Source organism: Thermobia domestica, chromosome 3 (genome assembly GCF_964235325.1).
Source record: "Thermobia domestica chromosome 3, izTheDome1.hap1.1, whole genome shotgun sequence".
Taxonomy (NCBI): Eukaryota; Metazoa; Arthropoda; class Insecta; order Zygentoma; family Lepismatidae; genus Thermobia; species Thermobia domestica.
In genome coordinates, this window is record NC_137456.1 from 180,655,594 (window position 1) to 180,727,682 (window position 72,089).

Sequence of the window (72,089 nt, forward strand, 5' to 3'; positions counted from 1 at the left end):
ATTACAGGGCTCCATTTCCTATCATAAGACATGGGTATATTGTTGCATCCTTAAATTTTGGCAATGGGTGGTCCACTGAAATTGTCCAATTTAAGCATAGTACAGGACCTCAATATGTTTCGGTGGTCCTATTGTCAAAATTTTAAGTACAACCACGTGTTCGGTTACTGACTCAATTAAGGTTATAAGGTATGGACGGGTATCCCCTTTCAATTTGGTAGGACCCTTTGGGTGTAGTACAGTCACGTGATCGATGATTTGGTTTTGATGCGCGACGAGGTCCCTGGTCAATGTTCTCTAGGAATTAGGTGGAAACTTTGCCCAGGGTTCTCGTCTTATATCGCACAGTTCTTTAGGAGAATCTGATAACGTTGTATGTGGAATGGACAATAAAAACACATAAATAAGCATAAATTGTATTTTATTCATTTTTTCTGGTTTCTTCTTTCTTATTGACATTGTTTGTATATTGAGCTGGGTTTCTTCATTAGATCGCCTCCTCTTCTTGATTGTGATGATTTGTTTCCATGGTTTGCAGCATAGCACCCGTTTGCAAAGCTTCGTATTGTGAATTCTGTAAAAAAGAACGAGGAAAAAGATGATTAGTATAGAAATAGATGATGATAAAACAAATACACTTACAATGATAAATATGATAAAATTACCTGGAAGGTATATTGCAGCAGTCTACGATCATTAACCGTGGGTACTGTTGTGAACAAATATTGAATTTCACGCAGAGATTTTCCTTGGGCTTTACAGCACAAATAAAAATAAGCATAATAGCCACATACAGATGAACCAAGACTTTGCATTTGGCTATTGTTATATTTGTAGTACATACCATGGAGTTTTAAGAATGCAACATGTTGTGGTACATAAGGAGGAAGGCCATAGCTGTCAAAATATTCTCCAACACCGCATTATCAATATAAATTGCTATCCAATGGCTTCCTAGTTTTGTAGATGGATCTGTATTTACAATGATTGCCAGAGGAAGAGAAATCCGTGAGGGCAACTCATTGCTTGCAAATACCCCGATAAAATGATTTCTGAACAATGGACTACCGTTTAAAGCACTAGCTAATTGTAATGTATTCAACATCGTGAATGGAAATGATACATAACGTATACGTACCTTGTAATTTAAAAGTCCAGGATAATGTTGCGCTGGCGGTCGATCTCTAGGAGTGAGGAAAACTCCCCATACACAATACAGTTTGCAGGTGCTGCTAATTTCTCTTGGAAATGAACTTCCAATCGGATGGCTCCATGTCGTTGTAAATTCCAATAGTGACAATCTCCAGCAGAAGAATCGGGAGTTAGGTCAAATACAAACAGTGTATATCCATTCTTGTAGTCGGCTCTTGAAATTGTATTTCCAGTATTGGTAAAATGTATGCCAGAGCCAGAGAACAATGTGTGGTACGATGAAATGTAGAGATTTTCTTCAAAGTTGGGTTGCAATGGTTTTGAAGGTACAGCTTTTCCATCCACGTACAATGTAAAGAAATTAATGTTTAGATGTTGAAATTCAAATGGATTGGTGGTAATAGTTCCACTGGATGCTTCATTCGATGTAAGTCCTACAATAATACGATTTGGCAATGTTCCCATAAACAGGTTATCAATAGTTTTGGATTGTATATCCTTCGGGATGGTAAATGATTTCATTTGAACCCTTGTCAGAGGATACTTTGCCGGTGTAGCTTGTAAAATTTTATTGTGTGCCAATTTGACACTAGGGCTGATGCTGACTTTTTTCACCTGCAACGATGCATCTAGAATATTGATTTTTGCATTGACACCACTTTCACCGGCCATGAGACAAAAGTTTGGCTTTGCAGGAATAAGCTTCACAAGTAATTCCACTCCATGAATTAAAAATTTATCTTGATTAAAAATGTCACAATGAAAATGTCCAATCATATCGAATTTCATATGACTTTGTTTGTCAGTTCATAGCGTTGTTGAAATCCTTTGTTCTCACTTGTGGTTGCGTTCATATGACCAGCTGTATCTTGAAACTACATTGCTGTTTGTAAATGTGTATTTTTAGCTCCATCACTATAATTGAGCAGTTTTTCCATGTACGAACGATATGGATGATTATGTGACGGAAATGAAATCAGTTTATTGTTCAAATAGATTTGTACTTCACTAAACATAGCATTTAGAAAATCATTGACAGGTGCAATTGCTTTATCCGTATTGATGAAGGGGGAACCATCTGGTTTCACAATTTGTGCTTGGATGTATAATAAGGTTTGTGGCAAATCAATATATTCATCACTGCTACCACTCACTACAAATTCTATTGGTGAATTTTCAGCTATTGAACTAATTGGTTTGTAGCCAATAATACGATTGTCCAGAACACTGGTTTGCGTGGGTAATGTTGAAAAAATGTCCAATTCACTTTTTACACATTCACAGGATTGATGATGTAAGAAAGCCATCGTTGAATTAATCAAAAATATCTGGTGACGATGCCAATGATCTCTTCTTCTTCTTACGTGATAATTTACGTCTCTTTGTAGGATTGATGATGTTGTTGATCGTTGGAAGGTCAACCTCAAACTGAGAGCAGTCATCCCATTTTCGTTTATGATATTCACTTCCCAGCGTAGTTTTCAACTAATTTTTAGCTTTTTCTTGTAAATTTGATTTTGCCTTTTGCATACGTTGATGAAGCGATTCTTCCAGCGGTTGATTCGAGATCACAACATCATTAATCATATTGGCACCTGATTTTAATAATTCTTTTCCCACAGTTTTAGCTCCTTGCTTCACAAGTGGTAACACTGAACGAAATAAGCCACCAAGGAAACTTCCAATGCCATGTCCTGCTTGATAGAGACTTCCCACATAGACGTTGCCGATACCGGATAACGCTTGTTTTTGGTAGTATTGCAAATACGGATCAGTCATGACGACGACGACGGAAATGTAGTTTTGTACACACCGTTCCAAAGGTGAATGGCATACGATGACCTGTGCTATCCCTTATATCGATTTGTATTTGCTCAAAATTCATTTTTTCCACCGGAACATAATGTGCAGGATTAAAGATTTGTACTGCATGACTTCCAAAAGTATGATTCACAGGATCCATGTTGACAATTCGTAGCAAGGGTACCATTGTATCTCCAACAATGACAGATTCAATAATGTCACAATAGACGTACATTTGTGATGGTAAGCCTAATCGTACATCCGGTGTATATTGTCCCTTTTCCATATCTTTTAAATCACTTTTCGGTTCAAATCCAAGCATTAAACTAACACTTGGTGAGATTTGTACAGAAGTATGGATTTCCTTTTTGGGATGTCTTATGAGGCATATATTATTAGTTGCGTCATGAGATATAAATAAATTGGTTTCTTTATGATGTATATTAATTGCATGAATAAGATCCCGTATATTGTTATAATAGCGTACAGGGATCGTTACAACCTTCCACGGTTCTTGATCATTACTACTTGATGATTTGTAATATATTTTATTGTTTTTACTGTTAATGTTCAGCAAAGAATGGGGATAATGAATCTCTACAATTGCCACATCCCATTTCTGGCGAAACTCTACACGTCGTTGTAATTTCGTAATATATGAAGTCAATGTATTTTCTGGAAAATAATCCATGGAACTATTACTGGGAAGTGAAACGTAAAAATCTTGATCAGGTTCCATTCTTCTTCTTCTTCAATGAAGTTGCAGGGATCCACGAATTGAATGAGGAAGGATATCCTTTCCACTGGACGAGATACTCCTTTCTGCGACCTTTTGTTCTTGTACGTAATATTTTATCGATGAGGAAAGTCGAAGGGAGCGGTACTGGTTGTAATTCTTCTCCGTAGAAAACACCATCGATGAGTTGATGATTTAAATCCTCTAGTCGATACACTGGTGGGTTTCTTGGTACAATGGCTTTTACTCTGAATATTTCCCAAGTCCAGTTCTCGAGGTAACCCTTGTCAAAGATACGTTTTGTTTTACTTATACGAACAGTATCACCAACAGATAAATCCGTATCTTGTTTTGAACGTTGTAGCTTTTTGTCGTATAAGTTATGCCACACCTCCAGTAAATTATCCTGAGAAGCGTTTGCAGGTGCCATTTTAATACTGGAATGCCGACTTTCATTGTATGCTTTTACAAGTAAAGGCAATACTTTGATGTAATTGTATGTTTGATATTTGGTAAAGTATTTCCAAATACGATGTTTCAATGTCTGATTAAATCTTTCTGCGATGCTGGCTTTAATATCTGGATCCTTTGTTGTAACATGTTGCACGTTGTGTTTCCTGAGAAACTTTTGTACTGTCTTGTTGGTAAATTCAGTTCCTTGATCACTACGTAGCACAATTGGTTTCCTCTCCTGGAAAATCATTTCAAATGCATTCACTATATCCTCGGCACTTTTTGATTTTAGTGGTACAGCCCACCCGTACCGACTAAACACATCAATCACTGTAAGAATATAACGGTAATTGTCATTATAGTTTTGAAGTGATTGTAAATCATTTAAATCACATTCCCATTGATCATCAATATTGTTGACAAGATAAAAATCTCTACGGAAACGACGACGTACAGCACGATGTAACGTGTAGGTAGGTTGTTTGTTTAACCAAAGTTTTATTTTGGCTAGAGGTATAGATTTTCCTGTGGCTTGCCATAATTTCTTTGCAGTAGAAAACGATGCAGGATGTGCTGGATTGTAATAAATGGATTTCAACTTTTTGTTCATGGTTTGTACGTTGGCCATTGTGGAATGATACGTTTTCTTTTTGGTCGGACTTCTAAAACATCATCATCATCTTCTTCTTCTTCTTCTTCTTCTTCTTCTTCTCCGGAAGAAAATAATTCAGGTGCCGGTTTTGGTGGTGCAGATCCTTCAGATGCTGTTGTACTATTATGCTTGACAATATAGTTTAATCTCCGTGGATTACCAATCAATTCTTGAGGTGTGTTTGACGATGCAAGGTAGTTGCAAAACAATTCCCAGCCTTGGGGATTAGAATGTTTCCTCGGTCGAGTCACATCGCACATTAAATCTACAATATTGGATCCATGTAGTTTATTATCGTTGATGTACACTGTTCCTTTATGATCCCACGTAATTGCGTCATCTTGTTTTAAACGACGGAATAGTAGTTCGGCTTTCTTACGATACATTTGTGGTATTGCGGCTAAAATTTCTTGTTTCGTGCTATCGGCAACATTCGGGACGTCACCATTAGGTTTCATTGATGTAATTGTAAGTGGTATTGGTTCTTCTTGTTTACGTATCACATAAAGATATTTCTGTAATATTCTATTGTACTGATTCCATTTTTCTTTATCACTTGGATACGATGTATTCAATATAGATTGCATTTCACGATCGAGATTAGATTCTCGATTTTCACTCACACGGGATGATGATGCATGCATTCGTTGAAGCATTTCTGGTGGCACTAAAACCATCTTCTTGCTATGTTCCATGATGTTTATTGTTTAAACAAAATACTGGATAACACACTTCCTACAATAGGTGCAAGTAATGCAGGTAAGAATCCTCCTTGTTGCACGGCTAAATGTTTCTTCTTTTTATCCAATGATTTTGTATTGTCTACGAGATAGCGGAGCGTGTTCTTGTAACGCTTTAATCTTGACTTCTGCGCACATGTCAGTGGAACATTGCCTTTTAAGACATTATAACAACATTCACAAATACTATGAATTAATGAAGCGTCTGCATTGGCAATAATAGCTTTACGCAATCTTGGTTTAGCTTTGTGCAGAGCACGTAGCAGATCAGCGTGTTTCACTGTAGGAGACATCGTGACAGACTAAGTCATTCTTTTCACATGCACAATAATTTAAACATGTTTTGTTGGTACGTAAACATAATGATGCAAATCGTCGGGAAAAATATTTGTACGAAATCGCATTTCATCGGGTGTATCTTGTTTAAGATACATCAATAAATAACCATGTGGATTTCTTGTTGCGTCTGCATAACTTTCTTGTAGAAACAGTGGATGCTCAGGCATGATTTGATAACTCATATGCTTGATTTGTGACTTGTCAAGTGGATTTTTAAACAACACCAAATACGAACAATTTAAACTCATATTTCTATTTGCTTTACTTTGATGAAATACATTTTGTGTTATAAAAATCACACTAATATTTCGATGATGTGATCCTTTCGTGAACATATCAACAATATCACTATTCACTTCTCGCATATGGTCATCAATAATAATCAAATGTGATCCATCTTGAGGCTGAAAATCTTTCATTCGTGGGAGTCCTTCGTGAAATTCTACTGGAACCGGCATTGTTGCATACACGTCTTGCCATTCTGCATAATACCAATATATCTTACGAAATTTTGCATTGATCATGGTTGGGAGATGTGACAGTAATCGCTTCACAAAATACGTTTTTCCACACCCACTAGGCCCTGCGAGAATACAGGTAAATGGATGTTTCCACTGTTGTATCCATGATGAACACTAACACCTTGTTTCAAAAATGATGCGTATTTAAAGCGAGTACAATTTTTTTTTGTTTTAGTTTGTAAATTCTTGCACTCACTGGTGTGAAAAAGGAAAAAACAGTTCATCTGTTTATCGAGTAGTTGAAAACCGTTTATTTGTTGATCGAATAGTTGAAAACCGTTTATTTGTTAATCGAATAGTTAAAAACCGGATAAAGTTTAACGGTTAACCGTGAAAGCTGATCACTGTTTGATTTAAATTCTATTTGAAAAAAAAATTCGTTTTAAATTTGTTTTGAAAGTTTTGATTCAAAAATTTTGTTTGAAAATTTTTTGTTTCAATTTTTTTCAAATTTATTGTTTGAAATTTTTGTTTGTAAATTTATTGTTTCAAAATTTTTTGTTTGAAAATTTTTCGTTTCAAATTTTTTTGTTGAAAATTTTTCGTTTCAAAATTTTTGTTTCAAATTTTTTTTGTTTCAAAATTTTTCGTTTCAAATTTTTGTTTTGAAAAATTTTTAGTTTCAAGATTTTTGTTTAAAAGTTTTCGTTTCAATTTTTGTTTTGATTTTTTTTTAGTTTGAAAAGTTGAAAAAAAAGTTTTAAGTGCCAAGAATCTTGTTCAAAGTTTCCACCTAATTCCTAGAGAACATTGACCAGGGACCTCGTCGCGCATCAAAACCAAATCATCGATCACGTGACTGTACTACACCCAAAGGGTCCTACCAAATTGAAAGGGGATACCCGTCCATACCTTATAACCTTAATTGAGTCAGTAACCGAACACGTGGTTGTACTTAAAATTTTGACAATAGGACCACCGAAACATATTGAGGTCCTGTACTATGCTTAAATTGGACAATTTCAGTGGACCACCCATTGCCAAAATTTAAGGATGCAACAATATACCCATGTCTTATGATAGGAAATGGAGCCCTGTAATCATAGAATCTCATCAAAGGGGATAAAATGGACCAAAAACCAAACACGTGGTACAACGTATTTCTTACGTTTATATTTTGGCAATTTTTTGTACCCCTAAAAGGGAACGATGTGGACCATCCAATTTTATCATGATACATATTGAGGTCCTGTACTATAATACCAAATGTTTAAATTGAGCATTTTCCAAAATTTAAGGGGTGGGCCAAGGTACCCCTCCCGGGGTGCATCAATGTACCCATGTCTTATTATAGATAATGGACCCCTATACATGACCATATAACCATATAAGGTAATAGGACCTCATCAAAGGGGGATAAAATGTACCAAATACCAAACACGTGGTTGTACTAAAATTTTGGCAATTTTGTACCCCTAAAAGGGAACGAGGTGGACCACCCAAATTTATCATAATACATGTTAGGGTCTAGTACTATAATACCAAATGTTGAAATTGGGCAATTTCCAAAATTTAAGGGGGTGGGCCAAGGTACCCCTCCCGGGGTACACAAATATACCCATATCTTATGAAAGGGAATGGACCCCTATACATGACCATATAACTATATAGGATAATAACACCTCATCAAAGGGGATAAAATCGACCAAAAACCAAACACGTGGTATAACGTATTGCTTACGTTTATATTTTTGGCAATTTTGTACCCCTAGAAGGAAATGAGGTGGACCACCCAAATTTATCATAATACATATTAGGGTTCTGTACTATAATACCCAATGTTTAAATTGGTCAATTTCCAAAATTTAAGTGGTGGGCCAAGGTACCCCTCCCAAATTTTTCAAGGGGTGCATTAATATACCCATGTCTTATGAAAGGTAATGGACCCCTGTATACGTCCATATAACCATATAGGGTAATAACACCTCATCAAAGGGGTTAAATTAGGTCAAAAACCCCCGAAATTTGAATTTTTGGCAATTTTTTACCCATGAAAGGGAACGACATAGACCCCCAATACTGATAGAGGTAAATACTATGGTCCTAGGCTACCATACCAAATTTTTAGATTTGGCAATTTCCAAAATTTAAGGGGGGTGGTCCTATGTACCCCTGCCAAAATTTAGGGGGGTGGGCCAAGGTACCCCTGCCAAAATTTAGAGGGGGTGGTCCTATGTACCCCTAGGTCATTGACCCCGGGCCAAGGTCATTGACCTTTGACCTATGACGTCACAAAGGTCGGGGTCAAAGTCCAAAGTGTCCTCAGGTGCTGCAATTACTACTATATATATATATATATATATATATATATATATATATATATATATATATACATATTCATTTTCTGCTGGAAGTTTTCTGTACTATGTAAATGGAAGTAATATGAATATACTTCCAGATCTCTGGAAAGCAGCAGGCTCGTTTTGCAAATAAATATCGCCCATTGTGCAAGATATCCCACTTCTATGTTTATCGAAATATAATCAACGATAATAGTCTTGCCACGGAAAGTTGCATTCATGTCTTATTCATTTTCATGTGGGTATCACGTGGACCATAGGTCAGATTTCTTGCACAGAATCAGTCATTGTTCTTGCTCCGAACACAGAAAGTGCTGGCCTTTTCAAAAGTCTTGTCTCTAGTTGAGTTTCACGTTGAGTTCATTTTCGTTTAACGTTCTTAATTTCTTTTACAGGTTTACAGAGCTTTGATTTGATTCACAACATTTTCACTCTCACTAACAGTGTTGATGAAAGTTTGTTCATATCTGTGTAAAAATAAGGTAATATTTCCTTTCTGCCAACCAGAATCATAGCTTGGAAATAGTTGGAAGACTTAACAACTACTAACAAAATAAATAAATAAATAAATAAATAATAATAAAAAAACTGTTCACATGAACTTAATGATATGTAGCATTCTACAGTTGAGCGGTTAAGTTTCTTGGTATTTAGTGAAAGCCATACTTAAGTGCGACACTGTCAGATTGCGTTCCTGGTTTATACACACATGTAATAAAACAACATAGTATTATAAAACAACATAGTGATTTGTCATGACTTCACCATATGTAAACTCAAGTCTTCGTTCGCCCTAGACTTAATACAATCTTTATCAAGAAATACATTTTTGGATACAAGTAATATTTATTCATGAATTTTCCAAGCGTCAAATCAAACTGCTCTTATTAGGCAGCTTTCAATTTACACATATATTTATAAAAGTGTTCCAGAATGAAGCACTTGGCGCATTTCGGAGTGCACACTCGAAAATATACCTGTATTCAACATGGGAGAAATTGAACGTTTGATAATGACCCATTATTATGAAGAAGTTGGTAAGATACTTAAATCAAAAATTCTTTTAGAAAAAGGTAGCCTCGAATTTATTTAATATGGAACAAAGTTCAAATTCTGAGTGTCCGCAGAATATTTTTAAGTGTAAGGAAAAGACTTATGGGCGTAATATTTTCTCCGATACCCATGCATTTATATTACTGATGAAGAATAAGTTTCATTTACTTGATTAATAGGTTCAGGTTCAAGTGTGAGCCACCTACTAAGCTGTAACTTCACTACACACATATATAGACACATAGTTGTTTAAAAATTATTTTTTTTTGTAAATCTTAAATCTTTCTCTTCAGTTTTATCCTGAAAGTTTTCAATAACTTTATAAATTTTTAATATTATCTTCACAAATGTAAATGATTGAAGCAACCCAGAAGAAATAGTCATCCAGTTCACATTCCACGTATTGATTTTGTGTGAGAAGCAATCTATGTAAAGTAGATAAATTATACAGTTCATACACACATACATACACATACACATACACATATACACACAAGAAGTTTATTCTAAATCTTTATTCCCTAAGTTTGTCTTTCATACGTAACTTCAAAAACGTTTCGCATGTCAAATTTTATTGAGGACAATAACAGAAGATGAAATGGAAGATAAAAATTGAAATAAAAAAAATCTAGCAATAGAAGTAATTCACCCAATAAAGAAAACTTGATAAAACTTTTTGTCAGCAGAAGAAAGACAGAGAGAGACCTTTTCATTTTTCCTTCTATTTTTTTCCTAATGCAGTTTGCTCACTTTCAGATAACAACTAACAATTAATGTAAACCTTTTAAGATCTTGGGTTTTTGGGGTATTTTTTAGACTCAGTCAAGCAGCTACTGCATCGTCACTATTTATCCTAGAATCATGGTTCATACCTCATTAAAATAGAGGAGGCTTTCAAATAGTATCACTTTCATGCCCATACCTTATACCAGGAGAGGGAAAAATTGAGGGGAAAGGGGAAATTTCTTGGATTTTTTTCTCACATTTTGGGCCCCTCTGGAACGGCCGTGTATGAACGTAGAGGTCTGAAAAAAATCTGATAAATGCTACTTGGTCGACTAAATCTGTGTACCAAATTTCAAGCTTCTGTCTTGAATAGTAAGTTCGGGAAAATATTTATCAATAATCCCCACAATGCCCCAGATTACCGCAAAAGACCCTGATCTCAGGTAAAAAAATCCTGAGACATCCATATTCATTCTAGAATCATGATTCGTCCATCAATCTCTTCAGAGTAGAACTGCCTTTCACATGTCTCCATCATGTATCTGAAGCGGGAAAATCGTGAAGAAAGAGATTGTTTTGGTTAAAATATTCCTTTTTTAAACTCTTTGCCCCTCTGGACCCTTCCTGTCTTAACGCAGAGATCTGAAAAAATCTGATAAATACTACTCAATGCACTGAATGTTTGTACAAAATGTCAATGTTTTAGGTGCAAAAGTAAGCCCGCCAAAAAAATAAATAAATAAATAAATAAAATACCCACAATACCCCAGGTTCCCGTATGAAAAGGATCTTGGTTAAAAATTTCCTGAGACATCCCTAATTAACCTAGGATCATGGTTCTCCCACCATTCTCTTCAGAATAGAACTTCCTTTCATTGGAAGTTTGTCAAGGAGTGGAATTCAAAGTATTGAGGGAGCTTTTGTTTTCTTAGAATTGAGGTTATTTTCTTTTTCTCTGCTCATTATTTTCTTGTAGTGATGTCAGTTCAGATATACCTGTACGGAGTAATGTTGAACGAGGATAGTATAACTTACACTAAAATACAAATGCTGAGCAAAGCAACGTTTTATTATAAAATAATAAAATGATAAATGTGACAGTTTCGGATATCTAACATATCCTTCTTCAGACACTAGCGAAATTATATGAAAGTAAGTTGAATTTTCATATAATTTCGAAAGTGTCTGAAGAAGGATATGTTAGATATCCGAAACTGTCACATTTATCATTTTATTATTTTATAATAAAACGTTGCTTTGCTCAGCATTTGTATTTTAGTGTAAGTTATTGAATATAGCAAAGCTAGTATAAATCAGATAGTTAGGGAAGAGTATATTTTTTTGCTTTTTGGGAAATTATTGATTGCTCCAAATTTCTAACATTCAAACTAATGCAGTATTATTATCTTCACCTATTTTGTGTCTATATAAAAGTTGTATTAGAATATTAACATACTTACAATATTGGAGTTAGGAGAGGGGATAAGCCTTCATTAAATAATATTTTATTGATCATATAAAACTATATTTTTTTAAAAAATGTGAAAATGTACAAGTATGATTGAAAACAACATGTGAAGTGATTATGTGATAATATGTTACAGTACAATCTTAATAACTAAAATTAATTATGAACATTTAACAAATTTCGAAGCAGTGATTGTAATTCTTGGAGTAAAACTTATCTAAATATATGCATATTTTACAAATATAGCAATATGCAACTAATACTATATCAAAATAATACGCAATGTTATAGTAATACCATGTTTCTTGGTAGCTACTTGAAGCTACTTGAAACTTAATAAAATGTTGCAAGTATCTTACAATCTAATTAAACATTGGAAACCAGTTTCATTTCTCGAAAATTTGTCTTTTCGAAATATTGTCTTTCTTTTCTTTTCTTTTTTCCTTCCTTTTTCTCCTTTCGAAAATATTTCGTAAATTGACAGTACAATGTGCTGACAATTATCTAATGAGTATACAATATGATGCGTAATAATAAGCAAGATACTTTTCATATTTCCCGTCACAAAATTCTTTATAGATCTTCTTTATATACACATACTTAACTCTTGATTATTTATTTGTAGATAGTAAAAAATTTCGCTATTGTAGTATGTAGTATGTTCCAAGTAAACGAAAGTTGAACAGAGAAAAATACAAGATCTATACGGAGAAAGTGACAAATAAAGGAAGAGATGAAAATTAAATGAAAGAGCAGAAAGAACTAAAAGAATAAATGAAGAAAGAAAAATGTATAAATTTATCGTATCTATTGGGTCAATTTTACAAGCACAGAAAAGTATTAAAAACTATTAATACTCAAATTTACATAAATACATCGAAATTCTGCACTTCAACTATTGAACACAATTTTTTAACTTCTTCGATACTGTCCCAAACTACTTTGTTGTATGAGATTTTGTATATGTTGCGGAAGTATCAAAGGATATCATAAAATTGTGCGATGAGTTTCATGTTCTATTTATTTGTTAATATGATAATGATAATGGTAGTTGTAATGCAACTGGAAATGAAAGTAAAATAAAGGTTGATGAAGATGTTGACGGCAATACTATTAGTGATACCACAGTTGTCGTATTCTTCAAATAACAATGAAGCTTTTGCTTTATGTGATGTTGAGTGCACAATATGTGAGTCAATTTAAACGTTGCCAATGCCTTTTCAGAAGTTTGTATGTTCTTCTTGCTTTTGTTTTTTCAAAAATCTATTCTTGGTTCTACTTTCAACCTGTAGTTTTTAGGGCCTAGAGTAAGTCCACCAATTGGATCTTTCGAGGGCATAGGTTCTCCTTCTGGGATTCGAAGATGCAGATGCTGCAGAATAGTGGTGAGGAAGATGTACAGATTGTTTCTTGCCAATGACTCTCCCAAGCACTGTCGTTTTCCTGAAAAATATGTGAAGAGAGAATTTCTGTGAATTGTGTTTGTAATTTTTATCCAACTTTTTCATTCTATCTTTTAAAAAAAGAGAGAAAGACATTTTCTTTAGTCGCTCCAGGCGAAAGATAGAATAGCAATTTATTCGGTCAAAACCTAGTATCCTTTTCTTTCATAGATAGTTTTGTTGCTGGCGAACGTTAAAATCGTAGCGTACTTAGAATTTTGTCCAAGGCAGGTTTCAAACACCCAAGTTCATAATCATTTCAATGTTTCTATACATATCTTAATATGGTAAATCTTTATTTCTGCACAATATCTTGTTCAATGGGAGGTTAAACGTGGAAACCTCCTTTGCATATGCCACTCATTGAAATATAAGAAATTCTCATACTAACAAGATATAAATATATAAACTGTATAAAAATAAGATAGTAAATAACAGTTTCCTTGTAAGAATTACATTAATATTTTCTAAATAGATTCTTGTTGTTGTTGTTATCGTTGTTAAATGTTACATTTATCAAATAAGTCAGCCTGTAAACCAATCGTACTTAGCAAGACATTTTCTACTTATGATCATCAACACACTATCTTACAGTGGCAAATTGCTTTATAGTTCCCTCGCCAAGTGAACTTAGTGGTGGACAAACACCGTGTGCGTGGGTTTTGTCGGGGTTCTCCCGTTTCCTCCCACTTTCTTCATTCCACCATTTCATCCATTTACTTATCATCACCGTCTCCTTTAGCCTAACCGGCATACCGTGGGACGTAAAACTCAAATATTTTTTTGCTTTATAGTTCCTGAATATTTGATCATGCTACTTATTAACCAGTTACTAATTCTAATGCAGAATTTTAGATAAACGCTATTTACAAACACTTATGATTTTCCAGTTACCATTGTTTCTTCTGATATTTCAATGAAAAATATATTTGATTAATGTAACATAAAATTTTAAATATTGTTTACAGTTCAAAATACAAAACTGAAGATTAATTAATTATTCAAGCATACCCATTTTGGAAAATACTTTGGTATAGCTTATTATTTAGTGAAAATTTTGACCGGCATCTAAGATTAAATCCGCAAGCTTCTGTTCAAAACGTCAACGCTGTATCACTGAGCTACTGATTCGGTTTGATTTTGGCGTTTCGAATAACAGAGAAACTCTCAATAAAATATTTTAATGTATTAAATAGCTTCTTACACTTGCACAGTGTTCGAGATGTTTATATATGTTTTATAATATACAAAGAAAAGAATGTCATCAAACCATTTAACAAAATCATACTAGATAATAAGCATGCATTTGAGATGAAGAATTGAACAAATTTATTAAAACTGTTAATTAATAAGCTCTCAAGGTCACCTGCAAGTGAGTTTTCTCGAAGCTAATACCTAGTTAAGAGTCTTACTCGTACCAAAGATGATAAGAAAATCGTGAAGTTCATTCTAAGATAAAATGTCTATCTATCTTCGGAATTCCCATTAGTGTAGTAGCTTAGCGACTGGATCATGCAAAATGTGATACCAACATGCCACTTTCAGGGATGATAGGCCTATTAATCAGAAGCAAATCCTGATATAGAACCACCTCGGCGGGGGTCTTGTTTTAGGTATATGACGTCATCAATATGGCCGCCAACGAATCTCGACTTAACTGAGTTTAAAAATGTATAACTCCATTACCATTCAAGGTAGAAACTTCGCTTCTCCTTTATTTTGCAGACAATACATTGTACCTCTATTGTCATTAGAAATACTTGCCTTATATTGCCGCCATTTTTAAATATGGCGTTTCAAACTGAAAAAAAAATATTTTCAAAGCGAGTTTCTATGTTTTATAGCAAATAACTTTGAAACTGCTATGATTATGGAAAAATACTTTGAAACAATCGCCAAAGGTGATTTCAATAGCTTTCGAACGCGACCAAAATCATTGATGTATCTCAACAAATAACTGAGATAATCAATTTTTTGTGGGACTAAATGTCGAACTTTCGTGAATAATGTTCGAATGTATCCGTAGATGTAGTTACATGGCATTTGTATTTCCATTGGTCCTTTGACAATAGGAACATAGTACCGCTACCAGTATGTTCCTTTTAATGTGGAATATAGCAAATCACAAGTGTTTATCTTCTGTCCGTGCTGAAAACCCTTTATAACATCATAAATCCAAGATGGCCGCCGCGGTTTATCTCCGGTATGAGAAGTGGGAATTTCTCGCCACAGAAAAATAATAGAAACATGCAATAACCGCCAATCTATTTCTTTGGATGTGAAGAATCATGACATAACATGTGATTGGCTCCCCTTTCTGTCTAGAAGCCAGTATATGACGTCATGAACACAGTATGGTGCCATGGCTTACATACGAATTATGAAAATTATCTATTTCTCTCATTAGAGAAACGATAGAAACGCGCAACAACCACCAATATCTTTTTTCATATGTAGAATTATAAAGTAACATAAGTTATTATCTTTTCTTTGAGGCGAAAGGCGAGTATATTACGTCATAAACCCAAGATTGCTGTTAACTCTTAAATATGTGTTATGCATAATATTATATGATTTATTTTTCCTGGCCCAATTCAAATTTTGGTACACAGCCATGAACCTTGAATCACTTCTTTTTTTATTTGCTGGACAGTATTCAATCGGCGAAATTTTCCTCCTATTGTAGTGCATTGGATCTGATTTGTCCCTGGGTGTTCGCCCTGGATCATATCAATTATACCCGTTGGATGTCAGTATTCGTAAAGTTTTTGGGAGAATTGAATGTACGAAACCCACAAGTATATAATGAATTTCAGAAAGGTAATTTTGTGGGAAGAAAGACAAACAGTAAATATTCGTACATGTCCCACGACCAGGTACATGAACAATGTAATAAGGATCTAAAATGTGAAGGAGGTGCCATTGGTCTATTTGATAATGAAAGTGCTCTTTTACGTTGGATGGTTTCGGGACCAGTAATTGCAGGATTATTAACCGAATTCGAGAAAGATGCAGGAATAATTGACGATTGAGATTATCACAGTCAGCATAAAGATACAGACGCTTTTTCCTCTAGGTTCAAAAAACATGTGAAAGCTTTAATAAATGCATGTGAAGATGATGACAGAAATCCATTTGCTCAAGAAAATGGTGCCCTAATATGCGTTGCCACATATGCTGTTATGGATGAGAAAGCAGATGAGTCTGTCTTCAAAGCAGAAGAATTGGGAAAGCAACAGTACAAAACACTTGTTCGGAAACGGCTCATCGAATGCCAGACACCTTTAAGAGAACCGATTAAAAGAAATAAACTTTAGCTTTTTCACACATCGCAAAAAGAAGGGACGAAGAAAGGACTCAAGGAGTCAATTTTAAAGAGTGACTGTAGCCTGTTTTCTCGTTTATACATAGCTTGTCAAAGTGTAGGTGGAGACATCAAAGATTTCTTTGCTCACGAAACTTTCTTATTCTCCGTCACTCTCTTCAAATGGTCAATTGCGCAAGGGAACAAAATCAGATGTTATTTCTTGCTTAGAACCACTTGGAATATCGCAATACGATGTACCTAGTGTATCATGTTATATTTGATGGAGCAGCATTAGCTTACATGCTGAAGTTTATTCCGGGACAGACGTTTTCTATGTATTACACTAACACATTTCAACCATTTTTAGAAAAGTTTGCGAGTGATGTCGTCAGAATGCACATAATGTTTGACAATTATGATCCCTACAGTCTGAGAAAAGAAGAACGTGACCAACGAAGAAAAGGACCAAGAATACTTGTGAAAGACTCCACGCTGACTCCCAAAAAATGGGCATTGTTTTTGAATAATTCTGAAAACAAAACTGATTTATTTCGACTTCTGTGTAAACACTAACAGAACATAAATGATTCTGATGATAAGAGAGAGATTGTGTGTGCATGTGATGATACCTCATCAGCAAACTCTAATATGGACGTAACAAGCCTTATGCCCTGCAAACAAGAAGAAGCGAACACAAGCATGTTCCTGCATGCATTGCATTCCAGCAACCACGGACATAAGAATATCTCAATTAAAACGGTCGATTCTGATGTTGTTATTGTCGTTGCTTTATTCTTTGAGCTCAATGTATCACACTTGTGGATTGAATATGGGACTGGTAAAAATAAAAGATATATTCCTATCCATGAAATTGCAACAAGCCTAGGAAAGTCTCATTCAAAAGCCCTGCTCTTTTCGCACACATTTACAGGGTGTGACACAGCGTCCGCTTTTGGTGGTCGTGGCAAGACAGCTTGGTAGGTGCGGCAAGCATTCCCTGAAATAACGGATACATTCATCAAACTTTCAGTTACTCCTGCTGAAATTTCAGCTCAGGACTTTGCAGCTCTTTAACGCTTCACCGTACTCCTGTACGATCGCTCTAGTTCTTTACTAAATGTTAACGACTGTTTACAAAGATTAATGAAGAAAAAGAATTGTTCTTACGAAGGGATGCCACCTACAGAGGCAGCCTTATTTCAACACTGTCTGCGAGCTGCCTAATAGGCCGGGTATTACTGGTCTCAAGCTCTCCATAAAGTGCACATAATACCCGAAATTTGTAAAGGGGGTGAAAGAAGGTGGATCGTGGTTATTATCCTCTCTGGTTCTTACTTCCGGAAGTTTCTGCGCACTGTAGAGAACTTATTCGCTATGGTTGCAAGACTCTTTGTCAACATTCTTGGGGTTAGTGTGCACTCTATTGTGTACCTGCGATGGACAGGTGATCGAGAAGATAATTTTATTGTAAGTTGATCTTGTCTAAATAAGAAATGTGATTAACAAAAATTACTTCCCCTTAGTTCTCTGAAGTACGTTTCAGATGTTAAATTAATAGTCATACTATATCACTAATATTTTATCTTCTAAATTCTTAACATATTTAATTGCATAACTGTTTATTGTGTTGTAAATTTATCTCTCACTCATATAGTGTTAAATTTATACATTGAATCCGTTTCATAAACATTTTAATACAAATTCCAAAAATATCAAATTCAGCTGGGCGGTGGTTTGAAAATATGACGCCTTTTTGTAAAATAATATGAAAAGCATAATTTTCAGACAATTACATTCTCATTGGACTGATTAAAAATGTGGTAAATGTAAAATATGAAAAAAAAAATGAAATGAAATCTTTGAGTTTTACGTCCCACGGTTATGCCGGTTAGGCTAAAGGAGACGGTGATTATGAGTAATGAATGAAATGGTGGAATGAAGAAAGTAGGAGGAAACGGGAGAACACCGAGAAAACCCACGCACACGGTGCTTGTCCACCACAAAGTTCACTTGGCGGGGACTGGGATCGAACCCGGGACCCCAAGCACCAGAGGTGAACGCTCTAAAATGTAAAATATGTCTTTCGAAATGCACAGTTCCCATATTCCTTAAAATTTTCATATAACGCAAATACTAGTGCAAGCCTTATACTTTTATATAGCGCATAATACTTTGTTCAATAACATGAACACTATTCACTTTCGGACAATTAGTGTTAAAGAGAATTATTTCAAATTTATTTTCGAATAATGCATAATTTCAGCTTTGTTAGTTTTTCAGTTTAATGCATAACATAATATTCAAAATACCTACAGCGGCTACTTTGTATAACGATGTTATACACTTAAACAAGACAAATACTAACCTTTAGGCGCAAACACGATACAACTTTGTGTTACTTCATGATCCAACTTATTTAAGGAGAAAAAATAGTAGATTTGCACTTTTCTATCACCTTTCTTAGGTGAGAAAGGCATAGTTTTCTTCATTCATATTTAAGAGTCGACGATGACTCTTGGGCTTATGACGTAATATACTCGCCTTTCGCCTCAAAAAAGGCAATATTTTATGTTACTTTATAATTCTACATATGAAAAAGATATTGGTGGTTGTTGCGCATTTCTCTCGTTTCTCTAATGAGAGAAATAGATAATTTTCATAATCCGTATGTAAGCCATGGCACCATACTGTGTTCATGACGTCATATACTGGCTTCTAGACTCAAAGGGGAGCCAATCACATGTTATGTCAAGATTCTTCACATCCAAAGAAAGAGATTGGCAGTTATTGCATGTTCCTATTATTTTTCTGTGGCGAGAAATTCCCACTTCTCATACCGGAGATAAACCGCGGCGGCCATCTTGGATTTATGATGTTATAAAGGGTTTCCAGCACGGACAGAAGATAAACACTTGTGATTTGCTACTCTCCAAGTTAAAAGGAACATACTGGTAGCGGTACTATGTTCCTATTATCAAAGGACCAATGGAAATACAAATGCCATGTAACTACATCTACGGATACATTCGAACATTATTCACGAAAGTTCGACATTTAGTCCTACAAAAAATTCATTATCTCAGTTATTTGTTGAGATACATCAATGATTTTGGTCGCGTTCGAAAGCTATTGAAATCACCTTTGACGATTGTTTCAAAGTATTTTTCCATAATCATAGCAGTTTCAAAGTTATTTGCTACAAAACATAGAAACTCGTTTTGAAAATAAAATTTTTTCCAGTTTGAAACGCCATATTTAAAAATGGCGGCAATATAAGACAATTATTTATAATGATAATAGAGGTACAATGTATTGTCTGCAAAATAAAGGAGAAACGAAGTTTCTACCTTGAATGGTAATGGAGTTATACATTTTTAAACTCAGTTAAGTCGAGATTAGTTGGCGGCCATATTGATGACGTCATATACCTAAAACAAGACCCCCGCCGAGGTGGTTCTATATCAGGATTTGCTGCTTATTAATAGGCCTATCATCCCTGAAAGTGGCATGTTGGTATCACATTTTGCACAATTCGGCTCTTTTATGCTGCTAAGCTACTAGACTACATACCTCTCGATTGTACTTTGCCTTTAATGAAGACATTATTTCATATAAATACACTTTATAAATAAAAGCTTAATTGTAACAACGTATAGAAGATAGTAAAGAATGGAAATTAATAAAATCTCCCCATTTAGTATCTGCAGGTGTTCTTTTTTCTTTTTCTAAAGGTCAATTTAAACAGACGAACACATGTACGAAAACGTACAGCAAATACCATATAGTGTTTGGCCCGTCATCCAAAGAAAACAAATTTCTTAACGATTAGGTTTTGTTGATTACTATATTTAGCATACTATAAAGTGAGAAATAGTTGAAAAGTTACTAGGGCATATAAACGTTGTGAATATTAAATTAAATGAGGATAAAGTACCCTACACAATGTGTTCAATATATGCAAGTAAATTAAATATTAATATATATCTGTTTATACATTTAGAGCAGGTTCTTTTACATTATTACCGTGCTTGGACCTGTATTAAACTATTGTGTTTGTTCTGTATGTACTTAAATGTCAAGTGTGAGTAACAAAACTAATTACGATTTTCCAGTTACAGTGTTATATAAAACGAAGTATTTCTAGTCTTAAACCATTACATGGCTTTTTGATAGAACATTGCATAATTTGTCTTTTTCTTCTTAAGACTTTTTTAAACAGGTGTATTTTGTCTTAAAATTATTTCTAAAATGAAATCTCAAGACTGTCAGTTGATTTAACCATCTGAACATATAACAGTAAATTGGTAAAATTAAAAATATTGGAAAACTCAATTGAAATTTAAATAAAACCTATGTAATATGAAATATGTGGTTCATTTAAATTAAATAATTCTAATTTACCGTAGCCAAAAGGCAAAAGAGCTTCATGTCTTATGACATTTCCTTTGTCATCAAGGAATCTTTCTGGACGGAAGTTCTCAGGATCACCCCAAATATCTTTATCCATATGAAGTTGAGCAAGGTTCATAAGTACTCTAGAGTCCTGCAAGTAAGAAATAAAAATAAAAAGGTTATAACAGATATAAATGTAAAACAAATACATTACATTTTAGATTTTAGATTAAGCATTATGCTTTAAGTGAAGTATAAATGCCTGTTATTGGCTCTTGCTAACATAACTCTGAATATTTAGTTATTTAAAAAGAATGTGCCAAGACTAACCCCTTCGTGCAAATCGAAGGAAGTTATCTTCATTCTGCCCTGGAGAATTTTCGAAATGAGTATACTATTGTTATAGAATCCAGTCAAGCAACACTGTGTTCATCTCTTCATTCACAAAACTGAACTTACGGTCAAATTGATATAATGTAATTGTAGTTATGTAGGCAGTTTCTCGTGGTAGAGTTGACTGGAGAGTCGAAATTACAAATACTCTCTCTGCCGTCAGTTGACTTGAAAGTGGCAAAATCGTTGCGTGCTCTTATTATGCTCAGAATTAGAACATTCACTTTATGATGCCTCGAGTCTGGAGACAGAACCGTTCAAGTCACCAACAGTATGTGAGAATACTGTACGTAGAATCTCTAGGAACGTTTGAAATTTTGGAGTGTCTGAATAAGATGTTTTCGTAAAGGAACGTTGGTTGAAATGTCTTCGAACTAGAGATAAAGCAATGTATGATATTCCGAGAGGCACTGAGATCAATGACAACATTTGGCAACGATTTTGCCTTGTAATGAGCAAATAATCATACCATAACAAACACTGATCGGTATATATCGTCAAGAGAAAGTTTTATTATCTTTTCCCCACGTTCTAGTTATTAAAGGAATAGCTATGGACTTAATAGGAAATCGAGAGGCAGTGTTATTCAGGAAGCCAACCTGGACCAACTAGACAGATATGTTTCTTGTTTAAACTAACTAAATAATTAACTAACTAACTCTATGGCCTATGGAACCCGAAGGTCCGATGCTGCGTTCACGAAAACTCTCCATTTACTTCTGTCGTTAGCCAACTGGATGCAGTTTTTATTTTGTACTCCTATTTTTGCGAAATCCATCTTAACATTGTCATCCCATCTGCATGTAGGTCTTTCTAATGGTCATTTTTCGATTGGATTTCCAGTTAAAATTTTGAAAATGTTCCTGTTCTCTTCCATTCTGCCTACATGATCTGCCCACCTAAGCCTCTTAGACTTAATGACCCTAACAACGTTTGGTAAATGATATAAATTATGTAGTTTCCTCGTTATGAAGTTTCCGCTATTCTCCATTCCTGTTCCTGTTGGGTTCATCTCAGGATTTTATTGTCAATTATTTCAGTTTGCGTTGTTCCCTTAGAATAAGCGACCATGTTTCGCTACCATGCAGCACAACAGGCATTATTATCGTTTTAAATGTTTTAAGCTTCAAATTTCTCGAAATAATTAGTGACGACAAAAGATTTTGAACTGAGTAATAACACGAATTCCCTGCTTTCAGTCGACATTTAATTTCTTTTTTGATATAGTTTTGATCTGTTAATATTGATCCTAGGTACTTGAAAGTATCCACTTTGTCGAAAGTATTATTTGATATTTTGACGCATCCATAATTTGTAGTATTACAATTCCGGCGAACTTCTATGTATTTAGTTTTTTCTGCATTTACTTCTAAACCATGTCCCTGCAAGCGTTTAATAAGACCTCTGCATTTCTTTCTATTGTTCTCATATCATTCCCTGTCAGATTTATATAATCAGCATACGCTGATGAATACCATTGAGCTGTAGGCCCTTGTTGCTATCTTTGATTTTTGTTATAGCATACTCGAGAACAAAATTGAATAATAATGGCGACAATGGATCTTCTCGTTTTAGGACACTTTCGATGTGAAAGCTCATTATCAGAAATTTTCCTACTTGGACTTTATTTGAGAATAATTTAAACACATCTTAAATTAATTTAACTAACCTTTTCGATATTTCAGATTCTGAAGAATGTCATTCAATGTTTCTTTCCTAACCGAATCGTAAGCCTTTCTAAAATTAATTAATAATTGATGTACCTGAGTATTATATTCCCATTTCTTTTCGAGTATTTGTTGACTCGTAAATATCTGATCGATAATTGATCGATTTAGCCTAAATCCGCAATGAAAAATCTCGAATAATTTCATCTGCGTATGGTGTCAATTTTGCTAATAGAATGTTTGAGAGGATTTTATAGGATTTTGACAGAAGAGAGATGCCTCGATAATTATAATCAGTTTTGTCCCTTTTCTTTTGAATTGGAACAATGATTGTATCTATTCTTGTGGGAATTTGTTCTTGTCCCATATGAAGAGAATGAGTTTGTGTATCTTGTTCCACAATTTTTCCTCTCTCGTTAAAACTCAGCTAAAACTTCGTCTTCACCCGATGATTTATATTTCATTATTTCTTTAATAATAATTTGTTTTTCTTTAATTTATGTTTCTTTAATAATAACTCAACAATGAAAGTTTGAAGAAAAGCAACTGACTACTAACTCATCTTCATCAATATGGACAAAGTTAGTGGACAATATGTGCATATTGAAATAAATACAGGGATTGAGAGGTTTCTCAAATCTCAATCTTAGTTAAACTTCTTTACCAAAGAAGAAAAATTTATCCACTCATTTGTATAAAGCTATCGTTTTTCTCCATATAACGCTTTATTGAAACTTATTAATTCAAATGTCAGAAATATAATGAAAATCCACCAAAAACTCATCTAGCCGAAATTCCTTGTATAACTATATTTTCTCCAATATGAGAGAATATAATTAAAATATATTTCCAATAACAGTATGAATTATGTATTTTTTGACTCACGGATACTAAACATGCATATAATTGTCTCCTTTTATTCTTAAATTTGTAGTTTCAATAAAAGAAGCTAACGATTATATAAATTCTGACATTTCTATTGAAGATATCCTAAATTATGCAGATTGTAAAGTGGACATTCCCACTACTCCTTAAGGAGACAATTTCAAAGTATCTGCCCCTCAATTATTTTAACCTTTAGTAAGTAACAATCAACTGTTCGAGTATCTGTCCTAACTTAAATTTAATTCAGTGTTGAAGTGCTCAAGCCTCTAGTCAAACAGGAAAAGGTATCTCGTCAGTTTATCATTTCAAAATTAATTGTTAATCCTAAACGTTTTGTAAAGGATGTATGATACTTGTACAATACTTGTACAGACTATATCAAATGCATTCATTGTCTTATAAAACAGATTGTCAAACTTACCATAAAACATAGGATTACTTTGGAAATTATAAATCTTACGATTCTAGATTACATTTAGCAGTCAAACCTAATTTGAATCTCGAACAAAATCAACTTCTGAATCAAAATTAGACTTCACGAAGTTTGTAAAACCTTTTAGAGTAATACAAAGCAAAGTATAACAAAAATTTTCTTACTTAATTTATCAAAATTTCTATTGTAGAAAACATTCAATAAATCGACCCAAGAAAACCAACAAATAAATTCAACCATGCATAAAATTCACAATAGTTCCTTTCCAACATTCAACCTTGAAGTGCTATATCTAAAATTCCTTCTGATAATTCATCATCTGTTAAAACTAATACTAATTTAACGTACAAAATTAATGTAACAAATAAATATAATGCTCATTTTGAGAAAATTATTCAAGAAATCAAAATCAAATTAAATATACAAATCTTTCAAAGAGAGGAAAATAAAAGCATTTAATGTTTTCTGTACTTACTTTTGGTATAGTATATCCTTTAAATTCATAACTTTCGAGTGTTTTTAAAGGTGCATGCGGCAAAGTCATAGGAGCTACACAGCTGTATCTCATAATTTCTTGCAGTGTTGCTTCTGTATATGGAAGCCTAAGTGAAAGAACAACATAATGCTTAACACGTGAAAGAGTAAAATAATGATTATTTTTTATAATACTTTATTCCTGGTTGCAAAAGTAATGGAGGATATGTTTTTGCATCAAATACAGGTTAATATTTATTGTATGAAATAACTTGAATAGATTTCCAAGATTAAGATAAATTGATCCATTATTGGGCGTTTAATAGAGTGTCAGCAAAGATGATATTAGTCCTCATCCTATCAGGTTTAGATGAAGAAATATTAAAAGGTCCTATGCTAGCTAGATTCCAACAAAGCCCCAAACCAATCCAAACTCGTCTGAAGAAGGTATCAGAAAGTTACGCAGATCTTTCTAGAGTTTATTGATTGATTGGTGGTTAATAGAGACGTCAGCAGCGTGGCTAAATGTCCCCTTCTAGAGTTCATGTCCATGTATGAAGGAAGGACTTTATAGAATAATAGTGTATCTGCTTTTCTTTTTGTTCCACTCTTATGACGATCTTGGAAACTACTTCTATGAAGACTGAGCGTGGTACAATAATACAGAGATTTTCTGCTAGAGATTTGAAAATTCTATAGTGAGAAACATTAAATTGTGGACGAACGAGAAACTTTCACAGGTATGCTTCCCATTAATTAAGTTTAATAAATACACGTTACATTAAAAGTCTAATTTCAATGACGTGTCAAGCTTCAAAGAAATGGAATGATGTCGAAACTGCGGTGGCTCAGTGGTAGAGCGTTGGGGTCCCTGGTTCGATCCCAGCTCGCGCCAAGTGAACTTTGTGATGGACAAACACCATGTGCGTGGATTTCCTAGGGGTTCTCCCGTTTCCTCCCACTTTCTTCATTTCACAATTTTATTCATTTCTCATAATCACCGTCTCCTTTAGCCTATCCAGCATAATCGTGGGACGTAAAACTCAAAGATTTCATTTAAGAGAAACTTAGTGGTGTAATCATTTTCCTCATAATTGTGATAAATATGAAGTTACAATCACATGTTACTCAGATTATCTCTTACAAAATATGTTCAATGTTCTGGTCGTGTTGTGATATGTATGTTTGCAGATGTGTCTTCCAAACTGTATGTGAACACAGAAAAATGTCTCAGGTGTGATTTCTTCACATGTATCCTGTATTCATTGCTCTAATTGATCCACATCCCTATTTCTTTTCCAATATATTATTGTCTTTAAAGTGGCTCCTAAGATAAAAGTCCAATGGTGATAAATCAGGTGATCTGGTAGGCCATTCCACTCGTTCACGTCGACTAACCCATCGACAAGGAAATTGTTCATCCAGACACTGAAGAACCTCAATCCCCATTGGGGTGTCGCCCCATCAGGTTCGTAAAATAAGGGAAAGCTGCCATCCGGGGCCGACACTGAGGAAAAAAATGACTTTTCTGACACGTCTAGGTAACGTTCTACAATTAAGGTACAAGGAATAACAAATGAGCCAATGATCCGTGTCCCTCAGATCCCTGCTTACACCATAATTTTCCCTGTACATTTTACACGTATCTGTCCACTAGGGGTTGTCTGGAGACCAGTAGTAGATTTAGTTTGTTTATCTCCGCTGTAAAATAAAAATTTGCTTCAAATTGCATTCAAAGTCGAAATCCTACCGCAATTATTACACAGTCCACTTACAAAATTGCACTTTCTGATCTGGGTCATCCTCAGAAAAATGTTGCTGCAGCTGAAGCTTGTAAGGATGCCCGTTATGCATCTGTTATTAAACTCTGCTAATGGATGTTTGGCTGACGTGGCATTCCAGTGATAATCAATGTCTGCTGCGCTGTGGAGATTTAAACGATGCGAGCACTGCCGTAGATGTGTCTTCGTCAGCGGCGTTTCCGGAACTACTTGATTGTGACCTTTCCCCTACTTTTTACCTGTCTCTTCGAACTTGGTCAGTAACTGTGCCACTGCAACGTGCGAAACTGGAACCTATTGTGGATACCTTGCATTGAAATCACGAGCTACAACACGGACACTTCTACCAACCCACATATAGACGATCTCTATGTAGTCGGTTTTGGCTAATATCATAGTTCAACACATGGAAGTGAGTAATAAATTTGAGTTTCAAGTGATTATAACTTCAAATTTATTAAAGTTATGTTAAATCTGATTGGACCATTGAGTTTCTCTTAAAATTCTAACCTTGTTTCATGTATCATATGACCCTCTTCCTATTTCAAAATGGCGGACAGCAAGTTGGCGGCCATGCAACTGACATGCACCCTTTGGTCTAACACGTCCCTACAATTACCTATTCTGGCTATCAACACTCAATTTCATTTTATAAGGGATAATAATGGACTTTTGACTCACCCTCTATAAGAGTTGAGTTGATTTTAGTTTAGCGTCCCTTTCAGCAGCGAGGCTATATGAGACGTGGACCTACTGATTAACGTGGAATCCGAACCACATGAGCTCCCACCGGGAATCGAATCCGGGTCTCTCACGCCAAAGGCGCGTACGCTAACCGCTTAGCCACGGAGGAGCTCACACCCTCTATAAGAAAGTAACAGTAAAGAGTAACGAAACTGAAGCGATACATCGATCGAAGAGATTCATTAGGAAGTTATTTATGTAAAATAATAATAATAATAATAATAATAATAATAATAATAATAATAATAATAATAATAATACTAATAATAATGTTATTCCATAACCCCTTCTTTCATCTGTATAATAGGTATCATTAAACGTTTTATTTATTTATTTAATTTTATTCAGCAGATAAAATTTATTTTTATACTTTTCTCCCATATAACCCCTATTTCATATAAAATACAGAAAAAAGATTTAAAAACACAAGATCTTGACGATCAAACAAATAAACCCACATAAGTGTATAGAAAATTTGAAGGTTCTAAACATAGCACTTTTTTTTAAAAGAAGAATAGCTTTGCATCATGGGTATTAGAGCAAGTATAGGCCTATATGGTGGGAAATACGAATGTAGATCACTTCATCAGATAAATATAAAAGTACGATCAATAGGAAGTATTATATTGATAATTGATCCTGAAATCGTAAATATCTTATTATGTTTATTAACTATTATTATGCTTATTATGCTTATCATTATTTAAGCTTATGTTTCTTAACATTATGTTAAGAAATAGACGTATACGTTAATCCTGAGTGCTATAGTGTTATTATTCATCGTTAAGAAGACTAATTGCCTACGACTAGTCTGGAAATTAAAGGAGTTTTGGAATACATATTATGCATTCTGGTAGTGCTTTCCAAGATTTAACTGCAGAATGAAACGAGGAGGGTGAAACTAGAAAAACATTAAAGTATGTTTTATTGATCTTATTTCTTTTTCGAGTACTTAAGTATGTTCCTATGTCTCTTTTGTAAGTACATTTTTTGTAAAGATATGTCGACGTACTCGTATTGAATAACTTATAAATATAACTGCATAATTCTTCTACGTATGACATTTAGTATTTTGAATTAATTCACTGAAGATAGTATGTGCTACGTATTTTAGTTTAATAACAAACAAATACATGCATTTTAATTTATTTGAAAAAGCGCACTGTGTATTTTGTTCAAATTCATGCCATACAGTACATCATAATAACCACATAGGCATAACAAACCTTGTAACGATTTCAGTTTTCACCTTGGTTTAAGAAATACAAATACAAACATAAATAACAAATTAGAGGTTTGATTAACGTTTGTACCTTGGAACTTAGCACCATGAATAACGTTATCGTTGTAGTACTAGTATGAAATGCAAGTTTATATTTTGGACAACTCAAGTGCTAAACTGAATCTTTCTTTTTATATGTAATCTTTTATTTCTTGAAACCCTTCAAAATATCCCTTACTATTAAGAATGTTTCGAAGAACAATAAGCTCAATGGAGAAAGGGGAAGATTTGAATATGAAAGTGACGTGTCCAATAATACAAGAGATCATGTTCGTGTATACTTCTTTTTATGTCAATGGTATGTCATTACCAACATTTGCTGTGATCTTATTGATTGAGTGTCTTATTGAACACTTTGTATTAACTATTATATTAATGTTTTCAATCAGCAATAGACTTTGTGAAATGTAAGAAAAATATTACGATACTTATTATTTTAATATCTCTGCGACCGTAGCGTCTCTCTCATCTTATCCATTTCCCTTTGATAAGATTTAGCACTGTTAGAAGAAATATTAGTATAATAAAACAAATATTGCACAGTACTTAACCAAACTACAACCACTAGTTAATAAAGTTGTGATGTACTAAAATACATACCTTAAACGATCATCTAAGGAAGGTAATCTGTCCTTTCCTACAACTTCATCTATCTCTTTCTGAACTTTTGTTTGAACGTCTGGGTATAGAACCATATACAACAGTCCAAAGGTAATCGAATTAAATGTTGTGTCTGCTCCAGCAAAGAACAGTTCTCGGCAAACAGCACACAGTTGTTCCTCTATATAAAAAATGTTTTTACTTTTTATATACTCGTATTAATAAAAAATAATGTATATTAGTTATATTTCTTTTATACCGACGAGAGGCATTTATAAAATTATTAACTCGTTTTCATTTTAATTAAATTTTAATTTTACTTATATTCTGATATTTATTACACAATCTGACATTGTGGCTTTAATCTTTGATCAACTTTACTAGGTAGATTCCGAAATTCGATATTTCATATTCGATATTTCGTAAATTATAATACCATCTAGTTCCCTTTTCTGTGATAGTAAAATGAAGTATATAATTTTCACAAATGAACAGCTTTAGTGTGTATTGATTAGAATATTTGACTATTCAGTATCACCTTAGAAAGTTGATAGGCTTTCATTTAGAAGAAATACAAAGGACACAGTACAGAGGAGACACAGCTCAGAAACATAAAAGTTTTATCACTTATACAGTAGTGTGTGATGCGTCTGCTAGCAAAACATTGTGTTGTGCGAAGTCTAATGGTGCCGAAAGTGAATCGATTCTGAAAAAGCTACATTACATTAGAGAACATACTAATTGTTAAACAATGTTATTAATACAGATTTCCTGTTGGACGCTCCTCTGTCAATACTATATGCGACCACCTTCGAAATGTGCATCACCGACTAAACCACTTTCGAAACAGACCCTAGTAAAGCTCACACCACCAGATTGCGAAGAATAAGACATTGACAGCACTGGAAAATACACCGACACAGAGTTCTGTGATCACCCGTTCTGTGCGTTCCAACCAACTGCCCACTTGCCATTCAGAAAAATGTATGTCTCAAGGTAGTTTATAGGCCGAATAGTCATGCACTGAAATCCAGCCATGCCATACAACGGAAAGCTGTACGAGAACCCACTTTGCGAATATTGCAGACGAAACATGGATATATCTGACCGATTATCGAAAGATTCGAGCAATTGTGTACAGAAGTATCGATGCAGAAGGACGAAGCAATTATCGTTTATCAGTGCATCGAATGTTATGCACGCGGTTTTATAGTTGTGGCTGCAGTTTGTAACAGGTGAAATTAACCCTACGCCACTTTGATAGTAATGTGAAAATCAATGCTTCATATTAATAAGAACATACTTTGACGGATATTTGCAACAACGAAATCTCAACACTCTATGGAGCAAACATCAATCGTGTAAAACTGAACAGGGCAAGGCATCTAGTCACATTACTTCTAGCATCTAGCCGAATTACTTCTAGCATTATATTGAGAATAGAAACTAGGATTCATGCTATTTCCCTCACCGATACCAGGTGAAGAGTCCCAATTCCAGCTCAATGAACTACTATGCCTTTGAACTTCTGAAACAGCCTCTCTTCTCATAAGATGCACAAAATTTCCGATCCTTGGAAAGAGTCTCAACAGAGTTGAGTACCTTTTGTACACTTGCAAAGAAGATTTCTCCAATGGAAAGTGTGCTTGGGACAATCGTCAAGAGTGTTGATCGTTACATAAAATCAACTGATGGTGGAAGGTGGACTGTCATAGATAAGTGAACACTTCAAAGGCGACTGTATGGAAGCCTATCAGCCTCTGTTCTTACGATATAAATTTCTGTTAGGTAATGTAGTACAATTGTACTATTAGATTTTTTATTTTATAAATGAAAAAAATAACACCCCTTTTTAGGACCAAAGCGATATATCGCGTTGAGCTACACCTTAAAGTGAGATTCGATCCACATATATTCCCAATGGGGAAGGAATTTTGTCTTTAGCTAACCATTTTGCAACTGAACTATTAAGAATACCAAGAATTATAAGAATCTTATAGTAGGACATTCATTAAGGAAACTATATTAGATTGACAAAACATGATAAGTACTTTTGTACAGACAAGCGGATTCCAACCTTATGAATTAAATCAATATGACGATGGCAAATCATGCGATGTCACTTTTTGGCCATTATCTTTTTTTCTCTTTTTTTTGCTCTGGTAGTTGGCCACACTGACATCTATATGTTGGAAAAAGTTGATAATGTTTTAATAAGAAGTTCCTGTTTGGCATTATGCATTTTTTGTCACCAGTAAACTGAACGTATTTTAAATTCAATTCATAAGGTTGAAATTTGCTTGACTGAGCAAATGTACATATCATATTTTGTCATTCTTCTATAGATATATGAATAGACATTATATTCTTACTTTCTGATTTTATGTATCTAGTGAGCGGTGTATATTTACAAATAAAACATTTGCGATAGTCTCAATAAAGGAACTGCTTTCTTGATAAATGAGCAGATACACAATAAAAAATAACATACGAACTCTTACTAACCAGTGAATGATGAGTCTGCACCATGCTTTTGCATTTCGATTATATAAATATCAAGGAAATCCCTTGGGTTCTCAGGATCTAAGGTCTCTTTATGCTTATTGATATCTTCCTGAAAGTATATAAATTAAATGAAAGTTAGAATATTTTCTTACAATTTTCTTTCACTACAGATTCAAAAGTTAAGTATATAATTGTTAATGGATGCTGAAGTATGTATGTTGTGTTGAGTTACAATCACATATAGCACCAGATTAGGAGCTTTCACAGACGTAACCATTAATATTTTAAATGTAAATATTTTAATCTTATAGTAATCTTGGTAATAATGATCTTATAGTTTTAATTCTCTAGTCCTATTCGTAATATACACGTACATTGTATTTAAGTTTCATAATGTGTAATAAACATATGTAAGTATCGCTAGTTCTTTTATTAGTATTTCATGACCAACTTTAAAAATATTTTTTACCTAGGCCTTCGTATGTCCAAAAGTTTTAACAGATTAATTTACAAGCAAATTCTTAGTTCATTTTTAATTCTGGTTGTTAAATTATATCATTATAAGCTTATATAACCTAAATATTAGATATTATAACTAAGTGGTCTAGGAAAAATCAATACGAAAAGCGTTCGTCTCAATTACTTGGAGGGGACTGCGGTGGCTCAGTGGTAGAGCGTTCACCTATGGTGCTTGGGGTCCCGGGTTCGATCCCAGGCCCCGCCAAGTGAATTTTGTGGTGGACAAACACCGTGTGCGTGAGTTTTCTCGGGTTCTTCCGTTTCCTCCTACTTTCTTCATTCCACTATTTTATTCACTTCTCATCATCGTCGTCTCCTTTAGCCTAGCCGACATAACCGTGGGACGTAAAACTTAAAGATTTTATTTAATTTTCAATTACTTGGAGTTGGTCCTATAAAAATAGGATGATTTACGAAACATTCGATATTTCTTACAGAAAAAGTATTAAGATTATTGTACACTTATGTCATCTTGATTTCTCAGCTCATTGGTTTATATGGATAGGTAATTTGTAATATTCTTTTCTTTGAAATAAATGGGAATTTTAATTATTTTCATTGCGTCTCCTTAAAATCTATTTAAATGTCCCTTACACTGTGAAAGTTAAATTATATATATATATATATATATATATATATATATATATATATATATATATATATATATATATATATATATATATATATAATTAAATTCATGTATCATACAAATCCATTTTTACTAAACAACAGACAGTCAAATATACACGAACGAGAAACCAATAAAACTACACCAGCAAAGTTTCTTCCTTATAGGTTAGAATCTGAGTGTGCAGCTTACGACGTCATAATTGTCGAGCACTCAAATCTCTGCACATACGAACGATCTTTGAAAGTAAATATTGATTCATTTAATATCATTCTTAAGTATTAAATCAATTCTTTCAAAAATGCTCACATTGCATGTTGTTTAGAAAGAAATGCTAATGAGCTCAGAAAAGATTCTTAAATAAAAATGCATTCAACTTATTGAAAGATGAAAGAATTCCATATTGATCTTTGAAGTTAGTAGCAATAGTGATTATTGCATCTTCAGATCAAAGACTTTTGAAACATCAAATTATAACGCAGATGAATGTGATCACACATATTGTTAAACCAATAACATTAAACATATATGAACTAAATATTAGGTGTTATGCTTACCGTAATAAAAATATATTAAACGTTTTTAATCCAAAGTTTAACTTGATTACCAATATCAATGTTTTATTAGGTTACAGAAAATCCCCGGGTTGCGTAAATTCGACATACGTAAACTCACACTTATGTAAGAAATTTCTGATATAAGAAGTCTTGTTGAACTGTTAATTGTTAGTTATTTTCTTTTTTCTACCTTCGACCATTGTAAGAATATAAAGATCTGTACCCCATTTATAAAGGATATTATATAATTGAGTTTTTTCATTGTAGTATTATTAGACAGTATTTATACGAACTTTTTTTTATGCCTTTTTATACGTGTTTGCGACAAATCTTAGGTTATTTTAAAAATTCGACTTACGTAAATTTTTACGTACTTACGATTACATAAAGAATCGTTGGAACAATCTATTTATGTAAATCGAGAACTATGTGTCTATTGAATAATTCATCCACAGCATTCACACTTCACGTACATTCAAGTTTACATGACTATTAGTGTCACCATGTTTTGACTATTATATGAAGAACTGATTATATTTGCCGACTATGATGCAAAGAAATTATTACATTTATCATTTGCTTCTATCGTAGAAAGAGGAACACTGTGTTCATAGGCTATGTAAACTTTCAAAATCAACTAGCATTTGCTAAAAATCTTGCCTATTACCATCAGTTTTGTTATCGAAGTGCAACACAAGTATCCATTTCACTCTTACCTCCAGTAGCGAAGTACATCTTTACTTTAAATCTTTAAATAGCAATAAGCATGTAGGTCACGCGATGCATTGTTTGATCAAATCTCTATTCATTAATTTAAAAAAAAAATCTTTTTCTTGAAAGTTACTGAATATATTTCAAGCAATTTAGCTAAATTTTTCTTGAAAATGAATGTTAATTTTATTGTTTTACTGTTTCCATTTGATCATAATCACAAGAATCAAATTTTAATAAATGGATGGGGATGCTGAAAAGTTTCTGGCTTTCCACAGAAAAAGTAGAACTAGAGGGATGAAATTACAAGTTATTGAACATATTCCCTTACTAAGACTGATGCACTTGGTACAGTGATGTTTCAGCTTTCTAACCCTTGCAAATAAAAATTTTTTGGTTAGGGTTGAAAGGAGGTTTCCAGAGCATGTTAAACATCAGAAATGTCCTAAAAATTATCTCTATTGAGATGTTCCTTCAAGTTTCAGAACAAATGATAATCAGAGGGAATCAGGTCGTACGAATAGGGGGATGACAAACCAATTGGACAGGGTGTTAGGCAGCCACAACGTGGAACATGTGGGCTGGATAATTGTCATGCAAAATAAGGATCCCTTTGGACAAATTCCCGCAATATTTCTTCTTAATTGCCTCATGCAGCTGGTCCAACAAGATGTTTATAACAGCTTTCCAATAAATTTTAGTATAACATACTATTGCTATAGAGGGCTAGTACAAATTGTAAGAAGATTACTGGGATATATTACTCGCGTTTTGTACATAATGACATTTAAAGCTTGTTTCATTAGAAATTCATCTGTACTGTATGAATGCTCATCGAACATGGTTGAAATTTAACAGATATTAAAACAAGTAATATAAATGCACCTTACTTAGAATTATTCAAAGACACTCCTAGGTTTCGTTTGTGAAGATTACAATAAGACAATTTTTTTGAAAAAAGTGGCGCCAAAGAAAATAAACCAAAACTTAAGATATTATAATGGTATGCAAAGCCAGAATTCCTTAGAGATTTTTGTTTATTTTATTTTATTTTTTATTTATTTATTTATTTATTATTATTTTTGTCAGAACTGAAATTTCTGAACAAAGAATGAAATGTTCCTACAAAGAGTCAACATTTCAAGTTGCACCTGTTGCGTAAATTGCATACCTAGTTGCAAAAATTTAAATAACATACTCCTTTTACCTAGGTATAGTGCTTTTGCCTAGGTCTTAAATAGGAATGTTAATGAATATCAGCAATTTCCTCAACTATTAATTGATTTAGTAATGTTAGACATCTCACCCGTAATCATGGAAGTTTTTTTTTTTTTAATTTCAAGTAATATAATGTATAAGTTTTATGAATTTCATATATTGTAACTGTCAGAACAATTTCATTATCAACAATCTGTCCTGTTAGCTAAGCTTAATAATAAATTAACATCGATTTCAATTCTAATTTAACATTTCAAAGGTCGAGATGTAAATTTACTTACCATAAGGAACTTTCTCATACGTTCCTTCACTTCCAGTATGTAAGGTATCTCAGTCAGAGAAGGAAAGAATTTCAACAACAATGGGAAGTAAGTACCAATACTTCCAGTTCCATTTGTAATAGTTAAAATTGTCTTTACGTTATTGATAAGATTATGCAATTTTGGATCAGTGAGTTTGTATCTTTGACCAGCCATTATGTGCCACAAAATGTTGATCCCAGCTGTTCCTAGAATATCTTGAACTTCGACTATTCTGTCCCATTTTGATCCAGCCATCTTCTTGATTTCTTGAAGCACGTCCAGAACTTCTTCAATCGCAATGCTCTCAAGGCTTCGTTTACCCAATCCAAGATCTCGAAGGTGACGGAGAGTAAATCTCCTCTGTACTTTCCAGAATTCTCCTTCACTTGACACTAATCCTATATAAAAGAAAAAGTAAGTTTGCGTTGGACTTCATACTAAATATGAACTGTTCGTGTTGTATGAAAGAAAAAAAAATAAACTGAAGAAAGAAAAAAAATACTGGTCATTACTGCTGAGCTTCATATATTTGTATCGTGGAGAAAGTAGAATACTGGACATGATTTTACATTACTGTAGGTTAGATGAAAAATTTACTTCAAACTGATTATTACACGTTGCTACTAGCTAGGCAGTTCTTAATATAATCACATTTACGTAGGAAGGTATAGTTTGTTTCAACTGTGCATGCTTATTGTTTCCTGTCTGAGAGTGGGCTGGGCGAAAATGCATCATATAGTATCCACTCAATTTCGAAATAATTCAGAACTCACAGTATTTCAACTGACTCTCCTAACTCTCACGGTCTCCCCAAATGTCAAGTCATCAGAGGACGACAATACATAATTAATCTAATACGAGTAACAGTGTTTTCCGTTTGGTCTATTTCAAACTTCTTGTATTTCCGTAATTTAAAAGTTGTATATAATATAATAGTTTAAAGTAACCAAAGTTTATTCTTCAACAAAATGATATTAAAAGAAATGTTTATATTTTGAAAAGAACTTTTGTTAAATATAAGTTTCAGGTTGCTCTAATTCGCAAAAAAAGATACTAAACTGTGCCTACCTTAACTTTATATACTTTCAAGAAAAAGAACATGTAAATTAAAATAAGCACCCAAACATGATTACATAGCAGAAAGTACCAAGATTCTAAGCCAAGTATGTAGTTTACATGTTAGCATCATTGCATAAATCTCGCAGAAGTCAATTATATATTAGTAGTGGCATGGTTATTAACGTGTAACTGAGTTGAGTGCCGTAGAATCTAATTTACGTCTCCATATGTTGTCTACTGTAATGTATACGTAGTATATGCGTACCGTTCCATATAGACTGTGTAGATAAGGTGGGTCCTAAATCATATGTTTATTGTATGGCAGAACTAATAATAATAATAAATCGTAAAAAATTTCCATACGTCAAAAGCAATATTAAAGTTCTAAAGGACAATAAAAATAACAATATTAATCATAATTACTACAATATGGTATTGAAATATTTTTGAAAGAATCAGTATAAAGAAAGGTATTTGTCCTATTCCTTTTGTGAAATAAAAATATAAAGTTCTCTGTATCCATACGAAATATAGCACACTTATATGTTATTAAAGAACTAATAAAATTAACGTATAAAACACACATATTAAATCACAGCTGAATTATATTATGTTCCAGTTAAATTATATTTCATCTGATTCCGTGTACTAGCATTTTAAAGTATTATAAAACCAACGTACCTAAGAATCGATCATCCAGCCGAATAATAGGTCATGAAAGTCACACATGATGGTATAAATGTAATGTCTTGCATAAAATTTACTTCTAATACTTTGAAAGCTTATTCTATTATCGATTTCAAATTTCCACTTGTATTTTCCCGAAATTACATATTATACCCTAAATGTTTGGAATGTTGGACATAATATTTAACTAACTGCTCAGAACTCAGTAGTATCCATATTAAGAATAATACTTGCTACAAATATGAACAACTAGATAGAAGTTTGCTTCTTAATAATATTTCCAAGTGTCATATTGGAAAATGATGAATATCAATACAATACGTTTTCTACAATATGATGTTGAGGATTGTATAAAAGATCACGAGTCCATTTACAAGAAATGAAAAACAGTAACCAGAGAACTACATTATTTTGACATTATTTACTTCGAACTACACGTGTTTTTTGTTTTTGACACAAAGTATGGAATACAAAGAATAACTAAACCTCTTTACACTTAATAGTTTCCTTCTCCCAACATGAAGATAATACTTATGAAAATTCTACTAACGGGAGTAAAAACGGATATTTTTTAATGTTCCCTAAAACTCCTTTAGATTAGCTAATATTTCCCTGATTTTATACTCAAATGTTACTACAATGGAGACTAATGTTGAGAAAATCCTACTCTGCAAGTACCACTCTTATTATTGTCAACAATAAACGTACCTATATTTTGCAATTTACATATCATTTCTGTGTTAACACAGTTTCGTTACCAGAAAGTAGTTAAAGATGCCTTACCATACTTTCCTCCGTTAATTTGCAATATAGCCTTGGATGTAGGTCGACCAGCTAATTCTTCTTTGGACGAAGCCTCTTTAATATCTTTTAATCCAGATATAACAACAATAGGAACCTTTCCCAAGTAAAATCCTGTTATATTTCCATAGCGCTTAGCAAATCTTGATACTGCTTCATGAGGAAGAAGACCGCTACATCTCATTTCAATAATATTTCCTATCAGTGGCCAACGTGGAGGACCTAAAAAGATACAATATTAACTCTTGAGACGCACTATAAAAAATATAATAAAAGAAAAATCAAAGATGCGGGTGCATTTGTAAGTTATACACTCGTAAATTTTTTAATGTTAGAAAGTACCCAGAATAAATTTTCGAAATTTTCATTCTTGAGTTTAGAAAAAAATCGACAGTACGAATACTTTCTCAAATATGAGGAAAATATATGTAAGATTTCTGAGTAAATATTTAGTTGATTTTTACGGAAGTAACTATTTTATGGTGTATACTTTATGATTACTCTACTGTTCAACACTTTAATGTAATGGTTTCATATTCATTCTTTTAAGAAATGATAAGACTTATTACCTTGGTCTTACGTTAACTTAGCCACTTATTTGTTAAGAAAAAGGCATGGAAACATCGAAAAATTTAGCTTAATAAATGTAATAGACAGTAGTTACTCCAAAGTTTAACGAAGGTTATAACCAGTGCCGTATTTAGGGGGTGGCTTCCGGGCTTAAGCCCCCCGAAATCACTTAGTATAGTAAAGTAAATGAAATATCTTGCAGAATGTTCACATCTCCAGGCAAAGCCCCCCCCCCGAAAGTTAGCAAAGCCCCTCCCGAAACAAAATCGTAAATACGCCACTGGTTATAACTATTGACATTTATGTGAAAATGATAAGCAGACATATTTTATTTTTAAGGAACTAAATTGAGGAAAGAACTAACAAAAAGTGAAATAAAATATTTTAAATGATAAATTAAGTAGATTTACGTACCCGGTGGAAACCCTTGTGGCTTAGACATCAATTTGAATAGTAACAGAGTAATGGAGATGATGATAAGTGATATAGTAATAGGTTCCATATTGCGCCTAAATATAAAGAAAAAATATTTAATTTAGTTTTCTTATGGACTAAACCGTATTTCATACCTCAAGATATACATATTTTCTATACTATTATTCTTACTACATAAAATGTTCCTTTGTTCTTACACATCTGTATCTCACAGGTTAGTAGATCGTTCGTCTCTAGTTCATGGGTCTCTAGTTCAATCCAGGTCACACCAAGTGATCTTTGTGGTGGACAAACAGCACACGTGTGTGTGTAGATTTTCTCAGGATTCTCCCACTATATGCATTCCACCATTTTCATTCATTCTTATCATCACCATCCATTTTAGTCTACCCGGCATAACCGTGGGGCGTAAAACTGAAAGGCCTTTACGTCCATATCTTCGTAGTGGGATGTTAAGTTGAAAATTTTAAAAATTCATTTCATCCTATTATTTCAACATCCACTATATTTATTTCAGAAATACCTCTTATTTGATATTACTATTGGAAAAGATAAGTTTCTACCTTTGTGGTATGTATCTTGACATATATATAGTTAAATTTGTTTATTTACATTTTTTATTTTTACATTCTAAGTTATGCCTTGTGGGCTAATTGGTAGTAGAATTATTTTCATGAAACTGTTGCAGAGTAAGAGCATTTGAATCTGATTTTATTACTCATTTCTTTATTATATTAAAATCCCCAAATGTAGTGAGAAATTGAACAACGTAGGATACTTTTCAACCGTACTTGTTTAGTTATAAATAAATAAATTACTCAAAAGAATATCATGAAATACTAATTTGGAACGAAATATTAATTTGTTTCGAGGTCAATATCTATCAGATAATTGTAGTGTGCTTCTTCAGTTCTTACAAATGAAATAAATATATAAATTTGCTATTAGATTATCCTTTGGTGTCAAGTACTTTTATCACTGTAGATGTTCTAGTTCCTTGATTAGAATGAAGTATTCTGTTTTTTTTTTTTTTTAAATTTCAAGTGCACGAATGCTTACAAAGCTTATCATAAACGAGAACATCTATTAATGAATTAGATCAGGTTCAATATTATTACTCTACAATTTATCTAAATTTAACATCTAGACAAATTTTTATTCAAATATTATTTCATGTTCAAAAAGATTGAAGGGGCGAACATTTTTTCCTGTTTTTTTCTTAAGAACCTCTATAATATATCACTAAATAGAACTGAACCAACAAAGCGGCACATTCTATACAGTATATTGGATGTTTTTCTTCCTAGCTTCTCTCACTACTTACGGGCGTGCAGCACGACCATACTGATTGTACTTCGTGCATTTATTCAATGTGCAATATTTCTATATGTAAATGAATGCATTATATGTTGGTTACTCGAAACAATAGTGATATTAAAAGTTATATTCTGTGCTTCTCAAATTATTATCTATTTAATTCGTAAGATGAAAATAATATTTTCTTTTTTTAAAAAAAAAGAAATCTGTAAGCACTCATTTTTCCAAGAAACATTTTTACGGGACAAAACCCAAATTTATTTATTTATTTATTTGCTTTTCTAACATTAAATTGGAATTGTAAGATATACCTACCTATCGTGTACACTATCAGAGCAATACACTCCTAAATAAAGAACATATCAATTTGTTATTTTTTCATTAGTGTAGTATTAAAAGAACTTCAAAGTGAACAAGAGTCTCGCTTGCTATTTTTTCCATAATACTGTTTTATTTTCCAGTAATATATCCGTCGCAGTGAATTTCTTCTGGATAAACATTCTGCACGAGGACATCGCGAAGTTTGTAAATATCGCTGTCGCGTTTTCTTCTTGTTCTAAATAGTTCCACAAATGTAGCATCCGTTTTAACTGTAGAAGCTACTGGCGAGCTAAGTATGAAATTCCAAAAGTTTTCATGAAATTGTAATATTGACATTTTAGAAGACTGAATTGTCTCGCTTCTTCTACATGCATGAAACATACAAAATAAAAGTTGTTTGGTCAGAAGCTTATTGTATTAATCTAGAAAAGCTTCTGGCTTTACAGTACTCGAAATGTTATGACCATTTATAACGCTTCTAACTGTCCGTCATTTCTGGCTTTTTATACTAGAACTCGACACATTTTAATTCAAATTGCTCCAGTATCCCTCATGCTAGATCAATATGAAAATTATGACTTCCCCAGGAACTGAGCTTCGACTATACGCATACCAAGGGTAAGTGCTCTAATCATTCGGCCGTAAATATTGTTGTTAATCGTAACTAAATAACTTTTGTTTTTATTGTTGGAAAGAAAGCCTCAAAAATATCGTTTACATCTTCCTCCTAAGAACAAGAGTTCATAGTGTATTTCACATTGAATATTAATGGGATATAATTCCCGCTCCCACAAGTCATTTTTATTTACAGTTTATTTTTTCTCTTATTATAAGAGAGTAGAAGAAACGAAATTTATTACAACCATGTCCAGTGATCACCCCTCATAACTATCTCCATAGTCAGTAGATTCTTCCTCCTCCTCGTAAAATATAACATCCTCGAAACATATGCACTGAAAAATGCTTCACTAAAGTATGAAGAAGAAGCATGTATAATAATGATTGTTGTCTCACCTTCTTAGAGGGCGAGCTTTCTCAAGGTGAATTTCTTATTCAAACAATTCTGCTTAAGTTTCTTTATCCTCTTAAAATTCTTTAAACATGAATTGTGATCCTCGTGTGAAAAATTCTTTACATATATCCTCGAAGAGGGAATGTTAATTGCTAGCCTGATCCTGCAGGAAGAAACTTGAAATTTGAACACATTATAATTTTTCAGATTCCACCTTAAACTGTAGGCCCACATCTCGTATAGCCTTTGTACTGAAGGAAACGCTTTAGCCCAACCAGCCAACTAGCATACTTCCATATATACACAAATTAAGTATTTGAAAGGATATAATATAGTACTAATAGAATGTATCACGAACTTTGGATTCGAGACCCGAAGGTCCAAACTCTTAATCCACCAAAGTCAAACAGATCTAGCATTTCACGAAGACCAGCACCCGAAGACCGCGAAACTTCATCATACACACGGAGAACCATAAGTCTGCTAAAGTAATTCTAATTTCTGCAATATTCTTAGCTTTAACGAGAAAGAAAAATATCCAAAGATGATAAATACAGGGATTTATTTGTAGCCAGGGAAGCCTGGGAATTTCCCCCCTTCTAAGTTTTGGTTTCCCTGTCTCTAGATTTAATTTAGTCTTCCCAGCCTGGGAAGATATTTTCTACCTTTCTTAGGCAATAAATCTGTTTTAAAGTACAATGATTCAACTTCATGTTTTAGTAACATTTTTTAAAATACTTTTTTTAGTATGTTTATTGTCGCGAACTATGCTGGTCTTGTTTATAGAATTGTTTCTAGAAGGAAAATCTTGCAGCTGATATCACTTCTTATCATTTTTCATCTGAGTAGCACAGTAATAATAATAATAATAATAATAATAATAATAATAATAATAATAATAATAATAATAATAATTATTATTATTATTATTATTATTATTATTATTATTATTATTATTATTATTATTATTATTATTATTTTCCGTTATCAGTGAGCAGTCACTGCAGTTGTGAATTGGTAGCTTCTTCGTTGACAAGCACGTTAGAAAGAACATAAGAAAATGGATATTAGACTATATTTTAATAAAAGGAAAGCTCATGAGGATGAAAAGATAAGTAATTCCGGTTCACAAAATAACAGGCTTTCGTCTGAAGATAGTGTAACGTCGGAAACCGCATTAAAAAACTAAAAAAAATGATGAACTTGGGGATTGCCTATCACACTAGTACCATAATTTCAAAGTAGGTAGGTTTAAAAATAACGTTTTCCTAACCCCACTTTAAAGTTGTTCTGCTATACGGAACACAATATTGTTTAAATATTCCCCCCTTCTACAAAATCCACAAATAAATCAATGGATAAATATGCAACCAATAGATCTGATTAACCTGAAGGAAACTAAATACATGAATGTGAAATCTCATGCGGAGTTTTCGATTAAATGAAGAGAAACTAATTTCTTTCCAAAGCTAAAAATTGATACTGTATGAAGACTACGTAATTTCTTGAGTTTAAACTGGTACTGAAATATACCCTTATTAAGCTCTTCATTACGATCCTAGCAAGATGATAATACTTGGTACAATATGTGGTTAATGAGATATAGCCTAAACTTCCCTTTCACTCTTAAATTTTAATTTTAGTTTAACTAAAATATTTTCCAAATATAAAACACTAGCAGGATGGCCCTTTCTTCACATGGAAAGAATACGTTTCGCTTTGGACATAAAGGGCACCAAAACTGTTACCAGTCAACTTAGAGTCCCCAAAAGCTATGAATTCGACACTAATATCGGTCATTCTGAATTATTTTTGCATGTCAGTATTATCCCTTAGGATTATTAATAGCTAATGAATTTGGATTTAAACGGCGTCGGAAGTGTCGCTGTTCGTCTCAGCGACCCCGAAAACTATGGATTCGACATTAACATAGGTCATTTTTGATCATTTTTACGCATTATCCCTCCTCCTTCCTAAGTTGCAGAGCTGAATTTAGATTTAAACGTCATTGGAAGTGTCACTGCTCATCACAGCGATCCCGAAAACTATGTATTCGACACGAATATGGGTCATTTTCGATCACACACACACACACACGCACACACACACACACACACACACACACACATATATATATATATATATATATATATATATATATATATATATATATATATATATATATATTTATATGTATGTATTCTCGCCTCCCCTTCCCATAAGTTGCACCGCACCGTCAAAATGAAATGATAAAAACCATCCCAGGCCCGAACCTCCTATATGTTAAAATTCGATTGAGATCAGTTGGGTGGTTCAAGAGTTATGAAGTCACAGACATAGTCACTTTCATTTATTTATCAATTGATAGATCGTACCGAGCATTTAGAAAAATCACGTATTGTGGGTAAATTTTCATGCATAGTTTTCGAGAAAATAGAAAAGAATGAACTTCTGTTGTGCTGAAAATCATGTTATTCGCTGCCAATAATAATTTGCCGTTTTTATTTTGATAGAAGTAAATTGTTATTTACTTTTGTTCTATGACGTAGCAAAATACAATGCTATCAGGTTGTATCTATTGTTATTTGTTTCTTCCTAATAGTGATATACGTAATTCTTTATCCACAAATTACATATAGCCACGAATTTCTTTCTATATCTTTTCATCAAATCTATCATTTTTTTTCTCTTTCTTGTGTGAACAAACTTGGGTTTACTTTAGATTTTATTTTTCATAAACTGTTGACATACAATGTGATTGTGTTCTCGCCTTCAGCATAGGAATCCCGGATTCGATTCCTGGTAGAAATCTATGGCACGTTAATCTATAGGTTCGCTGTAAGTCTTAACTAGATCGGTTCTGCTAAAATGACAAACTCCTAACAACTAGATTAAATATATTGTGACTACAAAACAATGTCACATCGGGACTCGAACACCTGAATATTAGAGATCATTCAACCTGAATATTCGGGATAAATCTTTAAAATGAAGAAGAACATTTCCTGTGAGAATTTAAGTAGTTATGGAAAAGGCGCATCAAATGTTTCGCGTGGAGTATTTTACTGACTGATCGAAAACATGAATATTATAAAGACCAATGAAAACGGATTAAAGCGTTTGAAATGTGGGTACAGAAGTAAGCAGTTGAGCATAACGAAAAACTCATAAAATGATTGTCAGAAGAGCATCATAATGGCAGAGACAGTTAAAATGAGTAAAAGAAACTGGAAAAAATGAAATGAAATCTTTAAGTTTTACGTCCCACGCTTATGCTATTCTAAAAGAGACGGTGATGATGAGAAATGAATGAAATGGTGGAATGAAGAAAATAGGAGGAAACGGGAGAACCGCGAGAAAAAACCCACACGGTCTTTGTCCACCACAAAGTCCTCTTTTCGCGAGGTGGGATCGAACCAAGGACATCATGCACCAGAAATGAATGCTCTACCACTGACCCACCGCGGCCCCAAAAAGAAACTGGGTAGGCATTATTTGAGAAGAAATTGTTTTATTGGGCAGAGCCGTAGCTACAGATTTTGGCCCCTGGGGTGAAGTAGAATTCGGCGCCCCCTACACTATACCAAACTTTTGCCTTTTTTCTTTTTTAAATGTAATAGAAGCAGCTCTTGTTGTTACGCTATGCTGAATTTTTATCAAGCTGCTTGGACAGACCATTGCAACATCCAAAAACTAACATTATGTATTCTTTTACGAATAACAACTGTTTTCAAGAGGCTTTTTTGGACTAAAACTTCACAAAACTACCTTTGGTTGTACACAACTCCACTTGGAGAACAGTTAGGAAAATTTACAGCTATTTATAACGATTCATACTATCGATAAGAAATGGAATTTCAATATATTAGAAACTAGGAGTTTTTAAAATGTTCGAAATAGGTGACAGCATTAATTTCTTAAAATAATTATAAACTTTTGTAATTTTATTCTGTATATGACACCACAAATAGCATTTTAATTTCGATTCGTTTAATATCAGCAATTAAACGGGTGAGTTTGTTAATTATAGACTTTCTTTTATTACTCTTTAAAGCTGGAGGTGATATTGTTTTAAATGTGCAAAATGTGCATGCTCCAACAAAAGATAAGGATGACGATATAAAAAAACAGTGTTTACGAAGTAGTAGAGCGGGTATTTGACCAACTCCCACGATACCATATGAAAATACTCTTAGGAGACTCCAATGTGGAAGGGAAAGAAAGTCTGCATAACGAAAGTAACGACAACGGAGTTAGAATGGTGACCTTTCAACATCCAAAAACCTTATCGTGAAAAGTACAAAATTTCCACATCACGATGTTCATAAATACACATGGACCTCGCCAGATGGAAGAACACACAATCAAACTGATCACGTTTTAGTAGATAGAAAGAGACAGTCTAGTATAATTGATGATGGAGAAATGATCCCAGTAAATTCCTTCAAATTAGAAGCATTTTATATGTCAATGGAATAAAAGAAAAATCACTCGTAGTTATCAGTCTTTGAAAAAGACGAAATTCGTTGGGTTAAGTTCTGATCCCTTAAGCTCCTATTCTACAAGTTCGAAAATGTTATCACCATCCTTGTTTACGTTCATTTTTAAAATTCCCACGCAAACAGCAGCCTACGTGTGGCTCTTTACTCCTCTCATTTTCATACCTTGATTCTCGCCATCGTGATTAAACCGATTGGGTAGAAAAGCGTGCTTAACTAAGCAAACTCATCACCATCACAACGCCGAACACGTACTTCTGACTATCACCGTTTCGGATTTTGAAACCCCTCCTGCGTACACTATAAGTCATTACTCGGCACCTTGTATATCACATTGTCATTAACAAATCAAAGTAATAGGTAAAAACATGTGACTCTTATTGAAACGTGTGAATTGCGAACGGAGCGAGCAAGAAATTTTTTAAAAAACTTCTTTCTTTGCAAACCGACAACAATATTGATTTAAAGGGCGCCAATACTCATACGGGGCGCCGCGTAGTTTGCTCTTTTCCAACACTTTTTTTTTTCTTTTTGCTCGTTCGGCGTCCCTTTCTATCAGTGGATAAGTAAAACCTTGTTGTGACTCTTATTAAAACGTGTGAATTGCGAGCGGAGCGAGCAAGAAAGTTTTTAACAAACTTCTTTCTTTATAAACCGACAAAATATTGATTTAAAGGGCGTCAATACTCATACGGGGCGCCGCGTAGTTTGCTCTTTTCCAACACTTTTTCTTTCTTTTTGCTCGTTCGGCGCCCCTTGCTATCACGCTCGCCTCCCTAGCTACGGCTCTATTATTGGAAAAGATGACAGGAAGAGAAAAAGATTGCAATTGTAAACAGATGATATTCAACAGGAATATCAAAGCAAAGAGAATTATAATACATGGCAAAGAAGAAAAAAATTTTGAATTTCTACCTTCAAGTAGTAGACAAATACTGATGATCAGTAGCGTATTCAGAATTTCATGATGGGTCCCTCAACCTTCCAAGTTTATATATATATTGTTTGTATATATATTTTAACATGATAAATGCTTGTTCTTGCACAATATACTACAAAAGGCAAGATTAAAACTTGGAGGCCCCTCTTGTGTACGCCACTATTTTTGCTGCTGACGATTCCACTATAACTAGAGAGTATCGGAAATTGTGATTGTATACTGTGAAGATAAATTAGTGTTCATTTTAATTAATTTTTAGTGAATTGTTCATTGAATAATACACCTAGCTATCAAATTGCGAGTAATATTATTAAACTCAATTTTAAAAGTTTCAAAGAATTATCTTTAATGTACTACTGATCTGGGGCACAGTAAGTCCATTGTATCCTTTAAGTGCTACATAAAGCTAAATGTATATTTGATAACAACGTATTCTGAGTACTAAATACAAAAAGTGTTTTTGGATGATAAGAGAATTTTTATCTTAGACAAACTGTTTTATGTTCTTTCACAGAAATGATTCATCGTGATAACATAACTTTTTAAGATGAAACATTTTTTTCTCTTACATGTTGCCCTTATTTTTGCAACCATAACAAATTTAGTGTTACATACTCGTGCGTGACCTTAAATATTAATAACTAGTACCAGGAGCGCACCTACAGGGAAGGTTCACCGGGTCCGGACACTCCCATGAAAACTTTGTAACTCGACATATATTTGTACACTTTCTTATTGAAACTATGCCTGATTAGCAGATAAATCATTAGTGAACCATCAAGATTCGATCTTACACTTTATCTATACTCTTTTTATAAAAGTTATCTAGTTCTATATTTTTTCTGAAAATATAGGCAGCAATGTTAAGAAATATTTATTGTCTGTTTTGGGTTTAGAATAATTCCATTTCAATACTACATAAAGATAATGTCTTACAGTATTGTATCCTACCTTCGACCTTTGGACTTCTTCTAACAAAAATTTCTGGGTATGCGCCTGACTAGTACCATAATTTATGCACCCACAAAGTATACTTTTTTCACTTTGTGTAGCTATATTTTCATAGAAAATTTTCAACAAAGTTTCTGTAGTGAGTGTTTTATTTTCATTCACAGGCAGGGATTTCCACTTATAAATGAGAATATTTAAGGATATTTCAAAACTGGAGGGATGACAAAATTATTACAAGGTAAAAGTATCCTGGAATTATATTTTCTCATTTAATTTTAACTGAGATCAGAATATCTTACATTAGTGTTTTTTATCAGGTAGCTATAGATAAACTCCCCTTTGTAAAGCCGAACACAGCTATTTTGTTATAAACATTGCTGTTGGGAAATCAGTTGCTGTTACTTCTAGCGATGGTACCGAGACGAGACCGAGACCGAGACGGATTTTATATACTGAGACAAGACCGAGACAGACCTGTATAAATCGAGACGAGACCGAGACGAGACTTAGGTCAGTCTCGAAAGTCTCGGTCTCTCTCGAATATTGATATTGATAGCTATTAAAATTGCCTTTACTCAAAATTTGTTTCGTTGCTATGTTAGATAATATGAGAACGGTTGACTGATGTACAGTGGCGTATTATTTGACTCAAACCTCTTCCGAAATAAATTTGTGATCATTTTTTCGCATTGCACATACAATACAAATGTTTCTTACTCGATCCTCAAGCCTTTCCCGAAACAAAATCCACTGCTGATGTATATAGCCTTATAGCCTTCTCTCTCTCTCTCTCTCTCTCTCTCTCTCTCTATATATATATATATATATATATATATATATATATATATAGTAAAGAAAGTAGGATTGAAGCCCATTTTATCGAGAGTATAGGGCCTACCTGAGCGTCAAGGTGTGCTATAGTTCCTATAGACCGCCCCTTGGATCCGCAATACATATATATAAAATGCTGAAATTTTGAACCAAGTTGTGCGAAATATTGAAGGAGAAATTCTTTTAGATACTCTGCAATACCACTAGATAAACAAGCAGTGTCGCTAACGCAACATAAAATTGAATTTTCTCAAATTGCATTACGTAAGGTATTACATATTTTTAATTTAGATATTAAATCAAACCAGAATACTACATACATTATTCAGTGTAACAAAGGACAATACAGTATCACTAACATCAACATTTTGCAGATCTCTAATAACTCAAATGGCATGCACGGTGCAATGCGCATCAATTGTATCTTAATGTCAAATACTATGATCATGGTATAATGCATTTCGAATGAATGAACGAACAAAGTTACAAGAAATGGAAAATTTTTCGAAAACGTGCTGACATATTACGTCTCATCATGTAGATGCTTCCAAAAGGCTTAAATGATCATAATGTCATTTACAACAACTGTTCTTTAAAAACGTTTCAGATATACCAAACATATGGGTAGTGATTGTTATACAGTACTATTTAAAATAACGTATTTGTATTAAATTTTTATAATGATTGTTGCTTTCCTTTGCTTATATAACATTACAAAAGTAGTTTTTGGTGGTTTTAATTACAAGTCATAATTACATTACTTTAAGCAGTGTTGCCCACTTAAATAATTTGCTAAATATTATTCTAAATAAAATGAAAATAACGTAATTAAACTGCAAAATATTTTACAATTACTCGTAATTTGTTTTATAATACAAGAATGTTTCCAAAAGGCGTCGTTTTTCATAGCCTTTGGGCTACTTATAATGCTAATGTCAATGTTTTCGTTCCAGCAATACATGTAAATGCAAATTGTAACAGAAATTAAATATAACTGAAAATTTTTAAGTAGGTCTAATTTTAGATGTTCCCCCTAAGTTTTAGGCCAGATGTACACTTTAGATTAAAACCATGTTTAATTATTAGTTCTAATAACAGTCTAATTACATTTCACTTGCTTTAGTTTGACCACCTCAAACTCCGATCCACATAGCTGTATGCAATTATTCAAGTACTCTCCCTACTACATAGCTATATGCAATTATTCAAATACCCACAGTTAGTAATACACATTGTGTTCATTTTTGGTTTGGTTTGGTTTAGTTTAACAACCCACGGTTATTCTAGGATGGCTAAAGGAGACGTAGAACTACTGATTATAGTGGAATCCGAACCACTTCGGTCGTTCAACTTTACCCCCACCAGGAATCGAACTCGGGACCACGCGAACCGAAGTCAAACGTCCTAGCCGCTGATCAAATAGGGGTACTCACATTGTGTTGATTTAAATCATTCAGTCAGTGTTGCCAGATCCGAAGATCAAAAAGGAACGTGTATGGGCTCCGAAAGTGGCAAATTTGAACTATTGCTAGCCCAAATATATAGAAGTGAATTACTTGACAACTAATAACTGGTACTAATGTAATAATTTTAACATGAGCTGGAATGTGCTGGACGTATTGCAAGAAGAAATTATGATGGATGGATGAAGACAAATTTGATTTTTTGGGCAAATTTTGTTTCAGTGATGAGGCTACGTTCCATGTGACAGGAAGAGTGAATAAACAAAATGTTCGCATTTGGGGAACTGAGAAGCCTCACCAAATCTGTGAAATTGTGCGTGATTCACCGAAGACGAATGTGTTTTGTGCAATTTCATCTTCAAAAGTTTATGGTCCGTACTTCTTTGACGAAGGAACTGTGACTGGACAAACATTTCTACAAATGCTTACTACGTGGCTTATGCCACAGCTCGAACACGACAGTCCAAACTTCATCTATCAATTGGATGGAGCTCCATGTCACTTTCATCGCAATGTCAGAAATTTCCTCAACAGACTGCCACACCGCTGGATTGGGCGGTCAGGTAAAAATGATTATCAGCTTCTACGTTGGCCACCAAGATCACCGAACTTAACCCCCTGCGATCTTTTTCTGTGGGGACATATAAAAGACATTGTCTACAAACCCCATCTACCCCACGATGTGAATGAACTGAAAGAGCGCATCATTGCTGCAGTGAAAACTGTTGATGCAAACATCTTGAAACGGGTCTGGGCGGAATTGGAATACCGAATACATGTATGCAGGGTAACAAAGGGGGCCCGCATAGAACATTTGTGATGTACTATTTTCATTTTTTTAATCAAAATCTTGAAGAGTTTTAGCATTTAACTGTAAAATTTGAAGCTATTTGGATGATTAATAAAAAAGTTATAAGGAGTTGTAATCGTTCACATCATTTTGAATCACGCTGTATATATATATAGCGAGAGAGAGAGAGAGAGAGTGGCCCAAAAGTAGGTATACAGTACCGTACTTATCAGCTCATTGCATTTTATATCATTTCTTATTGTTATTGACCAGGTAGACTTAGTTTCTTTATTGTTTGTTCTTAATGTGTTTTACTTATATCTTAAGCTCGGAACAGCCGAAGCAAATAAACCCAAAACTAGAATGTTATACTTTATCAATGCAGGGGTTATATAAACCATCCTGTATATAACTTTTACTAGGTAAGGTAGGGTTAAAATGGATCCTAAATTTAACGAAAGTCGTACAACGAAAAAAAAAAATACTATTCAATCCTTCATGTTGCAGCAAACCTGCGAAAATTAATACAAAAGAAAACTAGAAAGTTAAGAAGCACTTGTTTTGAAGAGAGAGAGAAAATAAATACAGATAGCTGAAATTACCTATATACTTACATGATATGTATGTCCATGTTTCGCAAGTAATTTTCAATCAATATACAACTTCAATGTAATGAACGCACGATTAGTTTTCTCAAATAAAGATCGCATGCACCGCTGGGAGCTCAGGAATAAGCTGAATCTATGTTACGGCACTGAAAATATGCTTATTTAATGTATTACGACCTTATGAACTTGTATAAGAAACAGGGTATACTTAAAATGAGACGCGAACTATGCGAAACATCGGACTTTGAATCTAACTTGTTTGATGATCCAACCCGAGACCAAACATAGCAAAGATGACTGTCGTAGCTACCACCTCAAGGTTCAGGAAGTTCGTGTAATAAGGTGTCAATTAAACACGAAGATGTGAAACGCTAATAGAACATTTGATCAATTTGAAACAAAATACTGTATATTGTAGTAATAAATTACCCTATTTGTTAAGATGCATGTTATATTCTGTTTCTAAAATGAACGTTAAAGTAGAATGTATTGGATAATAAATAATAAATTGTAAAATTTCAATTTCGGTACGATTAAATACATTCGTCCTGCTATGTGTTGCGTTATCCGTTAGGAGGTATTGAGCAATTCTGATTCAAAGGAAGGAAATATACTACTGTAAAGTACTAGAGTTAATTTAATAGAGTTTAATTGTGTAGGCAGTACTGAGGCTATGTGAGATAAAGTATATTTGCTGAAAGTGAAATATGGGTTACTGTTAGGGTTTTATCCCAGATATGATATATCCACTGATGATTGAACCTGGAACACACGCATGGATAGCATTAGCGCTAGCAAATTAGATATGAAGAGGTACAATGATTCTACAAAAATGAGAGCAAAAAATAAGAACCAGAAACGACAGAGTGTACGATGATAATACTTTCACAATTTTAATTTCACACTTTATTTCGAGACTTTCGAGACGAGACCGAGACTTGGTCCTCGAGACCGAGACAAGCATTTGTTGACCGAGACGAGACCGAGACCGCTATTTATCAACCGAGACTTACAAAGTCTCGTCTCGTCTCGTCTCGATACCATCCCTAGCCTCACTTCACCTCAATTTTTAAATCGATATTTATTCCTGAGACTTGCAATTGCGATAGCTACAAACTTCCATTTCATTTCATTTTTGTAACCAAGTATCATTCTTGAAGGGACGGAAGATCGATATTAACCATGCCGGTAAACAAAGAAAATCCTCTGGAACAAGACGTAGAATTCCCGGTTAATCCCGCCTAAACAGGGACAGTTGGGAACCCTATGATCAAATGATGGATTCGTTTCCATTGATAATTTCAATTGTTACGTGTTTGATCAAGTTTAAGTAATTACATATTGAAGTCCATCGGAGCCATCTTTTTCGATAAAATAACTTTTAAATAAGTAAAATGCCAACTCCATGGACAGCAGAGTATATGTCCTGGGTATGCCTTATAGAAAGAATTTTAAACAAGGTTCGTCTCCTTTAGTTTAAAGACAAGGGTATAGCCACGTAGAATAAAAAGGAAATTCGCTTCCCTCTCGTCATCGACTTTTTGGCCTCTCCAATTAGCTTAATCTGTTATATATTTATTAAACTAGTTTAATGCTCACAGCAATTGAAAAATATTCATAACAGAAAATAAATTTAAATATTTCTACAAAAAAAAAAAAAAGACATGTCAAATGTTAAAGTAATTAAAGCAGTTTAAATTAATTACCCATTTTGATTTCTTCATTTGCTTAACTGGACGATTGTATTATAGTTGCGATTGTATTATACTGTTTGAGGTTCACACTTCTCCGGTTTTAAAAAATATCATTTCTATTTATATAAAGGCAAAGTCAAAAAATGAGGAACCCGGTGGGAGTTCATGTGTTTGGATCTCATATTAAGCTGTAGGTGCTCGTCTCATATATCCTCACTAATAAAATGGAAGCTTAACTCAAATCAAAGCAAAGCAACCTATATTCTCGTTAACGCTGTTTAAAAAATTCTAGTGGGCTAATGCACTTAAAATCGTGGCTTAAGATGTGAACACATCTTAAGCCACGATTTTAAGTGCATTAGCCCACTAGAATTTTTTAAATGAAGCTGTTGGAGTGTATTGAAATGGCTGCTGTTGGAGTGTGGCAAATGAAGCTTTTGGAGTGTATTGGCTAGTACAAACCTTGTACAGGGTCTTTGTTCATCAACTAGCGTAAATACAGGGACTGTGAATCGAAATTTTGACTTGATCAGACATTAGCGACCTCAGTCTATTTGTTTGAGTTGGAGTGGTCACTGCTGCACTATGGTGTTCCTAGACCGTTATGCCGACTTCTGGATCAACTAATACTTTTGCACTGTCTTAGAGATCTCTCATTTTCTTGTATTTCTCTTTCAGAAAACAATTCATCATTTGTTTGAATTCAATATTATCATCCTATGCTTAAAATTACATAGAAATGTAGCTTTAAAAGGACGGATTCACTTTATTTGTGATGCAACATGCTTCACTGTGATAGCATACATAACAAGTTTATATAAGTAACTTTTCACACTTTAGTATATAAATAATGTATAGAGGAAGAGTGAGTCATATCAACATTAATGGAAAAAGTGCTTAACTTCTGTGTTTTCAAGAGAGGCACGATGGCTTAGTGGTAGAGCGCTTACCCCTGATGCGCGGGGTATCTTGGTCGATCCCGGCCAAGTAAGTTTCTGGTGGAGACATCATGTCCGTGGGTTTCCTCGGAGTACTCTCGATTCTTCCCACTTTCTCATTCCACCAATTTTGCCTTAGTCTTTCATATACCTTAGCCTAAAGGGCATATTCGTAGGACGTTAAACTGAAAGATTTGATTTATTTTTCTTTAGTCTTAATTATTCAAGTTACAAAGAATTTCGTATATTTTAATGACAATTGCACATAATTTGAGTATTTTTAAAATGCTTCAATAAATTACAGTATTCTTTAATGATTACACGTTTGATATCTCCTTCTTATTGTATAAAAGAGCATATTGCTCATTGGCCCTCATATATTTTCTGCACAGATAATAACAATAGAAAATGTACTGTATAATGGATTCCATGATCTTTATCATGATTTAATTCTCAATGGAGTCTGAGAAACAGTTTGTAGAAACGACTTTTAATTTAAGATTTAATAAAAATTGTAGCCCAGTTGCTCAACTGTAGAATGCTGAGCTCAACTGCTAAGAGTTCTTGGTTCGATCCCAGTCAAGTGCACTTAGATCTTTCCCGTTTCCTCCAACAATCGTCGTTGTACTATTTCTTCATCAGCAATCACTTGCATTTGTCATAAATTTCTCTTTCGGTCTACAGCAGGGTTTCTCAACCTGGGGTCGCGACCCGTAGGAGGTTCGCGATAGGAGCTTCACTGGGGTCGCGAAGATAAATGGAAGGGAAATGAACTGGTCAAATTTGGTTTTAATCCATTCATTTTTAGGAAAGTTACTGTATTCACGATACAAGAAATGGATTCTACTATATCAAAATAGGTGGATATCGTGAGATCTCTGCAATAGGTATATTAAAAAAAAAACACACACAAGCTTATTACAAACCAGAAATTTTAAGGGGGTCGCTGGCAAGAGGAGTGACATAATGGAGTGATAGGAATTATATTGAGAACTACTGGTCTACACAGTGTAATCATAAGATGTTAACAAGACTCTCTTTCATTTCTATATAGAGTAACAGCTTTTAGGATAATAATGTGTGTTCAGCAATCGCCACTATTCCTGGTATAACATAAAAAGAGATCTAAAGAATCATGATCTTTTCTATTAGGAAATAGAGTTGCTTTTTAAGTTCAATGTACAATAAATTCGAGTCTTATAGTAGTGAAGAAAAGAAATCAATAAAATAAATAAATTTAATACAATTCCCATGTATCGTGAATTGATATAACGATATATCCATATTGACAGCGATGTATTGGAAGGATTAATTGCCTTTTATCTAAAGAGATATTTTCTTTATGAACTTCGAGTTTATTTCAGAGTATTAATTACACTTCAATTAAGGAAGCAAACTGACAGTTACAAGTACTTACGATATTAATTACTTCTTGAGCACAATTCGCTGACAACACCGCTCAAAATGTGAATGACTACAAATCCTGGTTCGACATCTATAAAATCTATTAACGACAGAGATAAGACTGATAATGCTTATCAGTAAAAGAAGAAGAACAACGTATCTTTTTTTCTAATCGTTACTGACATTGTCTGGACACAGTAACAGAAGACGTAGTCTCCTTTAAAATATTATCACAGTGGCCAGAGATTCCCCAATTTTACGTAATAACAAAGATAATAATCAAGTAGACACTAGTCGTTGATCTAAGTAGCTGACCACGTTGGAATAAATCACTCACCGACGATAAATGTAGATCCATGACTCCACCACGTGGTCATTATTTTTTGAAAGCATCTGAATTAGAGCACTTTGATGAATGCGTTGGTAGTAAATAATAGGTCACGTTTCATTGCTCGCACGTAGTAATTGTAGTTATCTAAGCACATAATGATTCGAAATACGTATACTGGTAAGAATGATGGAACTTGCTTTCAAACTTTCATCAACAACTAAACAAGGCACACAAGATAGAAAGGGGACAACTATAAATACCAGTTATATATGAGTATCCGAAAATTCAGACCACAGAATTTATAGTATATATATATATATATATATATATATATATATATATATATATATATATATATATATATTAGAGGCGGAGAACTTTAAACTGGCAACACTGTTTTCTGTGACAGCTGATATTGCAGTTCTCGGTTGTTTTGAGGTCAGTTTGGTTTGGCAATTCATCATGAATAGACTCACGCCGGAGTAACATTTGTAAATTGTGAAAAATTTATTTTGAAAACCATGGTTCAATTCCACAAACTCATCGGGCATTACGTGCATTTTATGGTGCTCATAATCGTCTATCAGAGCAATTAATTCAAGAAACTATGGATAGTTTTTGATATACGTTTACTCTAAACGATAATACGCATCCTGTAAGACGTCATACAGTGAGGATGCAGCAAGAGATTGACGGTGTGCAGCGTAGTGCTGGTCAGAACGTTACAGTCAACGGTGAGCTGTAAGGAGACACGATTACTAACTTTTTCGTGCCTCAATTGAGAGACATTAATACTGCAGACACGTGGTTTCAGTGGGACAACGCCACATGCCACACAACGCGCTCACAATTAATTTACTGAAAATAACATATGACGAACGATTAATTTCACGAAATGGAAATGCTAACTGGCCATCTTTTTCGTGCGATTTGACGCCATTAGATTATTTTCTCCGGGGATATGTAAAATCCCATGTCTACGCCGAGAAACTATAAATATTGAGCACTTGGAAGCATATATTCGACGCGTGATTACCGAAATACAGCCTGATTTACTGCGAAGAGTGTGTGAAAATTGGACCTCTAGATCACGCCATTTATGAGCCAGCCGCGGTGGCCACACGCCCGAATTCATACACAAACATTAATGCCATAAAGTGGAGTGTCAAATAAAGCCAATTTCATGGATATTAAAAATGTTTTCTGTGTTTTATTTCAACATAAGGTTCTCCGCCTCTAAAAAGAACGCCCTTTATATATAAAGGTAACTAAGAAAGTTCTGTCGCGTTTCGTGGAGATCTGTGTTCAATTGGCCCTCACACTGGAGTTGAATGTGAATGGAAATAAGGTGAAGGTCAGTTGTTGGTGTAGGTATATCCAACATACTACCTGGTTGTGGCAATTCAGTTAGACCGTGAACTTGCGAAATGACAGAGTGAACATGGGATCTCCACAGAGCATCATAAGGGTGTATATGCTGTACGAGTTCAACTGAAGTCAAACGCCGCTGCAGCGGGGCGGAAAATATACCAGGCCTGTGGTGAGGGTGTCATGACTACTCGACAGTGCAACGATGACGAAACACTCGAAGAAACGTGTTTCTTTGAGTGTTGCATCGAGTTACATCACGTGCCGGAAAACCAACACATGTACAAAATGAAGATCTTCAGGCAGCAATTGAGGCGAACAGTGGCCAGAGATGTGGAGTGAAGAAACCATTCGGCAGCACCTCCATTAACTTGGGAAGCACTAAAAGTTGGGTCGATGAGTCCCTCATAATTTGACTCCGGACCAGAAGGCAATGCGAACATATACCTGTGTTTCTTTGCTGTTTCGTCTAAGGAAGGAGTCTTTTCTGAACAGTGTTGACATGTGATGAGAAGTGGGTCCTGTACGAAGGTCCACACGCCGTCATTAATGGTTAGCATCCCATGGACCGGTTCCAAAACAGTGAAACCAGCACTGCATGAGAAGGCCCCCCTGTGTGTTTGGTGAACTGCTCGCGGCATCGTGCATTGAGAACTCGCACGTCACAGTATGAATGTAGTTGTGTACTCTTAGCAGTTGAGCCGTGTTCAAGAAAATCTCAAAACTCAGGAGCCAGTAGTACTGAATCGGAAAGGGGTCCTCCTGGTACATTACAACGCTAAACCTAACATGGCTAGGATGACCCGGGACACCATTCTACGCTTTGGATGGGAAATTCTATTGCATTCACCATATTCACCAGAAATTGTACCGTCCGATTATAACCTGTTCCATTCCTCGAACGATCATCTTAGGGGACGCCAGTTCAAATCATTAGTAGAGGTGCAAAATGCACTTGATACCTTCTTCGCTTTACGGCCCACCAAGTTTTACCGCGATGGAATCCATGGTCTTCCAGAACGTTGGCAGAAGGTCGTTAATGCTATGGGGACTAGTTTTGTTCTTCCAGGTACGTCTTAGGTGACATATCGATGTTCGAAGGTGGTGGGTAAAAAGCGACGGAACTTTCTTGGTCACCTTTACATTAAGCGGCAATCAAAGATCAAACCTAGAAATCGGATAATGTTAAACGAGAGGTGAGTGTCACCAAGAAACAAGCTCGGATCAACAAGGCAAGTTCGCCTTGTGGCTACTAAGACCCCAGTCTTATAGATGAAGATATCAATAAGTTTTTGTCCTCGCATAGAGACAATATGGCTACAAATTTGAAACTGGCTCATACATATTACCTTTTCTACATAGTTATCGTGCAAAATAACATTTCTGCAAACGTTCTTTCAAATTCCATAACCACTCTTTGTAGAAAGTATCACATTGGCTATAAAGACAGTGTTCGACAACGGAAATGACCTCAACATCCATAGATGTATGCTTTCTCTTCAATGACTGCTTCATTTTTGGAAACAAGAAATCTGACTGCCCAAAGCGAGGGTAATATGGCAATGGAGATTAATTGTTAAACCTTGCACAACATTCAATGTTTCTGGAGTTCGCTAGCAGGGACAATGTCGACTAATATTCGGACACCTTTGCTGAATGTGTCACATCCCTTTAACTTCTGAGCATCACAAATATTTGTATAAATTAGTTGTAATATGTCTCAGTCACGCTATGTCCTTAGGTTAAATAACAGCTGAGTAAATAGATTCGACATAACACACACACAGAGACACACAAAACTAATTAGAAGTCAGTTATTTCATTTTTATTTCTTAAACTTACTACATGAAGATCTCATGACATTTCTTAAACTCTTTACTTATCTCATGTACAAGAACATCCAATTACAAAATGGAAAGGACACCACCATCCTCGATTTTCGAAGTTTTCCTCTGTCCCTCTCTAACATATTTCGGATCACATTGACAACCATTGCTTTGATCTTTAGCCGGATGCTACATTGGTCTCCCAACTACTCCTGTAAACAATACCAGCTAACATGTTCCAAATATTTTCGACAGGGCTAGTTTGAATACGTTTCGGGGGTTGGCTCCTTTGGAACAAAACATATGTTATGGTTCGTCAGCCAATTTAGTTTTCTACACCAAGATCGGTCCAGAAGAGAATTTTGTCACCCTCGCGGTAGTTCTTAATGTAAGGAACTATTTTTTTTAAAATAATTGTTTATGGATATTTCGAGTGATGTCACAGTCCTTAATGGATCCTATGTAAGGCTCTGAGACACCGTTTGATAAGATAGCTACCAAGACAAGGAGGCGTTTGAGAATTTTTCCGAGGGCTAAAATCTGGTGCCAACGCAGCTATAACGGCATAAAATCCGGAGTTACGCAAACTTCTGTTACAGTTGGCGGCATTTTTAGGTATCTCTTCAATATGTTTTTCACTGTACTTACGATTCTTTCGTCACTTACCATATTGGAGATCTACAGCTTTCATACTGTACCTTGCCTTGAATAATCCTAAACTTACGTGCAAAATCTCTTTAGGTAACTCCCTTAGGTAAAACCTTTTTAGTTTTCGTAACTCCTTTTTACTCAAGTGGCGCGAGCGACCTTCTCTGGACTTGTTTTCTAAACAGCAGACTTTATTTTACAGCGGGGTTTATGATTTAAAAAAAAATGCTACATGAATAATTATGCAACTGAAAATATTTTACCACATCCACCTTCTTAATAGATCCGAGTTGGTCATATACACTGCTGAACAGTATTTTTCAGAGTTAACCGAACTCGTGTTCGTTACATGTGCTACATTTTTTAACTATACATTAATATACGTTTCTCTTTGTCAGTAAATAACAACGCATCTATCTTTCTGATCCAGATATGGTGACCTTGAAAGTTATATAGAAATTCGTTAATCAGTGAGGATACACCCAGGGAACTTAAAACCTTGTATTATGTTTGGAACAAGGCTGGATATGGGACTTTTGAGTGAAGGCAATGGGAATGCTTCCACTGTTTACTCATAACTATAGCCTCTGTTATGGTGATATACCCAAAGTTCGTCCATAGTCATGAGACGATCGTAAACATTGCTCTTATTGGGTAGCGACGGTCAGCATTTCGGATTTACAATCAAATAACTCATTGCTGAAGAAATAATAAACACTTCTGACCAGAGTATATACACTTGTTTATTAAAAACTAAATTCCAGTGTAACAGTTTCAACAACGTAACGTTGTCTTCATCAGACACTAACTGCAGTTAGTGTCTGATGAAGACAACGTTACGTTGTTGAAACTGTTACACTGGAATTTAGTTTTTAATAAACAAGTGTATATACTCCGGTCAGAAGAGTTTATTATTTCTTTAGTGAGTTCCAGAGTCGTGATGGATAGAACTCATTGCTGTTTCTAAAAAAGAGCTAACATAGTTCGGCAGATTCACTCATTCCAGATATCATAACTAAAAACCTCTTTCTGTCTAGAAACATAAAAATTGTACATTAATATCTTAAGGCATGAGCGCATTCTACATAGTTTTCGTACCCTTAGCGTACTGCTCTCTATGCAAAAGCAAAAATTTATCGATCATCCTAGGTAGCTGCTTTAGGATTCCGTAGCACCAAGTTGTATCATAAACCTCTTCAAAGTCTACCAGTACGGCAACAAATTACTGACGGTGGAAGAAGGCTTCTCAAAACAGACTTTGAAGATTTGCGATATTGTCAGTAGTGGATCGAAAAGACCGAAAATTACCCTTAAATTTGCTCAGGAAAGAGGTTGCATTCAAATACCATACCAGTGCTTGTTCACTATTCGCCAGAAAGCTTACAGACAACTCGTAAGAACAATGGATCTGTAGCTCGTGGCAATCTTTCCGTCTTTCTCTGGCTTTCAGATTGGAAGAACCAGGTCCTCACGCTATTGAGATGGGAAGTTTCCATTGTCGACATACGATTGAACAGCCGCAATAAGGAGAACCTAGTATCACGAGTGACACTGCGCAACGTATCACAAGCTACACAATCAATCGCTGGAGAAGTTCTCTATTGCTCACGTAAAATAGAATCGAACTCGAGAGCCATGAAAGGAACGTATTCTTACAAGGGAACATCTTATATTGATAGTAGCATTGCCCAATCAAACAATGCGCAATTGATAGACGAGTGAAAAAAGTGAGAAATCCAAAGTTTTACGGGCCGACACCCAGAAACGCAGGAGATACAGAGGAAAGAAGGATCTAGAATCATATGAAGATAGCAATGCAAAATATACACTGACACAGAAAGAACTTCAAAATGATTATAGTAATCAAAATGACATTTACACAACAGTATAGCAAGCAAACATTGTACCCATAAACATGCTCAATAACATATGTAATGCAGTGTAGCCAACTGAGCACAAAATGTAGTTTTCTTAAATGGCACCGAACACAAACTATAACATATAGGAAATCTAATTATAAGTAAAACCATACCTCTGAAGTCATGATGATCAGTGTTGCCAACGTTTGAAGATAGGTCTATACGAATTCCTATATGAAACTCGGATGTAGAAGAGTACCTACAGTACTAACTCACTGCGGAGCGCTTTATGAACAGCAATACTGAAAAATTGACTACCATTAATGCGTTACGTGACACAATATTACTACAATATTGCATGCATCGAAAAAGTGAGAATGCTGATCAATTGTCAATCTAAGAGCATGCATCATTTCAGTTTTGTGTGTTGTGTTTGATACTATTCTGATTTTTTCACTTGGACAAACCTGCTTCGACACTGTGCTTCGTCCCCTATTTTCGTATGTCAATGATTATTAGAGACCGGATGTTAGGCAAAATGCCTATTCTTTAATATTAAAGATATAATCAAAAATAACGTTTTAAAGTTTATATAGGGGGTTATAGTTTCGATTTAAGCCAATTTTATTTTGCCTATTTTGCCTATTTCGACCTTTACTGCCTAAATAATTGCTTTAGTGCCTAATGTTGCCTATTCTTTGCATTTTCTTCAAAATAAGCCTTCATTGGAAAAATATATAATTTATATAACATAAATAATACATACATCTATACGTTCACAAGCACGTGGCACGTTACAATATATACACAGGGTGAACTTCAAAGATGTGCACATACTTCCGAGGTGATGAATGATATCAAAAGAAGACAAAAAGTCTCTTGTAGTTTGTCGAATTCCGTGTCGTGTGCGAGTGATAATGATGCCAACTTGGAATCGAAAATCGAATATTGACAATTGGACTGGAACAGATAGATGTGCACATACGTTGGGAGGTGATTCGTGACATGAAAAGAAGACAAAAAATCCTGTTGTATGTGGAATTCCGCATCGTCTACGATTGACAGGGGTGCCAACTTGGAATCGAAAATCGAATCCTGACAATTAGAACGGAATAGATAGATGTACACATACGTTAGGAGGTGATTCGTGACATGAAAAGAAGACAAAAAGTCCTCTTGAATGTCACGAATCACCTCCCAAAGTATGTACACACTTTTATGTCTCGCTCTGATTGTCAGAATTCGATTTTCGATTCCAAGTTGGCCCCCCTGTCACTCGTATACGACGCGGAATTCCACAATATGCAAGAGGATTTTGTATTTTTTTGATGTCACGAATCACCTCCGGAAGTATGTGCACATCTTCCAGGTTCAGCCAGTATATATGGAATGCATAGCAAGCTTCGTTTTTATACATGCAATAAAAGAAGATATTGACAAAGAAGTATGTTTCTATATTCTTTGAGCATTATTTATGACTTTAATCTTTTTTTTTAATGGTATTGAGTATTTATCTTCATTATTTCGAGCTACATTTTAGTGCCTATTTTACTGCCTATTTTTTAAATTTTTAGTGCTTATTTGCCTGCCTATTTTCTAGGTTTTTAGTGCCTAAACATCCGGTCTCTAATGATTATATTCTCGGTTGTGATTTCATATTTTGGTTTTAACTAGTTTGAATCGTGCTGTGTAAATATCATTTGAATTGTGCAAATATCATTTTAATTATTTTAATCATTTTGAGATAGAATGGAAGAAAGTAGAAACGCTTTCAAAGTCTTGACTGGTAGACCCATAGGAAAACGACCATTAGGAAGACCTAGGCGCAGATGGGAGGATAATATTAAGATGGATCTCGCTGAGATAGGAATACAAAGTAGAAACTGGATCCAATTAGCTAAGGATAGAAGTCAGTGGAGAGCTTTTGTGAACGCGGCACTGAACCTCCGGGTTCCATAGGCCATAGAGTTAGTTAGTTAGTTAATCATTTTGAGATTCTTTCTGTCAGTGTAATTTTTGCTTTGCTATCTTCACATGATTCTAGATCTTTGTTTCCTCTGTATCTCCTGTGTTTCTGGGTCGGCCCGTAAAACTTTGAATTTCTCACTTTTCTTCACTCCTCTACCGGTTGCATATTGTTTGATTGGGCAATGCTACTATCAATATAAGATGTTCTCTTGTCAGCATTAATGGTTAAATTTGGCAAAATAGCGTGTAGATCCAAAGGTAGAAGAAAGTACCGGCCTAAAATGTTTATTATTATTATTATTATTATTATTATTATTATTATTATTATTATTATTATTATTATTATTATTATTATTATTATTATTATTATTATTATTATTATTGGTGTTTCTATCCGGGATCCCATTTATTGATCGAAGACATCCACTAGCAATTGAGCAGTTGCCATTGAATTTTAACACTATTTTTCGGAACATAGGCTATATAAGAGAGACCTGCAGATTTCGATAGGATCCAAATCACTATTTGGGCTTGTAAATAAGGATATCATACCAATACCTTGATCATGCGCTCAAGAAACATGCACGTTACGCACTAGAAACACAAAGAAGCACGTACAACGAAATGAAATTAATCTACCGTTTTCAGGTGCAATTTAACTATGTGTTGCCTTCCTGAAAATAAAACTAGAGGTGTTATGAACTAGAGATTAATTTATTCCAGAATTTCCTAAACCAAAATCCAAAAGGTTGTAATAAGATGGTGGGGTAAGATTTCCATTAACATAATCTATAGTCCCAAGAAGGATTACTCATTTAGTCAGTAATAGAGAAAATACCGAAATAAAGCGCACTAGTTATTAGGCTCCAATAAAGTATTGGTTATAATTAGATCTACCCGTACTTCAAAAAAAATGAGATTAACGAAAATTAGTACAATTGCTATTCAAATATGTAAAAACACTGTATTCTAGGATGGAATGAAGAAAGCTAATTTTTAAAAATCGAAGCATATAGGGTGTCGGAAATTACTTTTGTTGTTAGTAAATTTCCAACAAAATTTCATTTTCATATGTTAATCTTCGGACCATTTTTAACGTGGTACTATTTTCGGCACAATGAACTGCAGATAATTTGTCAAAATAATGTAAAAGTGACTACATGATAAGTAAAAAATGTCAGGTTGAAATCCGTAAAAGAAAATATTGGCTAGTTTTGATTGATAAGATTTCATTAATGTATAAATGGATAATGCGCGGAGTTGATGCATTCATTTAAAATAGAAAATTAAAAATCCTAATCTTCCTACCACAGTGAAATAAACTAATAAAAATAAACTGAAATAAAGAACAAAAATGAACTGTAATATTCCACAAAGGTTCCATCTTTTGAAATTTGGTAGCTTGATTTTTTTTCTTTTGTTTTTCGAAAAGAAAAAAAACACATTGCTCACGTAAGTTGTGACGTAATATGAAGCACTGTTCAATAATAATAAGTGTTATCAATTGTTGAAGTTCCTTATCTTCTGAATTGATTCACTAGAACGGAATATCCTAAATTATTTATATCCTATACACGATAGAAAATAACTACTTGTGTTGTTCATTACGTTAGTTCATTGATATCCTATAGACATGCGTAAATTGGCTCTCAAAGTGAATATCAATTCTGTACATGTAGAATAAGTTAAAACTTTGTTTAAACCAATAATAAAAGAGAGGTTTGCTTCTCCAAGCTAAGAACTTTCTTATTTCGTCTTAAAATTTCGAGACGAAAGTGAGACTGAAACGGTCATTTACAAATCGACACGAGTGCGAGCAATGACGACACTAGAGGGAGGAAAGGGAGGAGAGTACCCCAATGGCATCGTCCCCCCGACTGTCTCCCAGACTAGATCCGTAGCCAAAATTATTTAATTGGGCACCTAGTATAAATTATTTTCATGATATAATTATATATATATATATATATATATATATATATATATATATATATATATATATATATATATATATATGTGTGTGTGTGTGTGTGTGTGTGTGTGTGTATGTATGTATATATACACAGAGTGTCTCAAATGTTCCCTGACTTGGGGTAACTCTGTTATCAGAGTTACAACAAAATGTAAGAGGGGAATCGTTTCCAAATATGATGTTTCCAATCTAAAGTGAATGACTTTTTTTTTTTAATCGGACGAATCGTTTGGGCTGTACACTCTTTTTGCGCCCAATATTAAATGAAAATGCAACGTTACCATTAATAGAGGGGCTGGGGAAGGAGAGGGGGGCAGGAAATGAATAAGTTTTGTAAGAGCATGGTGAATGGGTCAATATTTGAAATGGGGGCTGGCCATCGATACGTTAGTGTAAAACTTCATTCACTTATGTTGTGGGTCTAGATAAATGGCAATGTTGCATTTTTGTTTAACATTGGGCGCGTAAAGAATGTATAGCCCGAACGGCTCGTCCGATTTTAAAAAAATATCCTTCACTTCAGATTGGAAACATCATATTTGGAGAAGGTTTCCCCTCTTACATTTAGTTGTAACTGATAATAACACAGTTACCCTGTCAGGGAACTTTTGAGACACAGATAGAGTACTAACGTTGTCATCCTACAGATTGCCTAAGATTTAGAAGGTAGCTGGTTTAGAACTGCTCATATGCTTTTTTTTTTTTTTTTTTTTTTTTACTGAACCCGTTGTTAAGCAACTGAGAATTAGCATTACGTAATCCTCGAAGTAAACCGTGATTTCTATGGCAAAAACACCATAACTTAATCCAGACATGTGTTAATTTCCTAACTCAAATTGTGGTTAAGAGCTACCCGAATGAAGGTCATTCTTCCATTTTTTTAAAGTTGTAAACTGAACACTAGTTTTTTTTCGCCATTTCAATGAATAACAAGACAAAGTAGTACCAAAACATTTTTGTGTCATTTATAAATTACTTATCAGAAAGGAGGATACGACTGAAGTTACTTTTTTTCACTAGTTATGTAATTTTCAAAAAGTGAACTGAGATCTTGCATTTCGAAAGACCATTGAGGCGTTTTATTTTCATTATGTTATAAAATGTCGAAATGCACATTGTTTCTTTGTTGCCAACTCTACAGCAAGTCTCAAGTAATATAGCTTTTAATCCATAGTGCATTTGTGTGTGTTAATGAGAACCAAGGAGGAGTCTAAACGAAAACGTGTTTTCGAGAAGAGAATGGCCACAACTATAAGTGATATCAATTCATGAAGGGAAAGCTATGGTATGGTGTCTTCGTCGTCAAATACATCATTTCGTTAGTAAATTATGACTATAGATGCATACTAGTTTTGTGATGCAGTTTTTAGTTTCCGTCGCAATTCTGAGATTTTGTATAGCCAACTACGATGTGATACCGGTTATAATTACTAAAACAGAGAGAGAGAGAGAGAGAGAGAGAGAGAGAGTGAAAAATCAAGAAACACTATTTCTAATTCGCACTACAATTCCGTTTAACCTTGTATTATTTGAACATCTGAAAAAACAAAACAGAATTCGCGTTGGATCATAATATGATGAAGTTAGGTATACAAGGTCAGTATTAAATTTAATTTGACATAATAACATTGCTTTCGAAATTCCACTTTTAAGGGAAAGGTGAAATTTCTATATATTTTTCCTTACATATTCAAATCGACCTTGACTGTCTTGTCATCACGAGAAAACTACTTAATTATTGGAAATGGATCTTTGAACATAAAACTTGTCTCGAGCGGGGATTTTATCAGTCATTTTCATAAATGCGTATCATAAGGGTGAGGGGTTCTTAAAATGTAAGTCAAAAATAAAGAATCCCACGAGTCCGTCAAGTTCGAACGATGAAACTTCGTACATAAACTCTTAATGAAAAATAAGTTGACACATCTTCACGGGAAAACAGCTAAACTGTTTGAAATGAATTTTTGAGAACAGCAGCTGACTCGAGCTGACTCTATATCACGTCATTTTCATCAAAATGGGTGTTCTAAAGGTACGCTGAAAATTAAATATCTAATGATCCTCTCATTTCGGAGACGAAACTCGGTATATAATCTACTTATGGAAAATAAGTTGACACCTGCGCCAAAAACAGTTGATCCTTTTATATTTTTTTAAAAAGAAACATAGCAATTGGGTTAACCTTGGTAATTATCATTAGCCGTACACTTTGATTAAAATGCCTTTACTACTGACAGAAGTAGTGCGGTAAATTTTTCGCAGAAAGTAATGGCTTCATCATTTGAAAGAAATAAATTTTAAAAGATAGTTAACATTTGGATGCAGCTTGGTTTCTATAATTTCATTTCGATTCAAGTATGCATCCCAGGGGGATTCAAATATACCTTTCAAATATTTGACATGAATATATTCTGTCCGTGCTAAAAACGGGCGCTTCAGCTACTTAATAAATAGAAAGAAAAATGAAAAATATTTAAAAGGAAGCAATTGTTGGTTAGAAACATCTTCCATATTGTGCTATCATCTTTGTCATACTAGATCCAGATAACTTGAATTCAAATATTTATATTTGTGTACAGTTCATAATAATACGAAGTTTATCTTGAATAATTTTAAATTTTAAAGAAGATACTGACATTCATAATTCGAGGGTTATGATGAAAAGAGTTTAAAAAATGCATTCAATTTATAAACATAACTATTTTGATAGGCTATATATATATACTCACTGTGTTGTCCAATACACATTTATTGCAGTTTGTAAGATAGTAACATATTCAGCACTGCATATTGTATTTTGGCTGTTTACTAAGATAATTAAAAAGAAAAATTAAAAATACCATACATTATCTTTTCTTCATCCAATCGTTGTGAATTGAATCCGCAAAAACATGGTGATCGCGTCCACTCTCTGACGTTCAGTGACTAACATTGTACTGCTACTGAGCAACTGTCACGTGAGAAACACAACACAAATATCGGGAAGCTCCTGATTTCGTTTATATTCTAACACCACTTAATAAAGAAACCTGAGACACCCATAGTTTATCGATTAAGAAAAGGAGCATTATTTAAATTTTATTTCGTTTTTTTAAAGTCAAGTCGATTTAAATGAAAAAATGATTTAATTTTAAAAAATCAACAAAAGTTATTTATCAACCCTTAATATTAATCTAGGGATTGAGTAATTTTAATCATTTGTGGCATCTCAATTTTCATAATAATTTTAATTAACAATTACAGGTTTAGTGTTTTGATGTGTGATACATGAAAATTGTAAGCGGTTACCGTTCCTTCTTGGTCTCGGATTCAATTTCCGGTAAGAACATGGGAACTTTTTTGTTTTGTTCATTATAGCTTTGGAAGTATTTCGCAATATTAATAAGACAAAACTGACCAAAGCGCCAAATATATATTAATAATACTTGTGTAACCGTTTCGGCAATCTAATATTGCTTTCATCAGACACGTTATCTCCTTCGTTCTACTGTCCTCCCACTTGCACACCCTCCTTTTCAGAATCGGAAATATTGTCGTTTATTGTGGTTTTGGAAATATTCCACAGTATTAATAAAACTAAAGTGTATCTGATGAAGGAGATGTAACATTTGCTGAAACTGTTACACAAGTATTAATAATATACAGGGTGAATCTGAAAGATGTGTACAAACTCCGGGATGTGGTTTGTGGCATAAAAATAAAACACCAAAAGTTATCTTGCATGTTGTCGAATTCCGCTCATATACGAATGACAGGGATGCCAACTTGGATTCGAAAATCGAATAGTGATCATTGGAACGGAACATAGAGATGTGCACATACTTCGGGAGATGATTCGTGACATTCAACAAAATGTAAGAGGACTCTTTGTCTCCTTTTGGTGTCACAAGTCACCTCCTGACGTATGTTCACATCTTTCTGTTCCGTTCCAATTGTCAGTATTCGATTTTCGATTCCAATTGGTACCCGTCTCACTCATACACGACGCGGAATTCAACAAAATGCAAGAGTACTTTTTGGTTTCTTTTGATGTCATGAACCACCTACCGGAGTTCGTGCACATCTTTCACATTCACTCGGTATATTCGATGCTTTGGTCAGTTTTGTTTTATTAATACTGTGGTACTTGTTTACGTTTACTGAGAATGAGAAGAAAATTGGGGAACTATTTGAATTAAGTGGTAGCGGACCGTAGTATAGAGGGACAAAAATAACGATAGGACCCAAGCCGTTAACCATTCTTATCTTACAGAAAGCCATTAATACAACTTCAGATTTCATGGACTCTGAAACTTGCTATTTTATTTTTAAGAAATCCCTATTTTGTATACGGAAGAACTTATTTTGTTATGAAGTACTACATTCTAAAAACGTGACAATTTCCCACACGTGATTGTCATTGTCATTAACATAGAAACAGGCTGTCGGTTCCACTCTTGAAGTGTTACTGATAATATTATACTTAATCTAATGAACAAATACACTTGTCTCTAATAAACAATATATTAGTAGAACACAATGATAAACACCTACAAACGGCAGTGGAGTAGCCAGATTTAAAGAAAATTTTTATCCTGTTGAAACAAAACATTTCCTTAAAATGCCAAATGAAAAAAAAAATGAACATATTAAACTATGGCCTAAACGAGACGACAAAGTTTTGTAATACGACAGATATAAGGGATAATCCAGTTTTTCCGAGTCGCTCTTTCTTCGGATATAGGTAGTTTGCCAGGACCATTACATAGGCTTTCAGTTTATTTAAATATTTTGCTCTAATCGTAGATTAAGCATCCTTTGGGTTGTTGTTTACCATGCTATGTTCCAAAGCGACACTGCATGATGGCAACAGAATTTTATTTTGCAAATTTAGTCATGTGCAAAGCCTTTTTTACTGGCGGCCACACTGATGGACTTAAGTCATTAATGCTCATGTGATGTGACATTACGAACACAAACAATAAGTGGATGTCATAAAGTTGAATATTTTCTCTGCGAAACGTACTAAATGATTTACGAGTCAATTTACAAGGACTTTAAACTGTCAGTTCATTTTGGGCTAACCATGTAGGCCTATTGTTAGGAAGCATACTATTACAGAGACTTTTTCATGTCTTCCTATACGGTTCGAAAATGTAATAAATTTTGTTAAAACTGCAAAGAGGATCACGAAAATAGTACTTTTATTTCTATTTCTAAAAGCTTCAATTTCGTTCTGTAGATGTCAATCACCGGAGGATGTTTGTCGCCATCTAACGGTGCGATATGTAAATTCTAGTACTCTAGCATTATTCACCTTTGTTTCAATATTAGCAATTTGTTTCAATAGCACCCTTACCGTGAAAGATGATAACGGAATGACTTCATTAACAAACATATAAATCCAAATAATCCATATAACGTCTGTTGCAGGAAATAGATATTAAAAACTCGCTTTCGTTAAATTTATTATGTAGCGTAACGGAATGGACACAAGTCACTGTTACATTTGAAAGATGATAACGAGTTGACTAGATTAACAAACTTCTTACAAATAATCGCTTCATCTATCTATATCGAAAACAAAATTCGAAACTTCGCATTTGTTGGGATATAGCAAGAAAGGCTGAGCGTTGTGTACCATTTTGGCAGGAAAGCCTTAACTAATGCTGCCTTCAAAATGTACACTGAGACAATGTTGAATCTATAAAAATATAGAATTAAATGGAGATATAGTTTTATGGTTTTCGTAAAGAATAAATAGTGTTATAGGTGCGATTGTATTTATGAGTATTAGAAACTAGGATAATCAGCCCAAAATAAAACATATTGGTGTGAGAACAGAAGTCTTTGTTTCTTCATTTGATATACTAAACCTAAAGTTAATATAGGTGTATGATAGAAGGGTTTTGGGTAAAAAAAAAAAAAAAACTTGCGAGGGAAACCTCGCCTGGCCAAAACCTCGTCCCCAAAACATCGCAGGCCAATATCTCGCCTGACTAAAACATCGTCGCCAGAAATCTCACGTCCCAAAA

At 34.1% G+C, this 72,089-nt stretch overlaps 1 protein-coding gene across 1 annotated transcript; it reads right to left on the bottom strand.

Moving 5' to 3' along the window:
- Positions 1 to 12,030: 12,030 nt before the first annotated feature.
- LOC145681554 (farnesoate epoxidase-like) lies at positions 12,031 to 56,181 on the bottom strand. Its single transcript, XM_081753193.1, has 9 exons — positions 56,117 to 56,181; positions 39,315 to 39,409; positions 38,313 to 38,552; positions 35,763 to 36,181; positions 31,849 to 31,957; positions 29,344 to 29,524; positions 24,938 to 25,064; positions 21,094 to 21,235; positions 12,031 to 13,386 (listed from the first exon to the last, which is right to left on the bottom strand). Exons 2-9 carry the CDS (start codon positions 39,400 to 39,402, stop codon positions 13,199 to 13,201), a joined length of 1,494 nt encoding a protein of 497 aa, XP_081609319.1. The 5' UTR covers positions 39,403 to 39,409; positions 56,117 to 56,181; the 3' UTR covers positions 12,031 to 13,198.
- Between the last annotated feature and the right edge of the window lie 15,908 nt (positions 56,182 to 72,089).

Coding starts and splice junctions, on each gene's coding strand:
- LOC145681554 (XM_081753193.1), bottom strand. CDS start 39,402: ATGGAACCTATTACTATATCACTTATCATCATCTCCATTACTCTGTTA. Junction 36,182..38,312: donor AATTAACGGAGGAAAGTATG/GTAAGGCATCTT, acceptor TCTTTTATATAG/GATTAGTGTCAAGTGAAGGA. Junction 13,387..21,093: donor TCTTTTGCCTTTTGGCTACG/GTAAATTAGAAT, acceptor CATATTTTTCAG/GAAAACGACAGTGCTTGGGA.